Here is a 72,089-nt window from a genome sequence, read left to right as displayed (position 1 = left end):
AGATGGGGCCCAGTTTTGTCAGAGCAAAACCCCATCAGAAAAGCCCTCTGCTATGCTCTGGAACTGAGAGGAAAAACAAAATCTTCAGTTCTCAGAACAACCTGAAAAATCTGTGGCAATAAGTCAAAGGCCTTATTCTTCTTTTCTAATCCTGGGATTGGAAGGAAACTCTACATTCAGCTAAGGCGTTTGATCCACTTTGTTTGTCAGTGTCCCACATCCCAGAAGCATCTGGCCCCACCAGGTCCAGCTGGTGGAGTCTCTGGGCCCCTGTGCTTCTCTGCCTGTGGTGGCAGAGGAGGCAGCCACACCACTGAGCAGGGAGTGTGCGTCGGTCTGTTCCGGGCTCCTGTGGGTAGGTTGGTGCCTATCTGCATTTCAGGGAAAAGAGAGAATGAGTTATCAGGCTTAACCTTGCAGCATTCCTGTTTTTGCAGGTCAAAAAAGGCCTAATATCAGAGAGTTTATGTGAGGCCACCTAATACTTGCCCAATATCACAGAGTTAGTAGGTGCTAATTCCAGAGTTTGAACTCCCAAATACCCCAAAATGATAACTGTGTATCTGTATTTCAGATGACAGACCAGGGCTTGGAGCAAATGCATTTAAAAATAAATAACATTGGCAACTATGTTCTCCCATGCAGTGGGCTTTCTTGTTTTGTTAATGGTTTCTTTTGCTGTGCAGAAGCTTTTTATTTTGATGTAGTCCCATTTGTTCTTTTTCTTCTTAGTTTCCATTGCCCTAGGAGCTGTATCAGTAAAGATATTGCTACGACAAATGTCTGCTATTTTGCTGCCAATGGCTTCTTTGAGATTTTTGTGGTTTCCCATCTTATGTTTAAGTCCTTTATCCATTTTGAGTTTATTTTTGTGTATGGTATAAGTTGGTGGTCTAGTTTGCATGTATCTGTCCAATTTTCCCAATACCATTTACTGAAGAGACGTCTTGACTCCATTGTATGCTCTTGCCTCCCTTGTCAAATATTAATTGGGCATAATGGCTTGGGTCGATTTCTGGGTCGATTTCTGTTCCATTGGTCTATATGCCTGTTCTTGTGCCAGTACCAGACAGTTTTGAGAGCAGTAGCTTTGTAATATAGCTTGATATCTGGTATTGTGATCCCTTCAACTTTGTTCTCCTTTCTCAAGATTGCTGCAGCTATTTGGGATCTTTTCTTGTTCCAGATGAATTTTTGGAGATTTGTTCTAGATCTTTGAAGGATGTCGTTGGTATTTGAATGGGGATTGCATTGAATCTATATATTGCTTTGGGTAAAATGGACATTTTAATGATGCTGATTCTACCAATCCATGAACACGGAATATCCTTCCATTTGTTTATGTCTTCCTCTATCTCTTTTTTTCAACGTTCTATAATTTTCTCAGTACAGATCCTTTACTTCCTTGGTTAAATTTATTCCTAGATACCTTAATTTTTGTGTTGCAATGGTAAATGGGATTATTTTTTGGTGTGTGTGTGTTGTTTTTTGTTTGTTTTTTTAGTTTCTCTTTATGTGAGTTCATTATTGGTATATAAAAAAGCCATAGATTTCTGGGTGTTAATTTTGTATCCTGCTACATTGCCAAATTCATTTATTAAGTCTAGTAGTAGTTTTATGATGAATGGTTTAATCTCCAAAATTTATAGGGAACACCTACAACTTAACAAAAGGAAGATAAACGATCCAATCAAAAAATGGGCAAAGGACCTAAATAGACACCTTTCAAAAGAGAACATACAGAAGGCCAAGGGACATATGAAAACATGCTCAAAGTCACTAATCATCCGAGAGATGCAAATCAAAACAACAGTGAGGTACCATCTCACACCTGTCAGAATGGCTATCATCAACAAATCAACAAGTGCTGGAGAGGATGCAGAGAAAAAGGAACCCTCCTTCACTGCTGGTGGGAATGCAGACTGGTGCAGCCACTGTGGAAAACAGTATGGCATTTCCTCAAAAATTAAAAATGGATCTTCCATTTGACCCAGTAATACCACTTCTAGGAATATATCCCAAGAAAACAGAAACACCAATAAGAAAGGATATATATACCCCTATGTTCATATCAGCACAATTTACAATAGTTAAGATTTGGAAACAGCCTAAGTGCCCATCAGCAGATGAGTGGATTAGAAAACTGTGATACATCTACACAATGGAATACTATGCTGCTATAAAAAAGAAGGAATTCTTACTATTTGCAACAGCATGGATGGAACTGGAGAGTATTATGCTAAGTGAAATAAGCCAGTCAGAGAAAGATAAATATCACATGGTCTCACTCATTTGCGCAATATAATGAAAAACATAAACTGATGAACAAAAATAGAACCAAAGTCATAGAAGCATCAAATAAACTGTCCAGCCTATGAGGGAAGGCAGGGGGTGAGGGAGTAAGAGATCAACCAAAGGACTTGTATGCATGCATATGAGCATAACCAATGGACACAGAGAGGGGGGTGGGGGAAGGGCATGTGCCAGGGGTTGGGGGCAGCTGGAGAGAGGTCAATGGGGGAAAAAGGAGACTTATGTAATACATTAAACAATAAAGAACTTAAATTTTAAAATAAATAAAAAATAAAAATAAATAAATAGTGCTATCAGTAGACTACTTCCCTTCTTCTTCAGTCTCGATTTCAACTACCAGACTTGATTTACATCATAGTGTGAAAGTTGGCTCAAGTCAGACAAGACTGCCCTGCCTGTGGCTACTGTTCCTGCTATGCAGCCGAAACCAGCCCACCAACCCAGCTCTCTCAGACTGGCTGCCTCCACACCCACCTGCCCCAAAATATCTTCCTCTCGGGATGGCACAGAGCCTCACACCCCATCTTCCCAGCTGAACTCCCACTGTTCAGGCATATGCCTTCCTCCCAGAACCATTGTTAAAATTTCTCTGCAAACCCTATCAACCTTTCCTGTTAACACACCAATGATTAGTTTATCATCAGATTATGTGAACTCGGAACTTGGATCTAGTGAATTTTGTTTGCGAGTATGAGGGTAAATCACAAACTCTTAGATGGAACTGTTACGTGAGAAACTGTGTTGGCCAATTCATGCATTATACAGCTGAGGAAACTGACATTCAGGTGCCCAAGACTTGACATCTTGATTATGGTTCACCAATCGCCCCAGTTTACCTGGGATTATGGGAGTCCTGGGGTGTGGACTTTAGGTGCTGAAACCGGGAAAGTCCTGGACAAACCAAGATGAGTTGACCACTCTACTTGATTGGAGCCTTCTGTTTTTCTTCACAGGCTGGACTTGGGCAGGGCCTCAGGAATGCTCGGTACAGCTCAAAACCGTCGGTGAGGAAATAGCCGCAAACACTTTTACACCTCACAGCTTAGTTAAGGCTGGCTCCCCTGAACTGTCAGTCTCCAAGCACCAATAGGAGGCCACCTGGAAGCACCACGTGAGGTAAAGCTTTGTCTGCCTCCTGACTGACTGCACTCTTTGCCTCTCGGGCCACAGCATCAGGGAAAGCTGGTTAGATGGAGTCAGTCTCAGAAAATCAGTCTGTGATCTGGTTTATTCACTTCGTTGAGACAGGGCCACTGTGTCAGCCACGGCTGTGTGGTTCAGAGCCTTCGCGGAGAGGGCTGCTGCTGTCTGTCTCTGCTCCCTTTGCTGCTCAGAGGATGGAATGGAGAAGTACTCAGGCAGAAAGAAGGGTCAGCAGGGTGCCCCATGCTCCCATCACTTCCTCCTTCAGAAGTTTTGTCATCCAGAGGTTTTGAATCTGGCAATAAGCAGTCATTCTTGGCTAACTTTGGACTTTTTTTCTTAAATGTCAAGTGCCTAATTTTAAAATATTTCTTGGTTTTATTTCTCCTCCTGGTCTATTTTGTCCCCAGCCCTTCGTTGCTTGGCAGTTGTTTCCTTCACCAGAACTCCTGCTTTCTGTTCTGCGGAGACCCAGCCTCTAGCTCATGCCCTGCACCTGGGGATAAGTATGGGTTGAATAAAGAAGGGAGGAAAAGGGAGACTGGAGGAGGGAATAATGCCAAGATCCCAGTCAGGCAAAACTGTCACAGGGTACAAGTGCTCTTCAACATTCCCTTTCCTGCATGCATTCCTTTAAGCTTCACCATTCTCCCCCTCCACACCCCTGCTGGAACTGAACATTTTCATGATCCACCTTGTTCTCAACTACCACGGAAATGTCCTTCTGAGTGCCCGAACCAAGTTACTGGTCAGATAAATTAATCACTGCTAATGGAAGCTAAAGTCAGAAGCAGGGGCCTCAAAAGTAAATCTTAACACCCCTTCTAGGTTGTCTTATCACTTTAGTGAACCTAATTCCAGTGGAGGGGTTTTGAAATTGGAGGAGGGAGTAGGAAGCATAGTGGAGAATTATTTTGGGAACAGCTCTTTGATGAGGGTTGCCAGATTTATCAAAGAAAAATATGGGATGAACAGTTGAATTTGAACTTCATATAAACAATGAATAAATTTTTGATGTAAGGATGTCCCTTGCAATGTTTGTGAAGTAATTATACTAAAAATTATTCACTGCTTCTCTGAAATTCAAATTTAACTGGGTGTCCTCTATTTTGTCTGGCAACCTCATGACCTGCAATGTCTCCCAGAATATACAGCCTGTATAGTAGAAGGCCAGGCTTGCTGTGGACTTTGGAACAGTTTCCACATGTTTGGCAGAAGGGAAGAACCAGCCCATCCAAGAGGGCATCGTGTGGTACAGTCACGTGAAATCTCTGTCCTCCAAGCCAGGCCTGCTGAGGTGTGAGGCATCTGAGGTAGGCCTGAACAGGACACCCATGGAGGCTGGCCAAGGTGTCAGTAACAAGGGCATATTCTGCTGGATTCTTTCCCGAAGATACAGTGTCTGGTTCCGGTGCTGACAACTGACCCGTCTAATACTCATCATACTAGAACATTATTTTTAGGTCTGAGGAAGGAGTGGCAAGTTTTTTAAAATCAGGTACTAGATATTGGGGGGGGGGGGGGATCTACATTCAAAAGCTCAGTCCTGACCAGGAAATGCAATCCGTAGGCCTGTTAACATTAGATGTAGAAAGGGTTAATATGAGCAGCTTTCCAAAATGTAAAAAGGCCTAAAACAGAGACCCCACATTTTTCATACACAAAAGTGAAGCTACTAACTTCAAGAAAATTGCTTTTGCCACCTATAATAATCTTTTTGTTTTCAACGAATGGAGAGGCTGCCTTGTTATCTGTTATTGGCTTCTGCATTGGATATACCATGTCTGCTCTTCCAGATCTACCTTCTACCCTTTTCTCTCCTGTGCTGTGCTCTGGAAGCTGACCTTTGGACACTTCCTTCTCCTGTCTTCTGGCTAGTTCCACCAATGGGAGACATCAGCAAGAGACTGGAGTTTGGGAGGACAGATAGGTCAGAAGAATAGTTTTATTGTGGTTGGTATTTATTAAAATGCTTATAGATTCACAGTCTTATAAAAAGCACACAAAATAAGAAAAATGAGTGCTTTCTTTTTAAAAAATATATTTTATTGATTTTTTACAGAGAGGAAGAGAGGGATAGAGAGTCAGAAACATCGATGAGAGAGAAACATCGATCAGCTGCCTCTTGCACACCCCCTACTGGGGATGTGCCCGCAACCAAGTTACATGCCCTTGACCTGGAATCGAACCTGGGACCCTTGAGTCTGCAGGCCGACGCTCTATCCACTGAGCCAAACCAGTTTCGGCGAGTGCTTTCTTTAAATAAAAATTTTTAATTGATTTTAGAGAAAGAGAGAGAGAGAAAAAAGACATTGATTTGTTGTTCCGCTTATTTGTGCATTCATTGGCTGAATTTTGTATGTGCCCTGACCGGGAATTGAACCCATAACCTTGGACCCAACCAACTGAGCCACCCAGCCAGGGCAGATGAGTACTTCTTTAACATGATAAAATACGTATACATTATGATAAAAGCCAGCATTTTGCTTGATGAGGATTCAAACCAGAAGCAATTTAAAAATTGATAGACTCAATTATGTTAAAAAAGAAATTAATGGTGTATGGCAAAAAAATCACCATAGTTAAAGTAAAAAAAAATGGCTTGAAATTAATGGCTATAAAATAATATTGAATGTATATTTTATTTTTTTTAAATAAATGAAAAACAGCAAACTGAGAAAAAGTATTTTCAACTAATATTACAAATTATTAATATCACATACATAATGCATACATACAAAGCACTACTTGAAAAAAGATAAAAATTTGACAACACTATAGAAAAATGGTCAATAGGAATGAAGAAACAATTAAATGGTTATGGTACCAATTCCAATTGTTTTCCCACAACTGAATGGCCTACAGTTCAACTCAGTTCAGACATCTACCTGCCCAGAGGATGGAATGGAGAAGTACTCAGGCAGAAAGAAGGGTCAGCAGGTCCCACAGGTTAAGGGTTCAGTCCTACAAGACTGTCCACCCTCCACTTCAGATACCAGTCATAAGTCCAGATTGTCACCTGTGCTTTAATAGATCAGAAGTTCCAATAACCCCCTCTTTGGGTTTAATTAATTTGCTAGAGTGGGTCATAGCACTCAGGAAAACATGTTACTTACTAGATCACCAGTTTATTATAAAGGATATAACCCGGGGCATGGCCAGATGAAAGAGATGTATAAGACGAAGTATTGTGAAAGATCTCGAAGCTTCCATTCCCTCTTCAGATACATCACTCTCCCGGAATCTCCACCTGTCCATCAACCAGAAGTTCTCTGAACCCTCTCCTTTTGTGTTTTATAGAGGCCTCATTATCCTATAAAATAAAAGGTTAATATGCAAATTGACCAAACGGCGGAATGACCGGTCACTATGACGTGCACTGACCACCAGGGGGCAGACGCTCAGTGCAGGAGCGGCCCCCTGGTGGTCAGTGCGCTCCCACAGGGGGAAGCGCAGCTCAGCCAGAAGCCCTGAGCCAGGCTCACGGCTGGTGAGCACAGTGGCAATGGTGGGAGCCATTCTCGCCTCTGCAGCAGCACTAAGGATGTCTGACTGCCCCACGGGGAGTGGGCCTAAGCTGTCAGTCGGACATCCCCTGTGGGCTCCCGGACTGCTAGAGTGCACAGGCCGGGACCCCTCTCCCCCAGTGCACAAATTTCACGCACCGGGCCTCTAGTAGGGGTATAATTGATTAAATTGGCCACTGTTGATTGAACTCAATCCTTAGTTCCGATCCCCTCCCAGAAGGTTGGGGAGTGGGACTGAAAGCTCCAACCTTCTAATCACACAGTTGGCTCCCCTGGCAGCCAGCCCCCAATCCTTGGGTGCTTTTCCATTAACATAACAAAAGACACTTTCCCTGCTCTCCTAACTTAAATTCCAAGGGTTTTAGGAGCTCATTATCAGAAATGTGACAAAGTCCGAATATATAGTATTTCTTATTATCAACCTAAAAAAAACACAAGAATCCATTTTGAAGCAAAGAATTTATTTGAAATCAAAGAATTGCAATTTGGGATATACAGATTTAAGTAGAAAGATAAATAGTCTCAATTACAGGGTGAAGTAAGGGGTTTTTATGAGAAGAAAAAAAGGAATAATTACATGGGGGGTGGGGAATTTCTATTGGTGCTGTTACACTGAGCTGTTCTTAGCTAAACATGACTGGTTACTGATTCTGTCTTCAGACAGGAAGTCCATAATCATCAGCCCTTGTGATCAGGATGTCTGCTTTCCTGCTAACTTTATAAACAATAGGAGACTTTTTAAAAAATTATGAATTAGGCAAGGAAATAACTATTTTCTGAGTCCCTGAAGTTATCTTGTTGCAACAATGCCAAATTTGTTTAGACCAATGATTTTCAACTTTTTTCATCTTATGACACACTTAAACTAATTACTAAAATTCTGCAGCACACCAAAAAATATACTTTTTGCAGATCTGACAAAAAAAATAGGTATAATTTTTATTCATTCACATTGGACAGTTATTGTGATGGCTGTTGTAATTTTTTTATTTGACAATCAAAGGGAAAAGAAGTCAATGCCCTTGAATAAATAGTCAGATATTGCATATTTTAAAAATTCTTGTGGCACACCAGTGTCCCATGGAACACTGTTTGAAAATCGCTGGCTTAGATCAAAGGTAAGCAGCTGAAATAAATATTGATCCCCTTCTGCAGGCTTACAGTGAGCCAATGGGCTTACATAGCACACACAATTCTGTGTGACTTTGGGTGTATGTAAAAGTGGAGTTGGAAAATAATTCTGAATTAAGTCACAATGTAAAAGGGAATGGCAGATGTCATTAGCTCTAATATACTAAGTATTACATGGATTTGAAATTAAGACATTAACATTTCAGCAAATTCTTAGCAGTAATACCACAGAATTCAGCCAGCAAGGGCTTCTAAATTACAAACATAAAATGTTACAAAGAACACTAAGAATTATTCCTTATTTTCCACTGCCATTATTTTAAATTATAAAAATATTTTCTGACTGGAACCTGACATTCTACTAGTGCAATAAAGCAAACCTCATATTACAAAGACCCCCCTCAAGATCATGTTCCTTTGACTCAGAATAATTCCTTGATGAGTAGAAAATGAATGTTATAAATCTATTAATAAAAAGCATTTAGCCCTATCTGGTTTGCATCAGGCCTGTGGACTGAAAGGTCCCATGTTCGATTCCGGTCAAGGGCATGTACCTTGGTTGCCGACACATCCCCAGTAGGAGGTGTCCAGGAGGCAGCTGATTGATGTTTCTCTCTCATTGATGTTTCTAACTACCCCTCTCCCTTCTTCTCTGTAAAAAATCAATAAAGTATATATTTTTAAAAACAAACATAAAATAACATATACAGCTTCCCTATCTATACATATAAAAGCCTAAGTGACTGAACGACTGAACAACCTGTCGACCAGTCACTATGATGGGCACTGACCACCAGGGGGCAGATGCTCAACACAGAAGCTGTCCCCTGGTGGTCACTGAGCTCCCACAGCCAACCTCCCATGGCCGGCCAACCCCCACAGTCCCTCCCTCCGGCCAACCTCCCTCAGCCCCAATCACTGGACCAGGGACCTCACCCGTGCCTCTAGTTTCACCATAAACACCATGGTCTCTAACCAAACTAGCAGCTGATATTTTTAATATGAGCCCTAATACAATACAACAAAACAGTCTTTATACAATTTACTCACTTTCCTGTCATCTTCTTATAAAAGCAGTGCTAATTTTGGAAGAAATCTTAGAAATCAAGAAATTTACTGATACAATTATTCATTCATTTAACAAATATTTATTGAGTGTCTCCACATATTATGTAAAGTAAAAAGCAATAAGATAAAATGAATAACACAGCCCCTGGGCCTTAAGGAACTTAAGTCTAAGCCAACCTATTTATTTATTTACTTATTTAGAATCTCTAGGTCTCTCAAGTTCAGACCAGTGCTTGTTTTCATTATGCTAAATATCAAGCATTTATTAAAAGAACTAAGGAGTTTATATTTATGGATTGGCAGTGGTCTCTTGTTACTTCAGTGCTTTTCGCATAGTAATTTTTTGGTTTTGGATGATCATTTCAGAGGATCTATATTCTCCCTACTGTGGAACACAGAAGGACTTACCAAAATGTAAGCTAGAGAAATTGTAATGTGTAATAATACTTTAAGAATACATGATTATCATTTGACTGTCAAATCCTTGGCTGCTTCACAGAGAATTTCTAGGTGAAAAGCACTCTATAACTGTCAGCACAATGTATTTCTGAACACCTTACTGCCAGTTCATGAGGACCATGGAGTAATACTAATTGTTAGTTTTGTTCATTAGAATACTCTGCATTAAAATGATCAAAGTATAAACAAGGTTACTTGGGGTTTTTTCCATGATATTTCTTTACCTTTTTATCTTCAAACTCTTAATGACCTTATCTTTTGTTCATTTGAACTACATTGCTCTACAGTTTTTTAATATGCATATCAAGGCTATTATATCTTTAAAGACACTGTTATATTTTTATACTACTACTAGTAGCCCTGCGCATGAATCCGAGCACCAGTAGCTCTCTGCGGGGCCTGGCCACTCCATGCCCGCTGCCCAGAGACTCTCTGCAGCCCAGAGGCCCATCCATAGCCAGGCCCATCCATAACCCTTGCCTCGTCACTGGGGCAATGACGCAAGCGATCCCCCCCTACCCCCTGCTTCTCCGCAGCCGGGATGGAATGTTTGCCTGATTGCCACGGCAACGAAGCAAGCATTCCGCCAGGCCACTCACGCTGCCTGCTCTCAGTGGCCGCCCCCCAGAACTGGGGGACTCTGGCAGAGGTGAGAGGACTGGGCACCGCCATCTTGTGGCTATGGGTGCCGCCATCTTTGTGATGGAGTGACGGTTAATTTGCATATTACTCTTTTATTAGGCTTATGTTCTTTTAAGAGGTTCCTGATTTTTTTTTTCTTATAGCCATGTTGGTGCAAATTTCCTTCTAACACGCACACTCTTCTACTTAAGGCTTCTAAGAAGTAAGACATTTACTCTGTGGTGAATGATCAATGCATAGCTCACTCAGATCAGAGTATAGATTATTTCATTCATGAAAGTGATCTGTAGTAAAGGGGATAATTTGGGTAAAGTTCCATTATCGAATTGGCACTGATTAGCAATTAGCTTTGAAGACCATGGACCATGGAATCATATTATAAAGTCTGAATCATATTTCTTAGAGTGATAGTCTTCAAATTTACCCATGAGCTACTAGCAATCAGATACAGATTTCTAGGAACCATTATCATTTATTTGTAATGTATTTACATATTTAGATCAATAGCAATCAAGAATGAAAAACAAATATATGGACATCTTAAATTTAATTTCAACATGGAAATTATGGCACAATTTATATTGCTTCACTCTTCAAAGATTGTCATTCATTTAAATAAGGTCCATGGCAAAAATTAGTATATAGATCAGTGATTTTCAACTGGTATGCAGCAAGAGGCATACTGTTATGCCACAAGAATTTTTAAAACATGCAATACCTAACTATTTGGTCAGGGGCACTGACCTCTTTTCTCTTAGATTATCAAATTTAAAAATGACAACAGCCAATACAACAATAGCCATCCAGTGTGAATGAATCAAAATTATACCTATTTTTTGGTCAGAATCGGCAAAAAATATGATATATTTTTTGATGTGCCACTGAATTTTACTGTGTGTCATGTGATAAAAAAGGTTGAAAATTGCTGGTATAGATCATAGTCCCTACATTATTTAATTATTCACAAAGCTTTGGGTAGTAGCTTGGGACCTAGCTTGGCCCAGTGAATAGAGCAAAGGTTATGACATGAGTTAAACCTAGGATTTCACATGAACTCTGACAAGTTACTGAATCATGGGACTGGGTGACCTTGGCCAATTTACGGTATCAGATTGAACTCAGCTTTATCACCTGTCAAATGGTTGTTGTGAGGATTAGTAGTGACACATATAAAGTGCTTGGAAGTAAAACCTCATACATAGTAGGTGCTCAATAAACTCAAGTCTCACATAGGGCACTACAGACAGTACGCACAAAGATTTTTTTATTGAATTGACTATAAGGAGATTAAGTGACCTTTTTCCTGGAGTGCACAATTGAAATTGAAAGGATATACTGCTGATAATACAGTATTTACTTCCTCAAGAGACTAGAATAGGCAAACTTTAGCAAGAAATGCCTCCATAATGTCCCTTTATGGAGAAGGCTATAGGGTATAGTGTACAATAAGAACTTTCTATGTCTTATAAATCACTATTGTCATAAAATATCCAGTGTTTACAGCCTTTAAAAATAACTGCAGTGACCTTGTCAAGGTAGTTAATAGATTATTTTAACTACATTCATTAAAATTGTTTATGGTAATAAGGGTTTCAAAGGAAAAGGAATCAAGGAAAAAAATGGTAATAGTTGTTGCTTCTCAAAGCAGTTCAGGAAACACAAGTGGGTCCATCAAAGCATGATGTATGGAAGAAATTCTGAGGCACCAGTTGAAAGTAGTATGTTGTAATTTTTTTTTCAGAACTCAAATATGCATGAAGGTACATATTTTATATTTTCTGGAATTTTTATGTCTTTTAAATTAATAGTTAATGACATTTTCTTACCATATCTAACAGCATGGTTTTGATTATCTAACAGCATAGTTTTTAACAGTGAAGTATATTGTAGGGTTGTATCCCTTCCTCTCAGTCAACATATAGAAAACATTACATTATACATTAAAACCGCCGTGCCATGAAACAATAGTCAACATCTTCAGTCATTAGGGGAATGGAAATTAAATGCAAATTAAAACCACAGTGTGTGTGTGTGTGTGTGTGTGTGTGTGTGTGTGTGTGTGTGTGTATTTTAGAATGACTATACCAAGTAGTCTTGGCAAGGATATGGAAGAACTGGAACTCTGATAGATTGTGGTGGAAATGTAAAAGGTATAACAACTAGGAATAGGTCTAACAGATTCATATAAAGTTAAACATATTCCTACCATAAGGTCCAGTCATTCTCCTAGGTACTTACCCAAGAGAAATGAAATGTATATCAGTACAAAAGCTTCTTGTTCATGCTTCTTGTCTCAGTGTTCAGAAGCTTTATTTGTAAGATCTAAAAAATGGAAACAACACAATGCCTAGCAACATGTGAATGGATAAACTAATTGTGGTATATCCACACCATGAACACTACTCAACAATAAAGTGGAATCAAGTATTAATTCATGCAAACCAATATATGAATCTCAATTATGCAGAGTGAAAGAAGCCAGATTATTTTTTAAAAGATAATATATAACATGATTCCATTTATAATATACTAGAACATGCAAATTAATTCATAGTTACAGAATGTAGATCAGTGGTTGCCTGGGGATGAAATGGGGGACAGGGAGGCACAAGATTAAAATTAGACACAAGCAGACCTGACTGGGTGGCTCAGTTGGAGTGTCATCCTGTATACCAAAAGGCTGCAGGTTCAGTTCCTGCTCAGGGTGAGTGCAGGAGGCAACCAATCAATGTTTCTCTCTTTCTTTTTCTCTGAAAATCAATAAAACATATCCTGGAATAAGGATTGGAAAAAAAAAAAAAAGAGGCACAAGCAAATTTTGGGGCATGATGGAAATGTTCATTACCTGGATTGCATTAATGTCTTCACAAATATATATATCAAAACTTATCAAATTGTGTACTTTAAAAAAGTGTAATTTATTCTATGTCAATTAAACTTCAATAAGGCTGTTTTGAAAAAAAAAAAACACATTGTGTCATTTTTCATAAAAATAAAGAGACAACTCTGACCCTCTGCATTAGATTAGGTAGATCAAGTGCCGGCTTCATCTGTGGCATTCGCCACTTCTTGGATGTGGGCTATTGTGATTTTGTATTACTGGACCATAAGGACCTTGAGAGTAGAATTCATCTTGGTCTTCCCCCAGCATGGTACCCCTCGTTAACTGCTATTTTTTAAGTGAATAAATTGCATGGATAATTTTTGACAAAACATTGCTACCTGAATCCCTAATCCACCCTTGCCATTTTTTTAAAACATCCATGGGAGGCAGCAAATCTTCATGCTTAAGAATTTTAGAGCCAGAGTGACCTGCTCAGCTACTTACTCACTGCTTGACCATAGATAAAATTAGCTAGCCTCTCCAAGCTTCAGTTTCCTCATTTCTAAAGGGGTAATAATATACTGATGTCATTGGCTTTCTGAGAAGATTAAATGAAATAATCCATATAAAGTACATGGCCCACAGTCCAAACTCAATTTTAAAAAGGCAGGTGAATTCATACTTTACCACCATCACCAACTTTGACAGTTTATGAACCCCAAAGACTGAAATATTTTATCTTCCATCAGGATAAAGAAAATGTGATGAACAGATACCTGAATCTTACAAGAAGAGAGAGCCCTAAACTAGCATTCAAGTTACTAGTATCTTAGGCCTTTTAGAAGCATACAGCCAGAGAACTTTAATTATTAGAAGAAGTGTAAGTAAGGGTTACAATAGCTTATAGCCTTGTCAGTACATTTTATACCTTGTTCTTAGACCTCATCATTAAAATAGAAAGATAAAGGCCCTGCCAATTAGGTAGAGAGACTGAAGTTGCAAACAATCCATTTAGTCTCTCCCTGCTCTTCACTTTGAGGTTCTTAAATGTAGCATTCTGTTCTCATGTTTATTTGCAAGTTATCTATCTAGTGAAAACTATTTTATCATTCTGTCCATGGGGAATTAATTAAACAGAATGTGGAAAAATGTAATCTTTAGGGAGCTTTGCTGTGAGTACTCTCAGTAAATACTGCACAGACAAGGGACTCTACAGAGACCTAAGCTAGAGTAGACTGAGCCTGAGTTTTAGAATCAGCCAGTTTTAGGTAATCATATTCTTGAGCATTGAGCAACTCAACTGTTTTGTTACCTTCTGATTTATAATATTGGGCCTAATCACATCTCCATGATTTGTGGGGATCAAATACATGATAGAGTTATTATCATTAATAAATTGGGTTATTAATCTCCTCCAAAAATAAGGTGCTGACATGTAAATAAAATTTCACCTGGCCCTTTAGGTCTGGCCTGGTACTAGATTTGCCTTCAAAAGTCCAAGTCAATTTGTTGAATGGGAAGAACATAAAGTATTATTCTACTCCTGACTCTGGCAATAGTTAGTTCTGTGATCATTGGTAACCACTTCACCCTTCAGTTTCTTCAAATGTTGCACTAAATCAGAGAGGGAAAACACCTGATGTCTGCCACCACTCCTGTAAATCTCTGCCTACAGCAGACATTAATAATCAATCTGTAAATCTCCTGTAAATCTCCTGTAAATCTCTGCCTACGGCAGACATTACTAATCAAATTTTCTACCAAATCAGGAAGCTGCTTCTGAATTCTTCTCAGCAAAGCATTGTGGGAAGCCACTACTAAACCAACTGGAGTTGGCAAAGTAAAACCTACTTGTCATCTTTGAGCAAGAAGACCTTGAATGGTTATTTTAATTATAATATTCCTCAAAAGCCCAAATAAGAGTCCATGGTGTAGTAAGTGCCAGAAGATAACTATCTTGGCAAAACTTACTTCCCTTTTTTCACATTCCAGCCTCCAAGCGTGGTAAAGGCTTTGTCTGCAAGGCCTGTCCATGGGGATGCTCTGTTTGTCCATCCGTGCATCTTGCTTTTGTTTGTCAAAATGAAAAGAATTTAACTGATTTTTACCCTAATTCTAAAATTGCTTACTGTAAAAATTTGAACAGTGCAGAAAATTACAAAGAGGAAAGTGAAAATTATCTGATATTTGATGCCCATTATTAAAAATTGGTAGCCGGCCTTGCTGACATAGCTCTAGGCATAAGTGTTTTTTTGTACTCTGTTTATTTTCCCCATACAACAGTGTTATGTATGGGCAACTTTGCATATCACTCCAAAGCTGTTGTTCTTTGTGCTCTACTCGGTGTACTCACAAAATTCCATCCTTGTCCTATTCTGCTGAGCGAAACTTTGCAAATATAGAAGTAGATTGAAAGGGCAAAGGATTTAGACCCTTAAACCACACTTAAAGATGTGGTCAAATTCTCCAGGCTCCACTCTAGTAGATACAGAAAAATTTGCAAAGCATGTAATTAAAATTTAATTTGAAAATGAAGTGGACCCAATAGCTTGGGGGAAAGCCAATATTCCTCCTATAACCCCTCCTACCCTCACCCCCACATTTTTTGCTTCTTATTATAAAAGTAATATATGTTTATTTAGGGAAATGCAGATAGGCAAAATGAGAAAAATGAAATCATCACCAATCAGAATAATTATGGTTAACATTTTTTTGTTGTCGTTGTTAATCCTCACCTGGGGATATTTTTCCCATTGATTTTTAGAGAGAATGGAAGGGAAGGAGGAAAGAGAGAGAAACATAGATGTGAGAGAAACACATCCATTGGTTGCCTCCCACACATTCTCCCCCATCCTCCCTCCCCCCACCCCCCGACGACAGGAGTCAGGGATGGAACCTGCAACCCAGGTATGTGCCCTTGACAGGGAATCAAACCTGGAACCCTTTGATTCCAGGGCTGAGTTCTAAGCCCACCAGCAAAGGCTAATTATGGTTAACATTTTAAGCATATATTTCAGTCTTTTTTTTTTTTTTCTTCTGTGCATGTATATTTACATAGGCATCACCACATATAATTCAAAAGCACTCTTTTAAACTTCTGGATTTTTCTCCTTATGCATTGCACTGCAGTTTCTACAGAGCACTGTTTGTATTATGAGCAGGAAACTACAAGTTAAAACTGGCTTTGGAGATTTACAGCTCTTTGTATCAGTAGTTTGCATAGTGAGGTATGCACACCAAGGAACCAAGGTTATGGGTGTGTTTTGAAATTAATACACTAATTATTTTGAACACTGCTGTACTGGAGTTCAGTTTATCCACTGGGCACGCTGTTCCTGAAGTTCAAATTCCCTCAGCAGATATTCAGAAAGTATCTTACATAACTGGTATAAATAAGGTCATGCCAGGTCCAGAATCTCTGTAACCTCCACCTACTTAATTGATGAAATGTCTGAATTCCTTAAGTGTGTTTGATAAGGAGAATATCTCACCATCACTTATTTAATGGTATGATACTGGTGCATGCTGTGACGAAGTGTTCCTTTGTATGTAGCAACAAGCATATATTATAGGGAGGATAACTTCCTTATTCACAGGGAGGTCAGTTTGCTTCTGAGGGTTTGAGACTCTATTAAATTGGAAGGTACCGTGCCTATATGTGCTCACAATGATGGTTAACAAATAAAAAGCAGCCAGGAGAAAACATACCCTTGATATTCAATATATTGATAATCAATATATGCTGTTTTGATTAGCCACACCAAAACGTAGTGGCTAAAAACAGTTTATTATAATCTCTCACAATTCTTTATTCTGACGAGGCTCAGCCAGGCAGGCTTCCGCTGGTCTTGATGGAATCGTCATATATAGTTGCAGTCAGATAGCAGCTGGGGCTGGATTCCCCTGGGGCATGACTAGGTGAGTTTGAAGGGCCAAGATGGTTTCTTCACTCACATGTCTGGTGATTTTGTTCACATAGTTTCTCTCTCCACTTGGAGTCTTATCCCCCAGGACTTCTCCCCATGGCCTCTCTTCCCATGAAAAGTTTAAACTTCTTACTTGACTTCTAAGAGTGTAAAATTAAAAGCAGTCGGATTTTTTTAAGGTGGAGACCTGACATCATGTCACTTCCAGCCTCTATCCACAATTTAAAGCAAGTCATAGGGCCACCCTTGATTCAATGTCAGAAAACTACATAATATTGGGCGTGGGGTGGTGATTTTTTAGGCGCCATCTTTAAAAACTAGCTGCCAGATACACTCCAACTGTGAACTAGTAACTCCGATGGTTAAATGTGGAACTTAAGCCATAATTCCATCAGAGTCTGGATATTTTCTGGCTCAAACACGGACTACAAGCAAGGGAACGTGAAAAGAAGAGGAAAGAAACCTCAATGTGATGAAAGGTTTTGAAACAGTAGGTACTTTCTTGGGCCTTGCAAACTTGGCAGCTTAGATCACAGAGAAGAAGGTGAAATAAATGGATCATTGCATTACCATTATCCAAACTGTGTGCTCAGAAGGCTTATTTGATAATGCTTATTTCAACTCTAGAGCAAATATTATAATTCTAACAATTTCAAGCGTCTATGGAGGGCTGTGATTCCAAAGACAGCAAAGAATTCAGACATGAATGGAAATGTAGAAGGGTTAGTAGAATGTGAAACCAATTAGGGGGGAAAAATAAATAGTAGGTAGGAGATTTTGGCAATAAAAAGGAACCCCATGGCACCAGGACAGGAGAGAAAAACCAGCATTATCTTTCCTGTTCCTCTGGAGCTTCTTAATGTCTAGTAGCTGTGCCCCCACACCACAATATGCATGTGTAGAGGGCAAGGCCTAAAGTCTTGTTTATTTCAGTGTTTGCCAAGACTGGAAATCTGCTTAACATGAGCCTTCTGAGACCAGGGTTCCCTATTTGTTTGTGTGCTGAGCCACCATTCAATGCCAAATAGCTTTCCTAGTGTTTATTTTTCTTAAACATGTTCAGACTCTTCAGATATTGTTCTACGCCCTTTGAAAATACTCTGCAGGTGGCTGAAATAATATACTCCCAGGAATTGCAGTTTTGTAAAAGTAATTTCATTCAGTCTAAACTCAATGGAAATGTGTTGGTTAACAAGAAAATACCAAATACTTTATAAACTCTTTGAGGGCAGCAGCCATGTCATATATAACTTTGGTATCTCCTACCTCTTGGGTTCATTGTCTACTTTCTGGGACATAGTAGTTTTAATAAGTAACTCAAATTGTTAAACAATAGACTCTTTGCCCTTCTTTGAGTCAGAAATGTTGTTTTATTTTGTTTCTGCAACTTTCATGTCAGGTTCATTGTAAATATTTTCTTCTAAGGCTTCTTTTTCAGTGTGCAGATCATTTTACAGGCTTTCCCCATACCATCTGAAAGGGTTTAATTCAAGTTGAAGAACCTTGTTTCCATTACAAGCAATTAATTTAGGCTTCACTTATCTCAAGGAATATTTGAACATTTAAGTTTACTGATAAATCCTGGGAGTGTTCAAATTATGCAACCTAGAGAAAGTAAGTTGAGTATTGACCTGCTATAGTCAGGTGAGTGTGTGTGTGTGTGTGTGTGTGTGTGTGTGTGTGTGTGTCTGTGTGTGTGAAAGAGGGAGAGAGGTTTTTTTTTAATGAAATAGTAGAACCAGCCGAAACCGGTTTGGCTCAATGGATAGAGCGTCGGTCCGCGGACTGAAGGGTCCCAGGTTCGATTCCGGTCAAGGGCATGTACATTGGATGCGGGCACATCCCCAGTGGGGGGTGTGCAGGAGGCAGCTGGTCGATGAATCTTTCTCATCGATGTTTCTAGCTCTCTATCCCTCTCCCTTCCTCTCTGTAAAAAATCAATAAAATATATTTAAAAAAAAAATAGTAGAACCACCACCGCTGGCACTTTTTCACCTGGTTTGGCATAATATCAAGAAGCTAGAAACTGAAAACCAGGCTTATTAAAGTTATATTATTAATACAGAAGAGAAAAAAACCAGTTTATTTTTTAAATCTTTAAGCTGTCACAACATTCCTGTTTTCAAGAACTTTTAAGTTTTGTGGGCAATGATTCATTTTTAAGTCATTGTTTTTCATGTAAAATGTAATGTATATTCATCATAGATTGAAAACATACTTAAAGTGACAGAAAAAATAAAAACCATTCATGAGCCTACCACTATTAATATTTGGTGAACAACTTTCAACTTTTTTCCTAGGCACATGTTTTTACAGAACGGATCCCTTCTATACGACACAAACTATTTTATAACATTTTAAAGTTTCCACTTTTAAAATTATATCCTGAGTACGCGGAAAGAAACTTATAAAGGCCGTGGCATGTCGAAGTATACTGCAGTGTTGAAGGACGCCATCTGTGGTGCGGTGTGCGAGCTTTGGTGGGAAAAGGAAGGTCTCGGTGGGCAGTCCTGACTCCTCTCCGACCAGAAGAGACGCCTTTGCCCTTGGCGTCCAGAGCCTGGCCAGCCTGTGAGCGCGTGGGAGTCAGTGGAGGGCGTTCAGGGTGACGGGGAGCACGAGATGCCCGCGCGGGCCGCACTTCCCCTGGGCAAGTCCCACCGGCCCCAGCCCCGGAGCGGACCGAGGGCAGGAGGGCAGTTCGCGGTGCGCACAGCCGGGCCCAGGGCATGAGCCCCCGCCCCCGGCTGGCGCCGCTCTCGGGCGGCGAGGTGAGATAAAGCGGGGCAGGGTTCTGCAGCTCCAAATCGGGGCGGCGCAGCTGCGATCCCGGCGCCTCAGCCGCGGCCCCCGCCACGTTTGTTCCAACTGTTTAAACTGTTTCGAAGCGTCTGACCCCGAGAGCACCTTCGGCAAACAAGTCCTAATCTCTCGGGCGGAGAGTGTGAGCTTTGTTTGCGGGAAGGGCACAGGGGGCGCAGGGACCTGGTAGCTCCGGCAGCCCTCCTCCCGGCACCGCAGCCGCCCACCCGGCCCCCGGCCCCAGCCCCCGGCCCCCGGCCCCTGGCCCTTTGCTGCCCCCGGACCGCGAGCTTCTTGCGTCAGCCGGGGCGGGGGTGGGGGGTTTTCGGAAGCTCTACGCGTGCGGCCAGCCGGGGAAGGAAAGGCCCGGGCTCTTGCCCCGCCCTCGGGGGGCGGGAGGCGTGGCGGGGCTGGAGCCCGGCCGGCGATCGGGGCCTGGTCGCGAAGAAGCGAGTGCCTGGGAGCCCGCAGGAGCCGCCGCCGTCAGTGCCGCCTGGTCCGCGCCGCGCCTGGGCAGCCCGCACCGGACCGCCGTCGGGGAGCCTCAAGCACGGTCCCCAGCTCAGCATGATGGACTTGCAGCTGCCGCCGCCGGGACTGCCGTCCCAGCAGGTGCTGCCCCGGCCCGCGGCCCCGCTGTGGCACCGGGATGGGGGCGGGGGCGCGAGGGAGCCGCGGTCCCGGAGGAACAGCCGCCTCCGGCTTCTCCTCCCGTCTGTGGCCGGAGCCGCGACTGCCGCGGCCGCGCGCGGGAGCCGCTGCCTCCGGGCCGCGGGGGGGGGGGGGCGGGGGAGCGGGCACCCGAGGGGCCGCGAGGGGGGCTGGGGACGCGCCCGGGTGACCCACCGACCAGCTGCCCGCCGCCCCAAAGGGCGACTGGGTGAGGGTTTGGGGCTGTGGTCGCCTGTGTGGAGCGAGTGGGGCGTCTCTGGCTGCGGAGCCCCAGCCGGCCCCCCAAGTTTGAGCGGGCCCAGAGGCTGCAGGGCAGGGGCGGCGGACGCTGGCGGTCTGAGCCGGCGCGGCCCGGCCCGGCCCGGCCCGGCCCGGCACTTCCGGGGCTGTGCGGCTCCCCCGCCTGGGAGCCGGCAAAAATGTGCCTAGTCACGGGGCCGCTCTTGGGGGAGCTGAGGTCCCCTCCGGCCGGACTCGAGCCGCGTCTCTGCCACCGCTGCGCCCGGCTCCGCGACCGCACCAGCTGCAGCGGGGTCCGCTACAGATACAGGATGCGTGTGCCCGGGGTTCCCAGAGAAAGGCCAACATTCAGTGCATCAGAGTTTGGGATGCAGAAAGGTTTATTGCTCGGGAAGGCCTAGCTTGAGAACTGGGCGAACTAATTCTCAAATCCACGCCGGCATCGTTTACTGTCCAGAGAAGGGAGGAGGGGCGAGGCCAAGGGGGGGGGGGGTGCGTAGACAGGTGGGCGTCCCAAGGTGCCCTAGTTAGAGCATCTTTCCAGATCCCCGTGTTCCCGGTGGACCCCTGCTAGTTTATCGGAATCTGGTTCTGGGGGTCCTTGTCTGTATTCCCCCACCTCGTCTACTGATAAAGGGGCTCCTCAAGCAGAATCCTCTCGTTAACTATCAAAACTGTGCAGCGGGAGCTATTAGCCTGAAGGCCATTAGAGAGAGTGGAAGCATTTCACTCCGTTACAGGCCGCCCAGAGAGCTCCTTTGTCCATCCGTGAGGTCCTTCTCTTTGGCAGCTTGGCCAGAAAACCCAGCCCCCCAGGTGCGGGGCCGAGGAGGGCCCCCAAATGCCCCGTGCGTTACTGCGCCCCGACGTGCGGCTACCAAACCGGGCCTCGCACGGTGGGAAAGTTCCCACGGGAAGACCCCTCTGGTCTGGTCCCAACGCGGGGAGGAAAAGGCGGGGCAGGGACTCTGCGGTTGGAGGCAGCCGCGCCCCTCGCTCCTCCATCCTCCCACGGTGCCTCCTGGTGACGCACCCCGCGTGCGTGGCCTTGGCCTTCGTGACAGCGGCCGGTTGGCTGTCAGGGCGGCCCTCGGTTGGCCCTTTCCTGCTTTATAGCGTGCAAACCTTGCCTCGCCGGAGCCAAGGGACAAGTTGGAGCTGTTGATCTGTTGCGCAACTGTTATTTTTTCCCCAGGGCGGCTTTGTCTTTGGATTTAGAGGTTCAGAATTGCAATTCCAAAATGTGTAAGGCAGGATACTCTGTGTTGTGCTGTCAAGGGTAAGAGTTGCGAGTGTAGATTAGATTTTCTGTTGCTTTTAGGCTTTCGGATCTTATGTGGTTTACCTTAAATGTTTGAGAATTTGCCTCAGTTTCTTAGCATGCTGCTGCTTTTATAAGAAACGAGGATGGGGCACCTGTGTTTCATAGTGCTTTGCTGTGAAGTTCTGTAAATTGTTAAAAACGTGAAAATAAGTTTCTGTTCATACTTTGTAGGGACTTTTAAAGGAGATGTTTATATTTCCTTTTTTGTAATTTTTTTTTGGTAATTTGGTTCAAGGAAATGTGTAACTTATTAAGTACAGTAAATACCTGATGTTTTAGTAAAATTTAGACTGATCTGAAGATCTAGAGTGAGGTTTTAACTTACTGACAATGTATTGTGCTTTTGTGTGTTTTTTCCCTTTAAAATTGTTTGTGTTGAACTTTCCCCCAGTAATGATTGTGATTGTATTCCTCTGGTTCTCACTGGTATGAAGAAGTATGCTTTCAGATTTAACTGCTATTCAAGAGTAATCTGTATGGCCATGTATACAGTAATCTATATGACAAAAGGATATATGATGCTAATGGACTTTCCGTTTTCCTAAATTCAGGAGTTGAGGCCTAGAACTCTCAATTTTTACATTTTTTCTCTTTTCTGAGTAATTTAACATTCTATATACAGAAGTGCATAAAGGTTATATACTTTCTCATTTAAATGTGAATTTTCTAGTTATGTTTGATAACTCCTTTCCACCTTTGTAATCAGACACAATTAGCATACTTGAAGACGATGAAAAAAGAAAATGGAGTAAAATTTAGAATGAATTTCGTATCTATAACTGATTCATATTAAATCATTGTAGTTGGGAAAGATTTGAACAGAGTCAAAATGGATTCTGACCTTTTGTCCAAGAAACTCCAGGTATGGTGTGGTATTAGGGTATGTTTTTCACCCTCTGTGCAGAGGAGGTGTTGATGAATAAGTCGGTAAGGAGAATCTTAGACTCTTTATCTCCAGCAGGTGGAAGGAACCATCCCTTACTCATTCCAAGAGTGTCTTGGAGAGATAAAATGTGTGAGGGATGAAACTGATCTTGGACTAGCCTGATAAGATTATTTTAAAAGAAAAATAGGACAGGCCTGAATGAATGTTAACCAGAGAACAACTTGCCTTTTTCGATGTGAAAAATCTCTTGAGAGACTGTGGAAGCAGCATGTAGGCATGAGTACACAACTCACATCAGTCTTTCTGCATTAAGAATAACTGGGGCCATTTTGGAATCTCTCCTTTTTAACTTGGGTTTTTATAAACAGTGTTGGGGAAAACAAAACCCTGTCTGTATTTAGGATTACTAGGAAGAGTTAGAAGCCAAATACCATTAGTTTTCATATTTATTTTTTATTCAGGATGAATTACACTTACAAAACTGCATGAGAAAAGGAACGATCTATAAATTTATAAGTACTACCTACCCCCCCCCCCCTTGGGAATTCCTTCTCTTTGCTGAACAAATTTATTTAAAAAGTTTTGCATAAATAATATTTCCTCTTTAATTTTTCCTTCATCTGGGATGGTTCTGTGTCTTAAACTTGGATGCAGGAAGAATTTGGCAGTAAGATAATAGATGTGTTATTGGTCACTTACTTGCACGTGAGGCAGTGCGATAATGGCTTTATATGCATAATTTCACAGTAATCCCATGGGAGATTCCATTATCTCTAGTTCCCAGGGGAGAAAAGAGGCATAGGACAGGCCTCTCATCTCCTGAATGAATGTTAACCAGAGAATAGAAGAGGCCAAGAGTTCTGCTTTAAAGTGACCCAACTATTAAGCAGTACAGGTGGGATTCAAATCTAAGTAGTCGGACTCGAATAGCACTTAATCACCACTTCCAAACTGGACCAGGACTAGTTAAGTTTTGAACAGGAGGAAAAGCTCTCACTTTAAGAAAAACTGGGGGAAAGAGAGGCAGGAACTGAAGAGATTATTAATTTAATATAATAGTTTTTAAAATTTCTGGGATTTCAGCAGTGTCTTAGATTCTGACTCATATTTTTCAGGGACAGTTTCCTTTTTCTTAATGAAATCTCTTAGCTACTGGAGTCTTTGTTCACCTTTGTTTGCCTTGTTAGTTAGAACATTCTCCCGTTCTGTTGACTCTTTCTTTTGAATATGTATCTTTATTATCAAAGTAAGTTTGATAGTAAAGATACATATTTATGCCAAGCCTGTGTGGCTCAGTTTGTCGGGCATCCTCCCATGTACTATAAGGTTGATGGTTTGATTCCGGGTAAGGGCACATACCCGGGTTGCAGGTATTATTATAGTGTATGTTCTACAATACTCATTTGTCACAAAGCCTCATATATGAAAGTATTTTTGTGTGTGAGTGTGTATAAGTTTATTTGACCCAAACTCTGGTAGTAGTAAAGACAAATCCAGGACATAGGATCGATTTAGAGCACCAAATCTGTCTTTCAAAGGCCCTGTTGATAATTGACTTGTGACTCATTATAATCCATCAGCAGCCTATAATCTGAAGGAATATACACTGAGTGGCCAGATTATTATGATCTCTGAACGCATAATTATCTGGCCACTCTGTGTGTGTGTGTGTGTGTGTGTGTGTGTGTGTGTGTGTGTGTGTATTTTAGAGGCCTGGTGCATGAATTCATGCATGAGTGGGGTCCGGCCAGCCTGGCCAGGGGGAGGGAACATGGGCAGTTGGCCGGCCTGCCGGCTGGTCGAACTCCTGGTCGAGGGGACAATTTGCATATTAGCCTTTTATTATAGAGGATATACACTGAGTGGCCAGATCATTATACGTTCAGAGATCATAAAAATCTGGCCACTCAGTGTATATCCTGGCCAGTGTGGCTCAATGGGGGTTGAGCGTCGACCCATGAACCAAGGGGTCACAGTTTGATTCCTGGTCAGGCCACATGCCAGGGTTGCAGGATCAGTCCCCAGTAGGGGATGTGCAATTATTCTTTCTCATCATTGATATTTGTATCTCTCACTCCCTCTCCCTTCCTCTCTGAAATCAATAAAAACATATTTATATATATTTATATATATATATATATATGTATGTATATGGCAATTTTAAGTAGTCATTCCTCTCTCACTAGCTTAGAAATAGAGACTTTGGGGTCTGTGGTATCAGGGGCATACTGAGGGAGATCCTATCTCTCTCTCTCTCTCTCTTTCAAATTAGACAAGAAAAATATCAGAACATTTTGGCTTTCAAGCCTCCTGAATCTAAGAGTTTTTACATGTTGTAGCATGTCCAATCCTTTTTATTGCTAAATACTATTCCATTGTATCGATGCACAAAATTTTATTTATCCTCTCAATAGTTGATGAATATTTGGGTTTTCACTTTATATATTTCTTTTTATTTCCTATAGCAATGGTTTGCTGTCTATTAGAATCACCATTAGTATTTCAAAATACTGCTGCTCAGACCACATTCCTCATTAAATCAAAGTTTCTGGGTATGGGACCCAGACAACAGTATTTTTTCAAGCTACTGAAGGGATTTCAATGTGCAGTCAGATTTGAGAACCCTGCACAACCAGTGCTTGGTAGCCACTGATATTTATATAGTGACTTAGAAAATCTGGTTAGGATGTCTTACTGAAATCGTTAAAGGAAGTGTTTTTTATATTTGTTCACTGATCTTCACAGCCTTAAGAGCAACACCTAAACCTGAGAACTGTGTTTTAAGGTGCCTGGTGAATGTTTGAAATTCAGTAAATATAACTTGAGCTCTTTAATCCTTTATGGAGATTTGGATGTAATTATTTTATCAAAAGGTTTTCCCCAAGTGGGTCAGTAGAAGTTTTTCATGTTTTGTCAGGAATGTGGCCTGTGGTAACCTGCAGTCTAGATTATTTGGGAATAGCATAGAAAAGGCAGTGAGAACAGATGTTTGGGATAGGTGTTGTAGAGCCTAGAGGCCCGGATGAACTTAGCCTTACCCTAAGGAAGCTCTGTGCTCTATATTTCCTTTAATATTTTTATTGATTTTTAGAGAGAGGAATAGTGAGGGACACTGAGAGAGAAACATCGATGTGAGAGCACAACATCAATCCACTGCCTCCTGCATACCCCCTACCAGGGATCGAACATATAACCTGGGCATGTGCCCTGCCTGGGAATCGAACCAGTAACCTTTTGATGCATAGGACAGTACCCAACAAACTGAGCCACAGGGCTAGGGCTGTGCTCTGTATTTATTATATTTTCCCAATAAAACAAACAAACAAAAAAAACCCTTAAATCTACAAAGCTTCTTTTAGCAACTCAATTTTTTGATTCTCGATATCTACTTAGTAAAGTCCACTTTATATTCTGACCACAGGATGGCTACCATCGGTACTCACCTGAATGGCTTTCTGGTTTACATATTTGGAAACTGGGGCTCACTTCTGAGTTGTTTTTGAGAGAGAAAGAGAGGGAGGGAGTGGGAAGGAGGAGGGAGCAAGATATGGAGATGTTCAGCACAGCAGTCCCACTTGAGAGACTTGAGGGTGAGGTTCTGGGCTTTGGAAGCTGGCTTAGCCCCACCTTGCAGACATGTGAACACGCCCAGAAGGGAGCGGCACCCTGTGCCAGCCAGCCAGGCCTCTCTCCAGTGTTGCTAAGCAGAGGTTGTGCAGCCCAACTCCAGTCTTGTCCCAACCAACCTCCCTCCCATTGGAGGGGTACATTTAATCTCCCCTGGGAAGCTGCCTGCTTTTCTAATTCGTCATGTTAATTCATCCCCTCCTTGTGCTTTAAGATTTAAAAAAAAACAGTATTCTAGCCCTAGCCAGTTTGGCTCAGTGGATAGAGCCTCGGCCTGTGGACTGAAGGGTCCTGGGTTCGATTCTGGTCAAGGGCATGTACCTTGGTTGTGGGCACATCCCCAGTAGGGGGTGTGCAGGAGGCAGCTGATCGATGTTTCTCTCTCATTGATGTTTCTAACTCTCTATCCCTCTCCCTTCCTCTCTGTAAAAAATCAATAAAATATATTTTAAAAAAATAAAGCAGTATTCTATTCCTTCACTTGTTCTTAATTTTTGTGCTATTGATGTACATGATAATTGTTCACCTCAAAACAGAAGAATTTCAGTGTTAACAGTTAGGTTCTACGCAATACATACTTGTATTTCTCTTTTTTAAAGGTTTATTTTATTTTATTATTTTATAGAGAGAAGAAGGGAGGGAGAGAGAGAAACATCAATATGAGAGAGAAACATCTTTTGATTGCCTTCTGTATGTGTCCTGACCAGGGAATCAAACCCAACCTGGGTATGTGCCCTGACCAGGAATCGGCCCAGTCACCTTTTGGTGTACGGGAGGACGCTGCAGCCAACTGCGCCTCACTGATCAGGGCTATACTTGTATTTTAATGCATCATTTTCCCCATGAAATGCCCTTTCTTCTTCTTCTTCTTCTTCTTCTTTTTTTTTTTTTGCTGGAATGTAGCCAACATTCAGGGTAGGTTAGTACCATTTTGGCCCTCACCCTCCAAAGTCTGTGTGAGAGGCAGCATTGATAATATTGACTGGGTATGTAGGTGGCCTACTGATAAGAGTAGGGAATTTTGCTTCACTCCGGACTTGACAATCTTTTGTCTGCTCTGCTTTAGCACAAAATTATATCAGGCCTGGATGCAGAACCCAACCTATTCCCAGCCTAAGGGAATAGAGTACAAGGGAAAAGATCATCGTGCTTTGTGCCCTCTGTGACCAGAACGGGAGCAGAGGCGCGACATCGGGAGCTGCACTCCTCCTCCAGGTGCTTGAGGGCTGACCTGTGCTTCCTGCCAGTCGGCTTTACAAGGCTGTAGTCTTCTGTTGTGTGTAGAGAGTGTTGAGGAAGCAGCAATTTTTTTGACCTAGCAAAAAATAACATTTTTTTTAACCATTAAAATTCTGGTAATGAAAACCACCCAAAATTAAAACAGTCATTTCTTACTTGTAATAGGAAAATAATGCAAGAAGTTGTTTTTGTTCTTGGCAGTTTGTAATGAAACATAATTAAAATCTACATTGAGAAATCAACTCCAAAGGACAGGGCAGCTTTACTTTGTGCTGGTTGGGTCCTCCCCTCACCCCTGACCATGTGCTCCCTCCCACGGGTTCCCAAGCTGAGACCAGGCCAAGAATGAAAACCGTCCTCTGGCTCAGATTCTTTCCTCTCCCCAGAGACAGACCCATCCTCTGCCGGGAACTCCTTTACCAGGCTGCACGTTTGGCAGAGTCCTGGCAGCTGTGAGGATGGTGACTCCGGAATGGGAGAATCCAGGTTACATTTCACTTGAAATGAGTTCTGCAATTAAAAGGAGAGAGGGACTGAGAAGAAAAAGATTAGCTTACAGGATTTCTTTTAATGAACCCAGGAGGAATGCAGCTTTTTTGGATTATTCCTGAGTGCTAAAGAATAAGGGATTTCTTTACAAAAATTAACTAAGACAGTGTCCCGGCCTCAAGGGGCTCACTCCGTGTTTATCAAAGGGGTGCTGCCAGCACGTGGGCTGTATGGATTCTCTCTGGAGTGGAGGACAGTCGCACATTGCAGGACATTTTACGACAACCGTAAAGTGGACCCATCCACCCCCATACAATTCCAAACATTCCAAAGTGGTGGCAGCAACCCAATGGAATCATTGTGATGCATTCACTTCTAGAATGTTACTGCTTGTTCTCAGGAAATCTTCCTTAATCTTTGTAGAGAGGCCCCCCATCTCCTCAGATGGCAGCCTGCACACACCTTGTATTGTAAACTGAAAGGGGGTAATGAGAGAGAGAGAGATCATAGAAACTGATGACGGCCCTAGAAACCAGAGGGACCAGGTACATTTCACTTACTCAGGTAGAGTATCTAGTCCAGTTCCCTTAACAGAGAGCAATGTTATTTGATGGTAGTTGTTACCATGATTTACCATTTCTTGGGCTTGTAGCTGGGAAGAATTGGCCTGAAAAAGATAAACAGCATTTTTAATATTCAAGATGAAGTTAAAAATCTCTTTATGGGTCTTTACTGCCTTTTCTATTAGATGCTTTTTGAAGATGTCAGAGAACTGAGGTAAGAAAGTAAGGAAAGCTCTAGAATAGCTGAAGAGGTTGAGATGTAATAATTTGATGGTTTAGCACAAAAGTCTTGATTATGGGGGCAAAGTGAGGTTGCCCATTTCTTGTCTTTTTTCTGAGGGAAATAACTAGTGTTTTCTAATACAATACACTTAGTAAACATTTGTATTGATTAATTAAATAGAGGCCCGGTGCATGAAATTCGTGGGGGGGGGGGGGGGGAGGGTCCTTCAGCCCAGCCTGCACCCTATGCAATCTGGGACCCCTTGGGCCTAAACGGGCGATCAGACATCCCTCTCACAATCCAGGACTGCTGGCTCCCAACCGCTAGTCTGCCTCTGCCTGATTGCCCCTAACCGCTTCTGCTTGCCAGCCTGATCACCCCCTAACCACTCCCCTGCCAGCCTGATCGACACCTAACTGCCCTCCCCTGCCAGTCTGGTCGTCCCTAACTGTACTCCCCTGCAGGCCTGGTCGCCCCCAACTGCCCTCTCCTGCTGGCCCGGTCACCCCTAACTGCCCTCCCCTGCAGGCCTGGTACTCCCAAACTGCCCTCCCCTGATGGCCTGGTCTCCCCCAACTGCCCTCCTCTGCTGGCCCGGTCACCCCTAACTGCCCTCCCTGCTGGCCTGATCGCCCCCAACTGCCCTCCCCTGCAGGCCTGGGTCTCCCCAACTGTCCTCTACTGCAGGCCTGGTCCCCCCCCCCCAACTGCCCTCCCCTGAAGGCCTGCCCCCCCCAACTGCCCTCCCCTGCAGGCCTCATCCCCCCCAACTGCCCTCCCCTGCCAGCCCAATTGCCCCTAACTGCCCTCCCTGCTTGCCTGATCACCCACAACTGCCCTTCCCCTGCAGGCCTGGTCCCCCCCAAATGCCCTCCCTTGCTGGCTTGGTCTCCCCCAACTGCCCTCCCCTGCCGGCCTGGTCCCACCCAACTGCCCTCCTCTGCTGGTCTGGTCAACCCTAACTGCCCACAACTGCCCTCCCCTGCAGACCATCTTGTGGCAGCCATCTTGTGTTCACATGGGGGCAACCATCTTTGACCACATGGGGGCGGCCATCTTGTGTCTTGGAGTGATGTTCAATTTGCATATTACTCTTTTATTAGATAGGATTGTTATATTAATCCAAATTACAAAATTCTTTAATGGGTATTTGAAGATACTATCATGTTCTCTCAAAAAATCAATTTCATTGTTAACTTGGAGTGTGCATTTATAGTTCTTAAGATATAATACTTTGTTTTTAGTAGAGTACCCAAAGAATAATTTGAAGTATTGATACTGTAAATGAAGTTAAATAATTTTCTATGACTAATAGTTGGGTCATAAATTATATTAAACATGATACATTTGTTACTTTGATAATTAGAACTCTTTAATTCCAGATATCCTAAGTGTACAATGAAAAGACTGAATTCTGGGTGTAAATGTACACTTATTCATTCTGCAAATATTTATTAGGTATTTACACACCCTGGGGAACTTTCAAGGCGTGAAGTTATTTTACTCTTCCAAGATAATGCAGCAAATATGTTGTCCTCTTTGAAGGACATTTGCTTTTCAAATTGACCCTTCTCATTGATCGATCCCTTTGCTCTGTACCCACCTGGGTTATAGGGCATGCTTCATATCATAATGACTATAAATTACTTTACATCTTTATCCTTCTGCTTAAGTTATGACTTCTTTTAGGATAGAGACTGTCATTTATTCATTTTTGTAACTGATGTCTGGCACTATGCCTAGAACTTAATTGATAGTAATTGTTCAATAATCATGAGCATGAGTCTATTACTGCGCTCTAGGAACTTTGTGTTCATATAAGCTCCTCTGTGATATATGACAGCTTCATGACTGTACAGAGGAGAGGTAGCATTTTAACTGGACTCCTTTATAAGCTCTGGGTTTCACTTGGCTCAAGCTGCAGGCACCAGCTGGATGGGCTGTGGCTGCATATTGGGTCACTAGGGCTGGAAAGGTTATTTTGGGGTCTGTAGAGGGCCTTCAAGTGCCTGTGTATGGCATTGCAAGTATACAAGGCAGCTGGAAATCATGGGAGGTTTTGGAAAGGGCAGGACACATGAAGTGGTTGTGGACAGGGAGTTATGATGATCTGTGAATTGAGGTTGGAGGCAGAGAGATGGTGAGGGGGCTTTTCTGTATGTGAGTGCAGTTGAGTCGACTTGGCATCAGCACACATATTGGGATCTCTAATTCTAATTCTAAACTGTACCTTTGTTAACTGTTTAAAACCATTTTTTTTTAAGTTTGGAGGGGAGTCGATTCTCCTAATTTTGGCCCCAGGACACAACCATTTGTGCTAAATTTGCATGCCTTGTTAGTGCTGTGTTTTAACAGAACCCCATCTGCCAATGTACTAATTCCACTGATGCAGAAGAGGAGGAGAAGCCAGAAAATGCCATTTTGCTGTGAGAATGGATTGTTTTCTTCAAGGAGGCACAGGGGAGTTTCTCTGTTTCTGTCCTTTTCTGATACTGATTTACTCTTACTGTTTTCAGTCACCTCTGAGAGTCTCATCCTTGGCTGCCAGTCCCAATGATTGGCAGTATTCACCCAAGGAAAGAAAAAACAGTATCCTCACTTTTCCCTCCCAGGGGCTTTGCTTGTAAGTCCCGAGCTAGCAGAGGTGGGCATCTGACAGTGTTGGTGATGGCAGTTGCTGCCTCTCAGGCCCTGCACTAGGCTGGGCAAGGTGCTGAGTGCGTGAACAAGCCGGTTTTGTCATGTGCATTCCTTGTTCTGCCCTGTGAGGTAAGGAGCATTGTCCCTGTCTTATAGGCAAAAAAGTCAGGCCGTGAGAGGTTGATAGATTTTACAGTGGGTTGTGCCTTTTAAATCTTCTTTAAGCTGTGGCTGATGTCTACATCACAACATTCCCAAATGAAGAAAAGAACTGGGCACAAGATGGAGCACACGGTACATGTTCAGCAAGTGGTGGCTGTGATTATTGTTCCATTTCCTTTTTGTCAGGGATATTCGAATATGTGGAGGTCATCTTAGATTACCTCCTTGAATGCTAGCCATGTAACAGCGTAAATATCCCTGCCTCTTCTTGCTCCTTGCTATAAACTTCTCACTCTCCTGTGGTCTTCCATATGCATGTCCCTGGTCACGTGTGAAGGAAGGCCTGGTTGTTGTGGCAACTGAAAGGTCCTCAAACAGAAAACCGATCCTTAGCGAGGCCTTAACGTGTGCCCTAGGACAGCAGAGGGCCACACACTGCCCAGCTTTCCCGTGGGACCCTCGGCTTGTCTGCTGGATCCCCTGTACTTAGGTGGATTGATAAGCCATCTCACTGAACTCCTTCCCAGATACTCCTTCACATGTGGCAGAATTCCTTATCCGGGGGCTCTGGGCCTGGAAACGGAATAGTGTCCACGGGCAAGCTGTACGAACAGAGCGAGTTTGGAGAGTAGAAGTGCGTTAGTGGAAGGCTAAATCCCAACATGGACCGAGCTGACCCTTGTGACCTTGCCTTCTTCCAAAGCCCACGCCCTCTCTTAGTCTTGTTTCTTTAGTAATAACTACCTAAAAGTAACCGACCTTTAAAAAAAAGGAAAAGATCCCTGTAAGACCCTCGGGGAGATGACATGGCTGAAAACGTTTTACACTCACCACCCTCTTGTTGCCATGCAGATAGATGTCTGATACATAAGCAAGTTAGGACCTCACCTTCTATTTTTTGTATGTGGTTAGACTCAGAAGCCTGAAAATTAGATGCTTCTCGTGTTCATTTGACATCTGCAATAGGAGTTGAATTTATTAATAGTATTAATACCGCACCCCTGAGTTGTCCTGTACTTCTTTGGGGTATTTGCATAATGTTTTTTCATATGAAAAACAAAACAAAACTGTGAGACTGTGTATTCTGTCTGGGTTTTCCCTTACAGGAACAGCACAGTGAGGTTAGGTGGTTAGGCCAAATCTAGCCCTAACTGGCACCCCATGGGTCTTCCTAAGCTAGTATTCTTTACTCCCTTAAAGAGGCCGAGGTTATTCGGAAGCAAGAGCCTGTGCTAGTTGAGTGCTTCTGTAATATAAACCTGGGTTGGATCTCATTGTCACCATTTATTAGATGGAGGTCTTCAGGCAACATTACCTCTCCATGCTCCGGTTCCCTTACTCCAAAAGGGTGACAATAATACTACTACCCACCTCACAGGTTGTTATGAGCAAAACAGATAATGAATAAAAGTGCCTGGAATAGTGTTGAGCACACAGAAAGTACACAGTAAGTGGTAGCCATTATTATTACTTGGATTGTGCCATACCTGTCTTGAATCTGGACTTAAAATATTGGCACTGTGATTCCTGAACTTATTTGAAGTGAATGTAATATGATATATTCACTAATTATAAGTTCCTTTTTAAGAACTCTAAATAGCTGCCAGGCAATTGGCAACAAGTGGGTACTGTGCATTTTCAAATGCATACATCTGAAAGCAGTTGAAATATCATTTCCAGACTCAGGATTATTCATATCTTTAGTTGAGACAGATAACACTTTCCCATCACCTAATGCCACTTAATTTCTACTCAGTCATTAGATGACCTTTGCAATAAAGAATCATGGTGATTGGGTGGCATCTGGACCATAACTTTGCTGAAGAATGTTAAGATGACTCATTTAGTCATTTGGAGCCCTCTTAGTAATTCAGATTCACAGGAGTACTTTCAGGTCATTGAGGTAGCTTTTTACAAAAAATTGCTAAAATAGTATAAATACTACCTAGTGTAGTTTGGAAGGGTTAATGTTCCCACTGTATCCTCAGGAAGTAGATTATAAAACAAAAGAGTTGGGCCGAAACCGGTTTGGCTCAGTGGATAGAGCATCGGCCTGCGGACTGGAAGGTCCCAGGTTTGATTCCGGTCAAGGGCATGTACCTTGGTTGCAGGCACATCCCCAGTAGGGGGTGTGCAAGAGGCAGCTGATCGATGTTTCTCTCTCATCGATGTTTCTAACTCTCTATCCCTCTCTCTTCCTCTCTGTAAAAAATCAATAAAATATATATATATTTTTTTTTAAAAGAAGAAACCCAGAAGTCCATTTAAAAAATAAATAAATAAAAAATAAATAAATAAAACAAAAGAGTTGGGTTCAACAGAATTCCCCCCCCTAAGGAGTGTGGAGGGCTCACTCCAAAGGCTCCTGCAGAGTTGCACTGTCCAAAGACATTGTCACTAGCAACCTTTTTTTTTTTTAAATCCTCACCCAAGGATATGTTTATTGACTTTAGAGAGAAAGGAAGGAAGAGAGGGAGAGGGAGGGAGAGAAAGAGAGAGATGGAGAGAGAGAGAAACATCATTGTGAGAGAGATTAATGTGAAGGCTTCAACTGAGGATCCAGCCTGCAACCAAGGTTTATGCCCTGACCGGGAATCAAACCTGAAACGTTTTGGTCCCCGGGAGGATGCCCCCCCCCCTTCCCTCCCACTCCCTCTCCATTCCTCTCTCTCTAAAAATCAATTTTAAAAATCATTAAAAAAATTAATGAAACGGCATGACCTAATCTCAGACGGGACTGGGACCTGATGTTCTCTGTACCCTATTGCTGTGTGTCCTGGGTTTACTTGGCATTGGAACATGGTGGGCATCAGAGCTGCAAAGGACTTAAGCTTCCACCTAATCCAGACTAAAGAAAAGAAATTATTATAGTTGGTAAGTAAAAAGAACTTTGTGTGCTGTGCCTACCAGTGAACAGTGTGATCCAGTTATGTGTTCCACATGTACTTTTGTTGGGCAGAATAATGATACTTTCATGGGGAATATTAATAAGGCAAAAATAATTCCCACACTTTGAGAATTTATTTTAGAACACTCCATACAACTGGCTTTCAGATTTTAACTGAAGTCCTTCTCTCTTAAGCCAGAGATTTTAAAGCAGACTAACTCCCAGCTGTTGTCCTTGAGAAGACTAAGGGCTTGACTTCATGTGTTTATTATTCAGTTAGACTGTCTGAGAACATTTGGTGAAAGTGTTAAGCCTGTTTTATGCTATTGTTTTCCTAGGAGTGTAGCAAAACTGATTTAAAGGAAATAGTCACCAACAACTACAGTGAACACTCTTAGAGCAAACCAGAATCTGACTTACATTTTGAGGAGTAGAGGAGCAAAGGGAGGCGTTATGACATACTAAGTGGTGATTTGATTTATGGGCTTGTCCATCAGATTTAGAGGGCTGCTGCTACTGCAAATGCCACATCATGATGCAAGCGCTTTGTGCTCTTAAAGCACTACAGATGTAAGGGTTGGTGTCTCCAAGGGCTTCCTCTCTCCGGGGAGATGTAGAACTGTTCCTTGGGTTGCACTGGTCTTAGTGAGCCTTTGGATGAGTCCATCTGGAATGTGCATTTAGCGGTACATGACCTTGACCCCATGATTTGGGAGTTCTTCGGGCTCCACATTAATTTTGAGCCACTTTTGCCCTTGGTAACAGAGAGATCTATCTGAAGGGGCTTAGCGCTGCAAGGCTCTTAGCCAGATTGTATTGAGCTTTGGGGGTGTGGGAAGGAAGGTTTTCTACAGAAAAGAGAGGGTCAAACATTGGTTGGTTTCTCCTAATAACAGAGTTTCATAGGCCAGTAATTTGGCTGCAGGATCAAATCCTATATAACAGTTTTGCAAAAGTCTGTTTTCAGAGTAATTCCTAATAGTTCATGAATCTTTAATTAATAAAATTGCAATAGGAAAGTCTAGTTTAAAATCTAATTTGTATTGGGTTGACCAGATGACCCCTCCTGGGTTCTGCTCAGTCAGATGAGACCCAGGGCTGGTTCCCATTTAGCATCTTTGGGCCTCAGGATCCTCATTCATAAACCTGGGCTTAGGACTATGATCTCCAAGATCACTGTCAGCTCTCCTTAGTCAGTTATGCATTCTAAATGTAATTTAATGGCCAACAAACATCTGTTCCTGAGAAACACATCCCTAGAAAGAATGGCTCTTTAATGAGTTGGTAAATGGGTCATCCTGGCTGGACTTGCTTTTTCTTTGAAGTTTACCTTATCTGTTAGAAGGGCTGAGGTTGCTGATTTTGCCTGTTATGACTGAGTGTTTCACCTATTGAGACTTTGCCCATCTTCTCTCTTATCTGTGTGCACCATGGCCTCTACGTTTCTTGTCCTTGCCACTGTTCTACCAGCTCCAAAGTCACCAACCTAGCTTAGCTTGGTTGGAACAAGGCTGGGCATGGACTGGTAGTTAAAGAATGCTGTCCTCTGGCCAATTGACATTTCTGTATGTGAGGATTATTCTCTTCTTTAGCCTTAATTTTATTGTTAAAAGATAGTGGGAAGGGCTAATTTTGAAATGATTCTGGAATTAACTTAGGTGATCTTTATAAACAGTTAATATGTATTTATTGAGTGGGTACCATGTGCTAACATGATGCAAGGTGTAAAAGACACATAAGTTGGGGAATGGGCACTTTCACGCATGGCTGGTGGGAGTGTAAAAGGTACAACCTCTGTGTAGAGCTATTTGGCAGTATCCATCATAGTTTAAAATGCATATACTCTTTGACATAATGATTCCACTCCTACATATTTATCCTACAGGTATCCTCACACATTATGAAATGATTTATGGACAGGATACTCATTATAGTATTATTTGTAATAGCAAAAGATTAGGAATAACTTAAAAGCCCAACAAGGGACTGATTACATAATTACATTGTTTAAAAATATTGTTATAATACATCTGAATAATGAATATCTATTTACAGAAGACATAGCCAGGAGTTTACAGCTTTGTCAGATCATTGTAAGAAAGCCCAGATAAGACATGTAAAGTATAAAATACTGGCTTTGTGGAAGGATTAATATATGCTAAGCTCTCCTTATTCAGTTACATTGACCTGATTTACCCATAAGTCTTCAGGGCAGGCAGGTCTGGGTGTCAAGAGGGCTGCCTTCCAAATCTTAGTGTCGTGCTTGGGGAGAGGATACTGGGGCTATACCAGTTTCCAGACCTTGTCCTGTTGTGTGAATACCGAGAGCAGCACCACAGCATGAGAAGAGCCTGCCAGGCTCAGAAACAGTTCTGGATTGAGTCCTGGCTCTGCTAGTTGCTAGACATGTGATTCCGGGCAAGGTTGCTCAATGCCCGAAGTCTAAATGTGTTCATCCATAAATAAAAATAAAGCACCTTCCCTCATGGTACTTCAGTGAGGCTCAAATGAGATAGGGACGGCCCGAGAACACGCCTGTAATAGAGGTTGTTAGGTACCCGGAGGCTGGCAAGCTGGAGCAAGAGATGCTAATTCAAAAACATATTTTTCCCTCTGCCAAATAACGTAGCATGAGTTAGAAAAGTAGACCAAAGGTGATTTTGAAATCCTTGACCTCAGACCTTGGCGCAAGTCATTGCACCCTTCTAGACCTGTTTCCCTATTTGAAAAACGAAAGGGGCTGTCTGTGTGAGTCCGCTGGTCCCTTCTGGTTGTAGCATTCCGTGACAGTGTGGCATTAGCAGTAATTCCCATCCTGGCTGAGATGAGTCATACTGACCGAAAAGTCCAAATGCCAGGAGGAAGTCTCTGCATATGAGAATTTTCCTTGCACTGGAAAGCTGAGCCTCTGTGAGGAAAATATTGCCTCCAAGAATGCATATAGTGGGGATGTATTCATTGTTTTGTGTCCTCTCCACCTCTGTCACCTCCTTTGCTATTAGAGGTTGGCTTGCAGGAGACCTTTGGAAAACCAGGCTTAACCCTTGGTTTATTAGGTAGGATGCTCATACAGTTGTGACTGCTGTCCTTTGTCAGTTGCCACTCCCATGTGAGGTCTTTCTGTGCAGTTTAGTGATGCCTTATCTCTTACAGTTTCTCATCACATCTCAAAACTAAGATCCGAGACCATTTTTCATCTCTGTGTCCTCGGCACCTCGCACAGTCCCTGGCACCTGAGAGGTGATTTCTACATATGTATTAGGTGGGCATATGGATTAATGATCCATTTAGAGTTGTATGTATACTAATCATGTTGATCTTGATCACCACCTTTATTGTAACTACCACCATTCTAGTAAAATGAAGTTTTAGCCATTAGTAGCTTATTATTTCAAGAAATAATTTATACTTTTAAAAGTTCACACTAAGAAAATTAAACCCCTTGGAACATATTTTAACAGGACCTGCAGGTTTTTTTAAAGGAAGCTAAGTATTTTAAATAGGCTCTCTCTCTATTACAATATATAATATACACATTTCAAAATCATCATTAACACCAGTGTGTAGCACCACCACAGGCACACAAGTCTTTGGCTAACAGCAACAAACTTCATATAGTACTTGTCTCCCAAGCCTGGATGACTGTCCTGACAGTTTCTTTTTTTTTTTTTTTTTTTTTGTTAAAGATAATTGTAGCCCTAGCCAGTTTGGCTCAGTGGATAGAGCGTCGGCCTGCAAACTGAAGGGTCCCTAGTTTGATTCTGGTCAAGGGCATATCCCCAGTAGGGGGCATGCAGGAGGCAGACAATCAATGATTCTCATCATTAATGTTTCTATCTCTCCTCCCTTCCTCTCTGAAATCAATAAAAAATGTATCTTAAAAAAAAAAAAGCTACAATAAAGAATTTAAATTTTTAAGAAAAAAGCTAATTGTAGGCAGTTAAATCTGAAAAAGGAACTTCAAGATTGAAATAAATAATTGCTTTCTACAAATGCAGGACCCAAATTAGGTAAAGGATCACTGGGAGTTTAGAAGTGTTTGAGCATGCTGGAGCACTGCCCTCCCTCACGAGGGGGTGGGGGAGGGGTACCCTGTAGAGGAGGGCCCACAAAGTTGGCCAGGTAGGGCTGTTTGGGCTCAAAATGGATCTGTGAGTCACCTCATTAGTCCACACCCACTTAATGTCAGTGTACATAAGTTAAAGTAGGTTAGGGAGTTAGACCCAACGCTCCTGAAGGTTCTGGTGCTAATAATGGTGGGTGCCTGTGTGTGTGTGTGTGTTTCCCTGGAGGATCATTCTAATAGTAATGGGAGACCTACACACAAAGGCTCCTTCCTTTCTTATGTGGAGGACAACATCCAGAACTGGCTTATTCAAAAGTGGGGAAAAGACTAGAAAAATATATCCTAAAATTTGCTTATCAAACCAAGTCATTCTCTTGGCAAAGTGCAGTAACTTCAACAGATATGAGACAGAATTTCTAGTCCGTATGTCATATGTGAAAATTAACACCCTGTTAATTTTTTAAAAAATAGAGTTATTGATTTTAGAGAGCAAGGGAAAGGGAGAGCGAGATATAAACATCAATGATGAGAGAGAATCATTGATCAGCTGCCTCCTGCACGCCCCACTCTGAGGATTGAGCTACAACCCAGGCATGTGCCCTGACTGGGAATCAAACCAACTGTGACCTCCCGATTCATAGGTTAACACTCAACCACTGAGATACGCCGGTTGGACAACACCCTGTTAATTTTAAAATGCTTTTAAACAAGATTTGCTTATAATAAATTAACAGGTTTTTTGTTATTAATTCACTGTTATTTTTAACAAATTTTAGCAAATAAGCCATATGTTGGGGGAAAAAACACTAGTAATTTCACCGGCATAAATAAATATTACATATCTACAACTAAAATCTACATATTTAAACCCAAGAGTCTCCCACTCCTAAACAATGTTCTGGGAATGATTAACACGTGATTACACTGAATTGAGGGCAGGAATTGGTTCCATTGTCACGTGGTATGATTTTCTGCAGCTGTTTTAACCCCTGCCAGCTAAGTGCCAGCCAATATTACGACTTGCACTAAGCCGAGCCCCAGCCAGGTGGATTTGTTTACTCCTGGTGACTGGTGAATGCATGGATTTACTAGACCTATTCACTGTAAATTTAACATTACTGTAAAACATACAGAAAACTTTTCTGCGAAATTAAACTTTTCATACACACTTAATTTTAATTATACAAATGTGTCTACATAAGTAAAAACAGGTACACTAATTTGTCGATTTTTTAACATACACAGAGAACCTGCTTTATTATATAACGGACTTTTGGCTTTAACGGACTTCCCCTTGCCTGAATTACTCAGTCCATTATATCGAGGTTTTACTGTAGTGATAATCCGTACATAAATCCCTTGAGAGCTAGCAGCAGCATCCTGCTGAGATAGATACTAACCAACAAGAAATAACTCTATCGCAGTGATTTTCAACCAGTGTGCCGCAATAGTTTTTAAAATATTCAATACCGATTTAGTCATGGGCACCAACGTCTTTTCCCTTAGATTGTCAAATTAAAAATTATTAATAGCCAACACAACAATAGCTGTCCGGTATGAATGAATCAAAATTATACCTATTATTTTTGTCAGATTGCCAAAAAATAAATTTTTGGGTGTGCCGCAGAATTTTAGTAATTAGTGTGTGCCATGAGATGAGAGAGATTGAAAATCACTGCCCTATTAGAATCAGGTATGAAACTTCTCATGGAAACGTCAGATCCACGCACTTTTGGTCGCAGGAGGGGATCACCTACTATTTTGGAAAGTAACTTTCTGATTTATTTTGGGCCCACTACTTGTGTGTGTCTTGGGAAAATAAATAACCCAAGTTCCTATTCTAAGTCACTTTCCAGTCTTGCTTTATCTTTGCATCAGGCTTTGCAGTTTGCAGACAAATGTAATGGGTGAGTTCCAGTAAACTGGCGGTGTCGTATTTCTTAGATTGAATCATTGCTAAGAAACTTGTTTGTGAACAGGAAGCAGCCCATGAAAGTGTACAGAACAACGTCAGACGGAGGAAACTGGACCACTTTCTTGTTGAAAAACAAAAGGCCAGCAGGATGGTTCTACAACCAGGGAATAGCAAATTTGTGATCTAGGGCGTTTTCATTTGTTGAACAATTCGTTACTTGGTGTGTGTTTTGAGAATTTTTATGCTTTAAAAATCTCTAGTTGTTGAAGATTAGGGAAGTAATCTAGAAGGAAAACTTGGATTAGTGGTAACTTTTACTACCATCAGGAGTCTCTGTTGACATATATAACTAGTTGCTAGGTCAGTTATTTTTTTTAAATGGAGCTGTAATCACACAGAAACAAACCTGGTGACATTTACATTTGACTTAGATGGCCGGAAGGCCTTTCCATCAACAACATTTGTACACTATGTTGGGGTGGGTTGGGGGGAATCAGGGAGATTTCTTAGTTTATGAATCATATCCTACCACATTAGGGTATAAACCAAATGAAAAGCTATAGCCTACAAAAACAACTGAGGGCATGCCTGAATTTTGCAGAATTGGTAAAACAACAAAAAAGTTCTCCTTGATTCAAAAGGCTGTTTATTTTTAAAATTTGCTTTTTTTATTGTTGATTTTTAGAGAGGGGAGAAGGGAGAGGGAGAAATAGAAACATCAATGAGAGAGAAACATCAAGTGGTTGCTTCCTGTACGCCCCCTACTGGGGCTGGAACCTGCAACAAGCATGTGCCCTGACCAGGAGTGAACTGGTGACCTCTTGATGCATGGGTCAATGTTTAACCACTGAACCACATTGGCCGGGCAATGTTAGTTTTTTTAATTTATTGGGGTGATGCTGGTTAACAAAATTATACATGTTTCAACTGCCTAATTCCATAACACATCACCTGTCCATTGTATTGTGTGTTCACCACCCCAAGTCGTCTCCTTCTACCACCATTTATTCTCCCTATACCCTCCTCCACCTCCCTCCATGATTTTTTTTGGTTTTAAATCACCTAGTTCACAATTATTGAAGCAATATGTACAAAAGTTAGCAAATCCATCCAGTAGAACCAGAAGTACTTGAGTCTTGGATAACTATAAAGAGTAAGCTGTCATCTGCCCTCTCTAGAATTCTCACAGAGAAAATGATTGGCATTGTGTTGTGTACCTTGTAATGAAGCTGTGGGAGAGAAGTAAACAGGTAGATAAATATTTATAAAGCATAATGGTCATCAGCGAGGTAGCTGTATTTTAAAAATACACTTGCTTGGTGTCATTTTACTTTATTTACTAAGGATTGTAACTGTAAAGAACAGCCTTTTGAATCAAGGAGAACTTTTTTGTTGTTTTACCAATTCTGCAAAATTCAGGCATGCCCTCAGTTGTTTTTGTAGGCTATAGCTTTTCATTTGGTTTATACCCTAATGTGGTAGGATATGATTCATGTTCCATCCGGTTTTGCTCAAAAATACTTGAGTAGCTTCTATGGAAAAAATATTAGATCAGATTTAACTTTTAAGTAAATAATCTAACAACCTGGGCATAATACAAAGACTGAAATGTGTGGAAAAAAACATTACCAGGTATAACTTAGACTCTGAATGGTAGTGATTAATATTTGGATGACCAGATATCAAAGGAACAAACTAAGATTTAGCCTGACCAGCATGACTCAGTGGTTGAGCATCGACCTATGAACCAGGAGGTCACGGTTCAATTCCTGGTCGGGGCACATGCCTGGGTTGCGGGCTCTATCCCCAGTGTGGAGCATGCAGAAGGCAGCTAGCTAATCAATGATTCTCTCCCATCGATGTTTCTCTCTCTCTCCACCTCTCCCTTCCTCTCTGAAATCAATTTTTAAAAATGTTCTAAAAAATGATTTTTCTTAATGAAAATACATTATTTTAAGAAGGAATAACATATTGTCTTAGCCCTTATATTTCATTTCAAATACTTTCCAAAGCCTCTGTTTACTGGATTGCTTTAATTTAGGAGAAAGTTGTGTTATCTTTTCTGGTATTTTCACTTTGGCTTTATCTTTTTTTATTTTGGGAGGATTTTCTGAGCATGCTAAATGCTGGTTTGTTCAAGGCACTAAAATTGGCTTGCAAAAAAAACATATTTAATATGGGATTCTGTGTTCAAAGCCTTTCTCCTTTGTTTATCCTGGAACAAAGATGTTTGTTTTAAAGTAGTTCAAGTTAATTGTCCAACTTCAGATTTCCTATAAAACATGTAACAGATTATCCAGATGGCAAATGATGATATACTGTATATGTGTTAAATACGAGTATTGTTGTTGGCCAGATGGTGGTTTCATGCGAATTGTCAAACATTTATGTTTCTCTTTTTTTTCTTTATTGATTAAGGTATTATATATTGTGTGTCCTTAGCCCCCCGCTCATGCCCTAACCCTGTGTTGCCTATAAAACCGTCTTTTGTCTAAGACCAGCTAGTAACACAATTTGGAACACAGTCAGGTATCACTAAAGGACAACAGCAAAAATTCAGACACTAAAGTGGCTGCAGAATTGGCTCCATGTGGCATGTGAAGGTTCACAGCCAGCGCCTGCCTTGCCCTTGGAAAGCTTTCATCTTAAGGAAATACCTGTTGGGGTGCTGTACAAACCATTCCCTGCTTTCCCCTCCGTCCCCAAACCCTTCTTGTCTGCCACTTTGCATGGCGCTTGGAGGGGAAGAGACAGCTGTACTTCCTCAGTGCCTGGGATTTACGTGCAGAAGCATAGTTTCAGTTCTTCCTTAGGCACTTCCCTTCCCCCTACCAATGTCATGTTCTTTGTTACGGGCTCCGCCCGGACCGTTTCCTCTTCGATGGTGCTCAGCTTTGCCAGGATGGGTCATCTGTGGAAGAAGTCATGTGCCTAGAGTCACAGGGCTCCTTATAGGAAACGCTCACTGCCTGTTAAGTGAGCGTAGGACACACAGTCCTGAGGCTGTGGGGCTCCCTGGCACTGAGCCTTGGGTGGACAAACTGTTCTCATTTCCAACATAAAGCTCTGAGTATTTCATACAGTATCAGATCCCTGCAGGTGTTTCTCTTCTGAAATTTGGGCAAAAATCTGAGTAACACAGTATTACATATTAAGGCTATGACAAGAAACCCATTGTTGCTGCAATCTAGATTTGAGCAGAACAACTGTTTGTTTTCAAAAGCAGTTTTCTTCTAGAAACCTTTCATAGCAAGACTAAACATTACATAAAAACAAGCACAGAGGAAACCTCTGAGAACACTTTGAAACCTGTTTGGGGCTCATCGTGATCTCAACGAAGGCTGCCCAGGAGTCACTTGAAACATCTTTTGGTGGCATTCTTGGCAGACACAGTGTGCTAGGGCTGTAGGCGTCTCTGTCCCCCATGGTCCTCATTGTTTGACATTAGGTATGAGAACAGGTGCTCAGGAGCTGACCCAATTGACACTTATTTCATTGTTTATTTTTCCTGTCCATTAATGAGGATTCATCAAGATGTCTTTTCCTAATCACATGGGAAATTTCTGATTTCAGACCTTCCCTGAGGAACCAGATAGCTTCATTGCTTTGTTATAATGAAGTTGTGGAATTCACTATTAGGTCCACAACTTGATTATCCTATAGCCTGGAGTTTGGTCTCACTTATAGCTAGTAGCAGGACTCACCACTTTCAGATGCATAACAGTATTTGCATGTGCTTTACATTTATAGAGTTCTTTCACATGTCTCATTTGATCCAATATCTGTATGATCAGGGGTGGGATGGAAAAATTATATTAAATTTATAGCTAAACCATCTGAACCCACTCAAGACATCTCATCCGGTGGGAAGGGAGAAAAAAAGAACAGAGTTATTCAAACTCTTGGTGTGATTGCCGCCAATAATTTTGGAGTAAATTACGTTTGAAATTTTCCTCCAGCCATTCTAGGGATACTTTGGAATAGATTTGTGAGTTGTTTCCAACATAAATTGCTTCAGTGCTCTTTCAGTTCTTTTATAAAAAGGCAAAACTGGACAGAGCCCTAGCTGGTTTGGCTCAGTGGATAGAGCGTCAGCCTCTGGACTGAAGGTCCCAGGTTCGATTCCAGTCAAGGGCACATGCCTGGATTGTGGGCTTGAACCCCAGTGTAGGGCATGCAGGAGGCAGCCGATCAATGATTCTGTGTCATCATTGATGTTTCTCTCTCTCCCTTCTCTCTGAAGTCAATAAAAATATATATTTAAAAAACAACAACTGGATACTAGTTATCCTGGGATCTTTTTATTTTTAATCCTCACCCGAGGATATGTTTTTATTGATTTTCTGTAGAGAGAATGGAAGGCAGGGAGAAACATTTATGTGAGAGAGAAACATTAATTGGTTCTCCCATATCCTCCCCAACAGGGGATCGAACCTGTAACCTGGGTATGAGCCCTGACTGGAATCAAACCTGCAACCCTTCAGTGCACAGGGTGATGCTCAACCACCTGAACCACACTGCCTAGGGCCTGGGATCTCTTGAGAAGCCCCAGGCCTAGGCCGACTGGGGAAAGTGAGGGAGGGATGTATGTACAGTGGTCCCCAGGCGCTAGGACAAGTATTTGGTTTCTCTTTTATTGATCTTCTGAATACCTCAGTGCACATTCTGCATCCGTTTTGAGATGGGTAGGAAAGGTACTGCCTATTTTATAGACTGGGGTTCAGTTGAGATTGTGAGATCATGTATTTTAGTGCTAGCGTTTAGTAAATGCAAAAGTCTAGATAAGATGTTCTGCTGTATCTAGACTCACTAAGGTATGACCCAACCTAACGGAAATTTTACCTGGGCCTTTGTCTTTCACATGACCTTTGGGTAAGCATGCCCATTAAAATGGAAACAAATTATTTTAAAATGGAAATTACTCCAATGATTTATGTTAATGGGGAGCTCCCTGAGAAGACAGCCGTGAACGCTTCTACGTTGCTTATTTTGTTGCTTGTGGCCAGGAAAATGATCCAAGTGACATGTCTCAATCCAGCCTTCTATAAACTGGCCACTTCACACTACCAAAATGTCAAAGTATCTGAAACAATGGATTGATTTTATACCCTGTCCAATTTAGGAACCACGATTTTATATTTTTAGTGCAGGCTAATAGTTTAAAAAGCATGAGTCAGTCCATGATTGCAGCTGCCCGGTGCATGTCCCTCCCAGCCATTCTTTCTAGTAGTCTCCCTTCTCTCTCAACTTCATTATTCTTATCTGTAAAGTGGGGATATGTTATCTTTATGTGGTTGTTTTGAGGACTAGTTTGTATATGCAGAATACTTAGAACAATGCCTGACATATAGGAAGCCCTTAATAGATTTCAGTTTAAACAGGTTTATCCTAAAGACTGCAGGTGTTGCTTTAACTATACCTATCATGTGTTTTTCAGGAGTGGGGAACCTTTTTTCTGCCAGGGGCCATTTGGATATTTATAACAACATTCTCGGGCCATACAAAATTGTCAACTTAAAAAGCCTGCTTGCCCTAGCTGGTTTGGCTCAGGGGATAGAGCGTCAACCTGTGGACTGAAGGGTTCCAGGTTCGAATCCAGTCAAGGGCACCTGCCAAGTTGTGGGCTCGATCCCCAGTAGGGGGCGTACAGGAGGCAGTCAATCAATGATTCTCTTTCATCATTGATGTTTCTCTCTCTCCCTGAAATCAATAAATAAATAAATAAAAGCCTACTATATTTGGTCAGTTAATTAAATCACTCCTAATGCCTTGGCAGGGCCAGACCAAATGATTTCTCAGGCCTTATACAGCCCAAGGCCTGGATGTTCCCCACTCCTGCTATAGATTATACTGTTTAAAGCTAGAATGGCCCTGCCAGTGTTGCTAAGTGGTTGAGTGTCAACCTATAAACCAGGCAGTCACGGTTCGATTCCCAGTCAAGGCACATGCCTGGGTTGCAGGTTGATCCCCAGGAGGGGGCGTGCAGGAGGCAGCCAATCAATGATTCTCATCATTGATGTTTCTCTCTCTCTCTTCCTCTCTGATATCAATAAAAATATATTTTTTTACAAAAGGCTAGAATGATGATGAACCCCCCTCCCTGAGCAGGGTTTCACAGCATTTGAGTTTCCAACACCAACTTTCAGTCAAGGCTAGAGCTGGCCTCTGCTATCTTGCTAACCATGCTGCCTCTAGGCTGGATGGCCTGCTCCTCCTTTGTTGGGTAAAAATAGCCTGAAGCAACAACCATGTTATTTTTGTCCTTGGAAGGTTGAAGGTGCTTCCAGCCATCAGCACAACTGAAATACAAAGTTTGATGCTATGCACAAGTTATAAATCAGAAAAAATTGCTTTTGACACATTTTTACGTTTATGAAAATGTGGACGTGGCACGCAAGTCTAGTCTTGTAATATAAATCAAAATAACCATACCCTCATTGCAGGATTCTCCCATTATCTTAAAACTTAATGCCATCTATCCTTCCCTGGAGCCATGCTTTTTGGTTGTTGTTTTTTTTTTTGTTTTTTTTTTAAAGAGGGTTATTTATGATTTCTTAGGAATAAACCTATGGGCAGTATCCCTTTCCCAATTTTTTTGGTAGTCAACAGGCAACCCCTCGGCTTCACCCACATGTCCGAAGATTGCCTTTAGCTAAGACTTTACCAATTTGTTCATGCCTCAGGAGGTAAAACTGAAGTCAAGGTCAAGTTGTTTTAATAAGTGAGACACAGTAGCAGAGTAGCAAGAAGTGATGGGGCAAAGATAAACCAATGTAGGAAAAATAAGAATGGTAATATTTCACAAATGCTAGACTGACAATTTAACTTGTTTTTTTTCCTCCTCTTAACTGGACATCTGCTGAGCAAGTTTAGAAAAAAATTCTATGTATTCAATCCATACAAGCACTCTAGGTCACTAATTTCTACATTCTGGGATTTCTTTTAATTCAGGAACTTGAACGTGCATGATCTCTACCATCACCCAGTCATTAATAATCCAAGGAAGAAATGATTAGAATGGATGACTGTGTTTGTAGATTATTTATTGTTCTTTAAGTGATCTATTGAATGGAATTAACTGTGCCCTTCCAGAATGTTGGGTCTATGTTCCCATTCAGATTTTGTTTGTAATCACCCCGCCACCCACCATCAACAATGGCATAAGGTGAATTTTGTGGTATCTGCTATTTTAAAACCATCTTAATCATGGTCTCTGTCCTTCCTTTTTTGTCTTGAACATAGGACATGGATTTGATTGACATACTTTGGAGGCAAGATATAGATCTTGGGGTGAGTCGAGAAGTATTTGACTTCAGTCAACGACGGAAGGAGCATGAGCTAGAAAAACAGAAAAAACTTGAAAAGGAAAGACAAGAACAACTCAAAAAGGAGCAAGAGAAAGCCTTTTTCGCTCAATTACAACTAGACGAAGAGACAGGTGAATTCCTCCCAATTCAGCCAGCCCAACATATCCCGTCAGAAACGAGTGGATCTGCCAACTACTCCCAGGTACAGAGTGCTCAGTTCTTGGAAAGATAGCAGGGTTTAAGGAAAAACATTGACCCAGGAGTTAACACATCTGTATTTGAATCCCAGCTTTGCCTTTTACTATGTCGTCATGACTTTGTCAAGTCATTCCCAGCCCTGGCCTCCTGATGAGTTCAATACCTGACTTACCTCACAGAGTTTTAAGGATTGGGAGGACATAAATCACATGAAAGAGCCGTGTAAGCTACAGCAATGTCACGGAGGATCAGGCTGCAGTGGTGGTGGCGGCAGCAGTGGAACCAGTAGTAGGGATTACTTTGGCACCAACTGTGACAGGCACTAACTGTCCTAAAGCACCTGACATACTGATTGATTTAATCAATACAACGATTATCTGAATTAGGTGCCGTTATCCCCATTTTATCTAAAGATGAGCAATTAAAGCTCAAAGAGGTTAAATAACCTTCCCAGAGCATTCAAGAAATTGGGGGAGCCCATTTGAACCCAGACAGTCTGGTTTGATTCTCTGCTCTTAACTGTGACACTAAACTGATTTCTGAACTAAGGAATCTGATTTGAACAGATGTAAACATTTTCAGAACATCAATCATGAACCTTTAACCTGGGGAACAGAACATTAAACAAATTTTTCCCCCTTTTTGTCTTTCCCTTTGATCCAGGTTGCCCACATTCCCAAACCAGATGCTTTGTACTTCGATAACTGCATGCAGCTTTTGGCAGAGACATTCCCGTTTGTAGAGGACAATGAGGTATGTAATATTTGATTCACAGCAAAATTCACAGCTGTACCTGATATATACTATATAGGCCCCTTTTATGTCTCTCCATTTTTTAAAAAAAGAATGAAAAACATTTTAGGATGAAATTTGTCAAAGAAACCTTAGTCTATATATGTCTTTACAGATCCCCACACAATACAAAACCCAAAACGTTTACTGCTGCACAGCCAGAAGCATGGATTAGCATAACCATGGGACTAAGTAATGCATTTGTTATAAGTACTAAAAAATAAATTTTGGTGAGTAGGGCAAGCAGAGTAATACACCAAAACTTGTTTAACAATTTTTATAAACCTACTGTGTTTGAAGCACTATACATAGTATTACACACTAATAAAAAGATACAGCTTTGTCTTCCCAAAAGGGGCCAGAGGTAACCTCTGAAAATGGTTCACTATTCACTTGACCTAGAAAGCCCCACAAAAGCATGCATTTCAGGAGGTTCAAATCTCTGTGTTCACTTTAAGAACACTCAGGAAACTGCCCAGGCCATCAAGGGTATGCATATCTGAAAAAGCCACCGAGTATCTGAAGGCTGTCAGTTTCTAGAAGCAGTGTGTACCCTTCTGTCATTACAATGATGGAGTTAGTAGGTGTGCCCAGACCCAATAGTGGGGCTGGACACAGGGTTAGTAGCCCAGAAGGAGTGCTGAATTATTGCTGCACATGCTTAAAAATGCAGAGCCCTGGCCAGGATGGCTCCATTGGTTGACGTCCGGTGCACCAAAGGGTTGCTGGTTCAATTCCTGGACAGGATACATGCCCTCATTGCAGGTTCTATCTCCATTGGTGGTCATGCAGGCGGCAGCTGATTGATGTTCTGCTCTCACATTAATGTTTCCTTTTCTCTCCCTCTCCCTTCCTCTCTAAAAATCAATTAAAAATATATTTTTAAATGCAGAGAATAATGCTGAACTTAAGGGTATAGATGTAGATTTTCTGGTCATTGAGTAAATCCAAGTGAACAAAGCTTCCAAGTTGTGTCGTAGAATTTACGGAGCTCATGGGCAATGGATTTACCCATACACGAGCTCTCCCTGCCACACTGAGATGACCCTACTGAAAAAAAGCAGGTTGTTACTAAACCAGAGAGGAGGTTGCACAGAAAAAAAAAAAAAAGATATCCCAGAAGAAACTGAAGAAACAAAAAACTTATGGCCCAGGAGTAAATTCAACATAAAATAAATACGAATAAAAAAATAAGCCCTAACTGGTTTGGCTCAGTGGATAGAGCGTCGGCCTGCGGACTGAAAGGTCCCAGGTTCAATTCCGGTCAAGGGCATGTACCTTGGTTGCGGGCACATCCCCAGTCGGAGGTGTGCAGGAGGCAGCTGATCGATGCTTCTCTCTCATTGATGTTTCTAACTCTCTATCCCTCTCCCTTCCTCTCTGTAAAAAAATCAATAAAATTATTAAATAAATAAAAGCAGGGGGGGAAAGATACAAATTAAATCCTAAAGAATACCCATTTTCAAGTTTGCCTTCAGATGCATAGGATAACACAAACCAGTATATAAGTACATTTGGAGTCAGGTGGGTAAGAAAAAAAGATGTTTCCTTGTGTAGCAATAGGGGTCATAAGTAGTTCTAAGAAGACAGAACTGTAGCCAGTTCCAGCTTGAGGTGTTGTGATAGTGTCCTAGAGGGCACTCACCCACTGCTGACAGCAGATTCATGAGGATAAATGCCTTGTTGATTTTAGGTTTCTTCACCTACGTTTCAATCACTTGTTCCTGATGTTCCCAGCCACATCGAGAGCCCAGTCTTTACTGCGCCTAGTCAGACTCAGACATCTGAACCTGTTGTCCTTCAGCTAATCAGTGATTTAGGTAATATGCAGCAGGACATTGAGCAAGTTTGGGAGGAACTACTATCCATTCCAGAATTACAGGTAACTGAGACCTAAAATAATAAATACCAAAGATGCTATTTTATATTCAGTCCCTTTAAATTAGTCATTCTGGTTATTTATTATTTATATGCCACCTATTTACAGGGAGGATTAGAGAGTGCTTTTAAATTAGTCATGAGAGCTGCCCATGCTCACTCAAATGCAGTTTTGTTAAAGGGGCTGGATGTCTTGAGGATAGATAAGCTGTAAACCTGAGGTCTGTCTGATCTAGAAACTCTGAAAATAATACAGATGCCTAGGCATAAATTATCTGTTGGAAATGGGTATTTCTCTCTGAATTATAGAAGAAAACAGCTTGGAGAGAATGGGGGTGGGGAAGTTTTAACTCAGATATAGATTATCAGCTAGTGAAAATATTTAACCTTGATTTACAGAGTATAAACTTCTTTTCCATGCAGTGTCTTAATATTCAAAATGACAAGCTGGTTGAGACTAGCACGGTTCCAAGTCCAGAAACCAAACAGGCAGACATTGACAACAGTTACCATTTCTACTCATCGATCCCTACACTGGAAAAAGAAGTAGGTAACTGCAGTCCACCTTTTCTCAATGCTTTTGAGGATTCCTTCAGCAGCATCCTCACCACAGAAGACCCCAGCCAACTGACAGTGAACTCATTAAATTCAAATGCCACCATAAATACAGATTTTGGTGATGAATTTTATTCTGCTTTCGTAGCAGAGCCCAGTAACAACAACATGTCCTCCTCGGCTACTTTCAGCCAGTCACTCTCTGAACTTCTTTACGGGCCCATTGATATTTCTGATCTGTCACTCTGTAAAGCCTTCAATCAGAACCACCCTGAAAGCACAGCAGAATTCAATGATTCTGACTCTGGCATTTCCCCGAACACAAGCCCCAGCCTGGCATCACCAGAACACTCAGTGGAATCTTCTGGCTATGGAGACACACCACTTGGCTTTAGTGATTCTGAAATGGAAGAGACAGACAGTGCCCCTGGCAGTGTCCAACACAGTGGTCCTAAAACACAGCCAGTTCAGACTTCTGGGGAGACAATTCACCCCCCCTCACCATCTCGGGGGCACAGTGCCCCAGTAAGTGATGCCCAGTGTGAAAACACACAAAAGAAAGAATTGCCTGTAAGTCCTGGTCATCGCAAAACCCCCTTCACAAAAGATAAACATTCAAGTCGCTTGGAGGCTCATCTCACAAGAGATGAGCTAAGGGCGAAAGCTCTCCATATCCCATTCCCTGTAGAAAAAATAATTAACCTCCCTGTTGATGACTTCAATGAAATGATGTCCAAGGAACAATTCAATGAGGCTCAACTTGCATTAATTAGAGATATACGTAGAAGGGGTAAGAATAAAGTGGCTGCTCAAAATTGCAGAAAAAGAAAACTGGAAAATATAGTGGAACTGGAGCAAGATTTGGATCATTTAAAAGATGAAAAAGAAAAATTGCTCAAAGAAAAAGGAGAAAATGACAGAAACCTCCACCTACTGAAAAAACAACTAAGCACCTTATATCTCGAAGTCTTCAGCATGCTCCGAGATGAAGACGGAAAACCTTACTCTCCTAGTGAATACTCCCTGCAGCAGACGCGAGATGGCAATGTATTCCTTGTTCCCAAGAGTAAGAGGCCAGATGTCAAGAAAACCTAGATATGGAAAGATCTGACCTTTTCTGAGCTAGTGTTTTGTTTTTGGTGTTTTTTTTTTATACTATTATATATACTAAAAGCTCCTACTGTGATGTGAAATGCAGAAATATACTTTATAATTCTATGCAAAATTAGTCAAAACTAGTGTAGAAAATAATACAAAACTTTAAAAGCATTAAACTGTTCTCAGTATGCGGAAATCAGTTTCACTTTAACTGCAAACTTAATTTCTTAGAACACCATTTGGGCTAGTTTCTGTATACCTGTAAATACTACAAAAACTTATTTATACTGTTCTTATCTCATTTATTACATTCATAGATTTATATGTTTTGACATCTGGCTAAAAGCAAATTGTAAAACTAACCACTATGTACTTTTTTAATAAATATCATGAACAAAAAATGGCATTTTTTTATATTAAATTGTTTAGCTCTGGCAAAAATAAAACTAGTTGAAAAGCTGGTACTAATAAAGGAATACGATTTGTTAAATTATTTGTAATTCACTTGCATTTATTCACAGTATTTTCATTGACATTACATGGTCACATTTAGGTGTTTTTCATTTTCAGAATGTTTTCATTGAAAGTATGCTTTTTTTTTAAATCCTCACTTGATATTTTTCCACTGAATATATATTTTTTTGGTTTATTTCTATTGGTTTTGTGGTTTTTTTTGTTTTGTTTTGTTTTTTTTTGAGAGAGGGAAAGACGGAGAGAAACATCACTTTTCTGTATTTTCTAGCACCAGGAGCCTGCAATGAAGGTACGTGCCCTTGACCGGAATCAAACCTGGAACCCTACAGTCCACAGGCCCAAGCTCTATCCACTGAGCCAAACCAGCCAGGGTGAAAATATGCATTTTATACTAAACTTCTGGTGCTAGAAATACAGAAAAAGAGTGTATCAAGAAGCAATTTTATCATTTCAACATCAGGTGTATCTCAACCAAGTAAAGTGTTCTACCTTGACATGAAAACTGTGTTCAGAAACCCGTCCTCCTTAGAACTACTAGGGGAAGACAGCAAATGTACTACACTGTGCAAGAGGATTGGCAAGACCAGTAAAAAAGCACTGCAATTTGAAATAGGGTAAAACCTCAATGAGACTGCATAGGAAACCCATTCTGTTGAATAGAAAGAGTATTTCAGACAGGATACAGAAAGTCCAAAGGCTCTGACCCCTATTTAAAAAAAACCCCACAAGGACCATATGGCCGAAAATGGTGGGGGATGGGGGGAGAAGGGAGGGGGAAGAGGTGAATGGGTAGAGTGAACGTGGCAGAGCTCTCTTAAGCCTTCGTAAGGACTTTGGTTTTTACCCAGCAAAGTGGGGAGGTGTCTGATTTTTAAGTCTCCCCTGCCTTGTGTGTTGAGAACAGTCTAGAGCAGCGGTTGCCAACCTTTCGGACCTCACGGACCACCAGTGATCCTCGGACTGCCAGATGGCAACCACTGGTCTAGAAGGTAAAGGTGGGAGCAAGGAGACCAATGGGGAGGCTTTGCAGTAATCACATGGAATATGGCATCTGGGGGTGATAGTGAGGGCATAGGATTTTGTTTCAAAGGTGAAACTAAATGGGTTTTCTGACAGAATGGATGTGGGATGAAAGTGGAGTCAAGGACTTGAACACCTTTAAGAACTGAGTTGCCAGGAGATAGCGAAGACTAAAGATCTAGGTAAGAAAATATCAGTTCACTTAAAATCAGTTTCATCTCACATAGAGATTAAACGTAAAAAATCAAGACCCCTCAAAACAAAATCATTCTGCTGCCGAATAAATCACAGCATTGATCCACTATTTCCTCACCTAATCAAGTCTTGTTTTTGTTTTATAGTAGGGAAATGTAGATTCACCTGAGGGTTAAGCATGTTTAGAATAAGCACTATGTGCAAATTATTCAGTCTTAATCATTAGAATAATATAGTGCAGAGGTCCACATGCTCAAGCCAGATAGCGTGGGCTTGCTACCATTCTAGAATGACCTCCAGTAACTCAAAGCAATCAGGCTTGTTTCCTTATCTGTAAAGCAAGCATAATACTGAGTTACTACACAAAAAGCACTGTATCTACACACTATAAATGGGCATTTTCTCATTTTCTTTAGCCTTACATTAGGATGCCTTTTGGTTTCAAGTGAAAGAAACTCAACGTCAAATTAACTTAAGAGTTGACTGTTGACTGGGAAACTCAGGTTGAAAATGACTTAAATGTGAAGATTCTGCTGAGCTTCCTTCTGTGGTCAAGAACTTCCTGGCCATAGCCGATTTGGCTCAGTGGACAGAGCATAGGCTTGCGGACTGAAGGGTCCCGGGTTCCCTTCCGGTCAAGGGCACACGCCCAAGTTTCCGGCTTGATCTCGTGCAGGAGGCTGCCAATCAATGATACTCTCATTCATGTTTCTCTCCCTCTCTGAAATCAATAAAAAATTTTAAAATAAAAACTTCTTGTAATGGTGGTGATGACTTCACCAACCTTGGAAGACAAAAAAAATTTACTACTTTGAACTACTGAACATACTGTATACTATATGTATTAGAAACTAAGCCTTTTAAATACTGGCACACCTGTTTTATTGTGCTTCACTTTATTGCACTTTAGATATTTTACAAATTGAAGGCAAGACCCTCCACCACCAGAGATTACTGCTCACTTTATTGCATACTGAGGAAAAGATCTACAATCTGAGGTCTGTGTAAAACAAATCTTAACTTACCTATGTCTAAAAAAATAAAGAAGTTTTCATCTCTTGATCTGGATTTGAAATATGAGCTTTGTGTGCTGATTGTTTGGGTAATCGTTAAGCCTTTAAAAAAATATTTTATTTTAGAGAGAGGTTTGTTGTTTGTTCCCTTCATCCATGCATTCACTGGTTTATTCTTGTCCAAGGCAAAGTTTGAACCTGAAGCCTTGGCATATTGGGATGATGCTCTAACCGAGCTATCTGGCCAGGGCTGAACAAACATTTTATTAGAAACCTTAATTGCTCGACACTGCATTTGGTATATTAAAAAAATTTTGCTTTCTCAAGCCCATGCTTTTAAGGGAGAGGATGGCTGCTCAAATGTATTTTATATTATTTCCTATACCCATACTTTTGCTTTTAAGCCTCCAACATATACAATTCTCACCCCTATTTTAAGGATACTTAGCCAATTTTACTTGCTTTTTAATACATTTCCAGAACTGGAAAAAATTAAATGTCATAAAAACTTGAATCACTTATGGAGAAAGACACACACTGGCATAATTATCACCCAATAAAACTTTAGATTTATTTCAGGATATTCTTAAGGCAGTAACACTAATTACCAAAAATACTATTTTTAGAGATCATGGACCAGGCACTGGGTTTAGCTCGTTTAAGTTCATTTTTACATTTAACCATTACACTCAATGAAGGTGGGTATTATCTCCTCCATTTTACTTTTCTAATCCCCACCCACACCCACTAAGGAGTTAGGTAAAAACAAGTTTTTAACTGGACAGAATTTAGGGCAGAGAATTTTGTTTGGAAGAAGTTACTTTATTTTCAGTAACACTAGTAAAATTCAACAATCCTTCATTATAGACAGCAAACCACAAATGGTATACACAGTACTATCATTTAAAAAAATCACAACTTTAACATCAGATTACTTTTGCCAAGTATCTTAAAATACCATTTATATATCACTTCAAAGTTAGACATCAGACCCACCACTAGCCTCCTGTTTAAGGCACACTTACTAAATCAAATGTTAATATTTTGCTATTTCCAATGTAATGTTTAATTTTACATATTTAATGCATATGAAATCAACATTCTAAGGGGGTCAATTGGCATCACCAAACTACCAACAGATAGCATGGCATAAAAGTTTAAGTCCCAAATAACTTGCCCAAGCTCACAAAACTAGTTTTTAAATTTTTTACTGATAAGCAAAAACCTACCAATTACACTTCTCCCAGTACCTATTAAATAAAGGTGTAATAGAAGATGGAATCCAAATAGAAAATTTATCAGTTCCTTCTACGTTACTTTGATAGAATGCATGGGCCAACACAATGTATTTTTTAAAAATTACCTTGCAACCTTCATATATAGCTTTGCTGATTATGAACCCTTTAACTGAAATGGCATAGTGAAACTTAACCACTCGACTCTTTTCAAGTATTTTTAAAGCTGTCAAGACCCTTGTATGTTACTTATCCATTATCAATAAAGTTTACAAGTTGAATATGGGTAAATTCCTTTTCTAGCTGATTTTCAGTACTATGCCCATTTTACTTCTATCACATGAAGGCAGTTCTCAAGACACCTTTGCCATTACCTGTCCAAAAAACATGACGGGCAAATGTGATGTGTCTTACCTATTACCTTACTCTCTTCATCCTTGGTACTTTTTAATTCTAAGTCAACCTAATATTAACAGGATCCCATTTTTTGCAAAAGTAACGTTGATCATCAAAAATTTAATTGGGTCTGTGTTGAGTACATGTAGGATCACAATTTTTCTTCTTGTCTAGTTTCAATTAATATTTTCATTCTGAGAAAACATATACTTATTTTGGTGGAAATGAAAGTTGTTTTGGATTCAAGTATTAACTGGAATTATAAGGTACTTACAGCTACAGAAAACCACTGCATCTAATATAACCAGTGTTGAATACAAACAAAATGTGTTGCAATCCTATTGACAGCTACCAGTCCCATGTAGACTCAATTCACAAATTATTTTACTTACCATGTTAACAGTTAATGCTAAGAATCCACATAACTTGTTTTATTTTTATGTCACATTTATCAAAATCCTAACTCAAAAATTGTTCAAATTTTAACAGATGGCTATTATCTTTATTTGGTTTAAGTTGCAACATTGTAGTTTAAAACGACTTGGATCTCATGAAAGCTTTTGCCCAACCCATCATAGCACAAAATTTCAACCAGTCAATCCAATGCCTTCAGGAAACCTAATACTGTGTGGAAGGAGTCCCCTTTTCATCCTCCCAAACTGTTTTTCACTTGCTCAATTATCCTCAACTACATTCCTCCCCTCCCCCCAATAAATCACTGATCCCTCACCTATCACCCAAGTATGTACATATTGTTTTTCAAGGCTTAAATCCTTAAGTGGCAGTAAGCTTTGTTTCAGGTATTTTTCCATGCCCATTTCCCAGGTCAATGTTTCCCAGTGAATAGAACCCACTTTTCCAAATTTCATATTATTACTTATTAGTAAAGTATGTCATATTCACCTATAGCATTTAAGTTACACGGACACTGTGAAGTGACAAAACAACACACACATTTCTAAAAATATTTTAATGAAAAAGTTAGCTTTCTGTAAACATTTCATTATCCTACAAATGAAACATTTGAATCCATTGCAGACCACCTTTTAAGTCTTAAAAAAATCAAGACATTGAAATATAAAATTAATACTCACATAGGCTAATATATTACCCCTGCACATTAGCATGCTTATTCCCTATACTTTGTGATGTAATTACGGGAAATCCAAGATACTGTCATTAACTAGAAATGTTTCAAATTGTGACTTCTATATTGGAACTCCTCAAACCAAGCGTTATCTCAATTGTCTAGTTCCTTAACAAATGGTCTTTACTACCAAATTTTATTCATTAGGACATGGGTGTAAGTAAGTAAAGGTAGGTTTTTTTTGGTTGTGTTTTAAAAATATGATGTGGAAAACAGTAACCTTGAGTTGCTTTGACAAAAAGTTTGCCTTGACCATTTCCCTTATGAACTTTGTTTATTGGTGCTATAATTTAAGAGCATCACATTTTTCAGTAATGACAGTGTAACTACATTTAAATTAAATCACTTTATTTCATAAAAAAAATTAGGTGGACTGAAAAGAACTCCTTTAAAGAAAGAAAATGTTTATCTTAGGAAATTTGCTTCACTAAAACCATGCTATAAATAAAATTCATCAAAATAATTCCCTTGCTCAACACTTCATTCTAAAGTGGTGTAGAAATTTAGTTCTGGTTTAGACAGAGCCAGTCATGTTGTGAGAATAAACTCTGGCAAAGTTACTCCTATTTATGTAAGAATTTCATTTGTTTAAAATTTAGAAACTAGTTTCATTTTAAGCATCTATCCCCCAAGTGTTGTTTTTCAAATGAATTGTCAAATTTCAATTTTTAGCCAGCCCTTTTGGGCTAGCAATAGCCCTTATGAAATCAGCAACTGATTTGCACAGAAATTGTTTATTCTTTGGGAAGTTGTCTTTTTAAAAGGGAGCATTAGAATAACTAGGTGCCCACTGCTTCTGATTAACAGGTTAAATGACACACACAAACACACACACAAAAAACAAACCTAAAAAGAACCAAATTATTTATGCCATTAATCTAAATTCCCTGATTTTATATGTAAGAGAATTTATATATGAGGCCACTTGAATGAAGACCATTTTTATATTTCTATTCAATCTGGCAATTTAAAAAGTTCATCCCAAGGTTTTCCCTAGAACGAGGACTGGCAGGCTTAATGCTTCTGTTTTAACTAAGTCATGCTTATTACAATACAAAACTGCAAAATTTGAGGTCACTCCCTTTATCAAAAACTGACTTTACCCTAAAGACACCAACAATGAATTATGTACATGAGGCCACACGTCACTCAACATGAACACTCATGGTTATTTGCAGGAAAGTTTTAAAAACTGTTTAAAACGTTTTGGATGTGGTTCCAAAATCAAGTTTCAGCTGAACAATTTTACTAATGTACCTAGTAGTTTTAAATGTGTAATATAAATTTGTAGGGAAACAAATGGTGTCATCAGGTTTTACTGTGAGCTACAAACCTTACCCAGCCAGAAACCTTCGTATTTAAGATGGTAGGAAAGACATTCCTCATTTAGGCAAGAAGGGTTCTCATTCAACCTGCAAATCAAAAAGATTACTCTTACCTTGCTTTACAAAAAATTACTCTTTTAATAAGTGAAAAAATTCAAATTCAAGCCTTACCTAATGCTTATTGCCCTTCCTTGCAGGTCTAAATGCTAGACCTAGTGACTGTGGCAACTATCTCTCATTGATGTTCCAAAAGGCGAAGAGCTCCTTCCTGCTAGACTTTCTTCGATATTTCAGTTGTAATAAGCAGATTTAACTAGCTTTTGAAAAGTTGCTCACTATCACCATAGTATTTTATGCCTTCACTTCTCAGTTGAAGCTCTTGCTGCTGCCTTGTCATTCTTTATTTATGCTGACTTGTCCATACTCAAAAGGCTGCTGAAGTCCTGTCTTAGTGAGTCTCCTTTGATCCACACTGTGCTCAAAAAGCACATCTTAGGTCCTTTAAAGCTGGATAAATCGCTCTCCTCATGGCTTACTTTTCCACACTGTTCACAAGAACTAAGCTAAATACAACTTATAAACAGGTCACATACACAGATTTCACCTGCTTATAGGTTGCAAACATCAACTTACTGAAAATATATTTCACTATTAAACTAGTTCCAGAACACAGAAAGTTTGTTAATAGTACAATTAACTTCATATGTCATTAAAGGATACTGTCAAGGTTGTGTCAAACAATTTCACAAAATAGAAACAGGAAATGTTAATCACCCCCATTCCTTCAACCTTTATTATATGAATAAAAGAACTTTAGACAATTTAGATCAATTTTAATAAAATGTTTCCCAAGCATTATTTTGACCAGGTACCCAGGTTTAAGTTATAAACATTGACAGTGTCCACTTATATAACCACACTTGAAGTTGTGAAGACTTAACCATTTTCTAATATTTGCCTATTTTCTACGCTGCTTATTCACATACGTCCATTAACAAATGGCGTGTTGTCTGTTACATTTATTGGTTTGTGAGTGTTTTCTGGAAAACTGCAGTATCTGTGAAGACCGATTTCCATGCTGGCATTGCATGCATCCAAATATTAATGCACAGAGGCACAGAATTAGAGCAACAAGAGAGCATATGCAAACACTAGCACGCCCCACTCCCCTTTTTATTGCTTGTTTTGCTTAGTACTTCTTAAAACAAAAATAAGAACCTTGAATTCAATGTTCAACTGCCAAAGAAATAACAACAGCAGGGCACATACTTAGGGCTTGAATGAAATTGTAAGCACTAGGCTGGCGCAAAACAGTAGACATTGGTTTATATATTATATTATATATATATATGACCTTATCATCTAAAAATCTTCTCATCCCGGGTCCTCCAAACAAATTAGCTCATACCAACATGATTTAGGTTCAAGCATACACATAGAATGACAGTGTGTTCTTTGGGATTTTGAATAAGAACTCAGACAATCCAAATGTGAATTCAGATCTTTGGGAAGTGGGAAGCTTGTACTAAGCAACTGTGGTACACTTCTACTGCATTGTCATTTGGGTCAATTATATCTAGACTCTCCTTGGTTTCATCCAGTAAAATGTAGAGGGTACAAACAGGAAAGCATGCCAGCCAGTTAAGGGTTCAACAATGCATGGTTTTTATTCTCTTGCTTTGAGAGCTTGTATAAAAAAAAAAAAAAAAAAGTTAAACCAAGGAAAATAACGAAAGATTTATGGGCCTCTTGTGCTTTAAAAAGGAAAAAAAGGTAGCCACCAATTTGCTCAGATACAGCAGGCTTAGTGGTCCTATATTTTGAAGTTTTAAAAAACGGTTTTTAATGGAAGAGGAAAGGAAAAACATCCACTACCCCTTTCCAGAATTTAAACAGAGGGCAGCAGACATTCTTTACACCCAAATAAAACTATGGCAGTAGTTCACATGTGACCAAGGTGAATGTAGAATGGAGATGTTCTAAACACAGCTCAGACTCTCAGCAAAGCCAACACACTAAAATCATGATTACATTTGGAAAGAAAATGCACAAAAACCAAATAGGAATTTTGAGAGTTTTCATTTGAAGGTAAATCTTAATGTCATCAAAGTCACAAATATGCTAATTTAAATACCCAATTCTATTTATCTAAAACACACATTGCAAACATACAAATATCTATTCTCTCCACATGTCAGAGCCCATTCATTTCATGGTTTGGAAATGGGGAGAATAGATTCCCCTTAAATTGCAAGTCAGTAGGTGTTTCTTTACAGTTAACTTTAGCAAAATTCATACAAAATAGTGATTAACAATGATCTTCTTTACTTGTTAACTCACAAGGAAACACCTTCAAAACTGCATTTTGTTAAAGTTTCTGTACTAAAATGTAGAAAAACTGAACTACACAAATATTGAAAAGTTAAAAATTCCTTAATTTTTTATTCCTGGTACCACTACCACAATTTACAGGGCAATATACCTGATGTAATGAAAAGAAAAAGAAAAAGACAAAGCTACAACAGATAAAAGACCTCAGGAATGTACATCTAATTGACACTACATTGCATTAATCAATAGCTGCACTTTTTGCAAACTGTGGCTATGACAGTCCTGAACAAGAAGGGTTTCCTGTTTAAGCTGCAGTAACTTTTCTGACTATGGATCATCGTTCCTCCTGTGGCAGATTTTTACAGTTCCTCTAATGCATTTGGGACGACTGTCTCAAAGTAACCTGCAGCTTTCCTGACAACTCCTCGCTCTCTCTCCTGCTAAGAACTGTAGCCTGTTGAATAATACAGGATAAAAAAATTATTACACTCAGTGAACAGTTCCACATATGCTTTATCATCATGTTAAAAATTTAAATTATACCTACCCTTTTCTGCTGAGTTTTTAGAACCTTCTGCTACCATATCCACCACTTCCACCACCAGATCCATAACCACCTGAAAATATACAGGTAGACAGTTTTAAAAGAAATATGATACATGAGTTTGTAAATTAAGGCTATAAAAATTTTTAATGAGAAATATTATTTACCACCATAGGGGCTACCCGAGCTTCTTCCACCAAAACTGCCCCCCTTCATGGGTCCATAATTTGATTGCTGTTGTCCACTGTAATTTCCAAAATCATTATAGTTTCCACCTCCACCATAGTTACCTGAAATTACAAAGGTTTTTATTTGTGGCTGATTTGCACAATTATCTCCCTCTTCTAATATACGTACATCATCTTAACAATCATGACAGCATACTCTACAACACTAACTTGCAACTCCTTGAAAAGAGATTTTAGAGCTACCAAATTCTCTACACCACAAAGGCCCACTAGCACATCTCAGACACGGGGTAAGGAATGAAAGAGTGAAAAACGGTCCCAAGAGCATGTATCTAGATAGCTGTCATATTTGTTTATATTTGATGCTATATTCCAGCACATTCTCTCCTTCATACCACTAACACCACCAAAATTGTCAGTTTGATTCACTCTAATTCTGATGTAGTAAAACTTTTAACCCTTTGCACTCGCTTGCTTTTTCTCGATTCCTGCTACCGATGCTAACCGTGTTGAGTCACACTCGACATCCAAGTGCAAAAGGTTAAATCAATGATAGAAGGTATTCTAAATTAATTTAATAAAAATCTTTTATTGTTGATACATTAATAGTCCAAAATGCAGTGCATTTGTATCAAAGCTCTTTAGTGTCATTGAGTAATAATGCAGTCTTGCTTTTAGTCTGCAATGCATCTTTGACACACTGAGATTTAAAGTGATTTCCTCATTTAGACCCCAGATGACACCCTATTCATTTTAACAATTTACAATTCCCATTTGTCCAGTTTAAAATTGCTTAGCATTAGTAAAATCCTAATTACTGATAAACAACCATTTCAAGTATAGAGTTGAATACATTTTACCAATTTACTAAATAATAAGCACAATAAAAAAATTTAGTTCAATTACCCATTAAGTAATTTCTGATTTTACAAATCATGAAATTTGACCAAATGTTTTAACACTTTTAAACATCTGTAATGGAACTATAAACAATAATGAACACTTAAAACAAAACAAAACTTACCACCAAAATTTCCCCCTTCATTGTAACCATCGTATCCTCCACCACCGCCACCATATCCACCACCTTGGTTTCCATATCCTGGTCCACCACCACCACCATAGCCTCCTCTACTACTATAACCAGGACCACCGCCATAGTTGCCACCTAAAAAAAGTTGGGTCACAAAAACAAATATATAACTGAACTCTAGGTTTGTATTGCATTTAAACCACTGGAAAATAAGTCAATGAACTGATTTAGCACTAAAGCTTGGTTAATAGAACCAAGAAATCTGGGCTAGTAAGAATTTAAGATAAATGCTTAAATATATTTTAATATTAAATTTTTCTTTTTAATTCTTTAAATTTCACTAAAGAAAATAGTCAAGTCTCCTGAGATATTATGCCAGCTTAATTAACTAGTACAATCAACGTAATTGGCCAAAAATAACTAGCTACTGTTAAATCCTTAGGGGGAAATAAGTTCAACCTTCTATGATATTAGTTTAAAAGCATACTTTAACTGCCAAGCCATTCAATTTTGACTGAAATTTAAAAAATAAAAACACTTAATTGTCTATAAAGCCAGGAAACAAAACATGAATTTTTTTAAAAACTTACCATCACCTCCAAATCCATTATATCCACCATCACCTCCTCCATAACTACCTCTGCTGCCACCTCCACCACCGTAGCCTCCTGCGGAAAAGCAAGGTATGAATTTAAAAAGTGTAACATTCAGCCTACCAATAAATTTTAGGAAGACATGTACTTAGAAATAAGATAATCATCCTACCTCTTCCACCAAAGTTTCCACCACGGCCAAAGTTACCTCCACCACCTCCAAAGTTTCCTCCCCGACCCATGAAATTGCCAGATCCACCTCCACGGCCTTTAACACAGGCAAGGAAGATCTTTAAGAATCTTACAAACACTACTCACGTTTATTGTTTAAGTATGTATGGTATTACTCACCTCTTTGTGATCCAGCAGACTGCATTTCTTGTTTGGAAAGGGCCTTTTTCACTTCACAATTATGCCCATTAATAGTGTGGTATTTCTGAACTAAATTTTTTTTTTTAAATCAAACAAACAAAAGTTACTTGGTGTTTGAAAAAGCACATATAAATGATATCCTTTAGCACTACACATAACATTAAATATCTAGGATGTTACCGTTTATTTCTTGATTCGGATGCTGGTTATTTAAGTGTAGTCACTTTATGAAAACTGAACCATACACTTTATGTACAATACAGTATAAGTAATTTAGCAAATTTAGTGTAGAACAAAAAAGCCATTTCTGCTTTCTAATTCAACTTGCTACTTACCAACAATTTTATCAACTGTATCATGATCATCAAAAGTTACAAAAGCAAATCCTCTTTTTTTCCCACTCTGCCTGTCCTCCATAACTTCTATGGTTTCAATCTTGCCATACTTTTCAAAGTAGTCTCTCAAATTATATTCTTCTGTATCTTCTTTAATACCACCAACAAAAATTTTCTTCACTGTTAGATGGGCACCAGGTTTTACAGAATCCTACAAGAAATATGCAAGTTTAAAAAACACACACAGTTTTACAACAATTTCACGTTATACAACATGGTATTAAAATACCTCTCTAGAAACAGCTCTCTTTGGTTCCACTACACGCCCATCAACCTTGTGTGGTCGAGCACACATTGCTGCATCCACCTCTTCAACACAAGAGTAAGTCACAAAACCAAAGCCCCGGGAACGTTTTGTTTGGGGGTCTCTCATCACCTACAAAATAAAGAGTTTTAAACCATTGCAACACTCCTCCACAAGTCTTCTACCTTTTTCTAAAAACCCCTTTTTTGTCCTTTAGTAACTTACCACACAATCTGTGAGTGTGCCCCATTTCTCAAAATGTTCTCTTAAACTGTCATCTGTAGTTTCAAAGCTCAGACCACCAATAAACAGTTTTCTCAACTGCTCTGGTTCCTTAGGATCGTGACCCTGAGAAAACAAGCGAACACATTTTATTTATATCTTTTAGTGAATTGCTAAGATGCACAAGCCTTTTACTTTGCTACAAATAAACCCAGTATCAAATTCTGTACCATTAACACTTTGTCCAGTTAAAAATTGGAGTAGGATCATACAAATCAACCTAATACAGGGACCAAAATACCAAGATAACCTATAACTATCCTTTTAAATGCCAACATCACTTCAACTACATTTTAGTCCAAGGGAATCCCAAAATCAAAAGTTCCTTAATTTCAAGCTACAAAAGGGCCTGGGAATAGATTATTTCTGATGTTGCTACTAAGAAACCTAAGTATTGTAGAAGCAGTTTTTCATCCATGCCATTTCTTCTCATGTCAAGCATTTAATTTTAAACCAAAGCTCTGAGGTACAACTTAAAAAGTTTTGAGTGGTATTTTTAAGAAATGTAAAAATCTTCCTTACATTACCTTTAATTCCAACTGTATAAAAGAGACAGAAAAACTACCACTATCTGAAACATTTTAAGATCTTACTTCCTGACACTGTTGTCAGTTTGGCTCAAATTATTTTTTAAAAGGCCAATTCACGCTGCTCCCCACAAAATCTAAAAAAAATCCACCATTGCCCTGGCTGGTTTGGCTCAGTGGATAGAGCATCGGCCTGCAGACCAAAGGGTTGCAGGTTCGATTCCAGTCAAGGGCACAATGCCTGGGTTGTGGGCTGGGTCCAATGTGCAGGAAGCAGCCAATCAATGATTCCCTCTCATCATTGATGTTTCTCTCTTCCTCTCTGAAATCAATCAATATATATATATATATAATATATATATATATAAAAATCCACCAAGTATCTTGACAGTTTTTGGTAACCAGGTTATGTGCTGCAAAAATTAACTATGTGCACTTGTATCACATGGCAAAAACTTCAAATACGTCTTGTAAGGTCACAAAAAGGGCAAGCTGGATTTAAGTATAAAATTTATTGCTTGAAAAGAATGAGATTTTCCTTAAAGATAGGGACTGCACTATTTTACAATTTAATAATTTGCATGAATTGCCATTTAATCCATGCATTTAAGATATCGTTCATCCCAAGTCCTTACATAAAGGGGCTCACATTTACATTCTAATGTCTTCAGTGTCTTCTAATGGTACAGTTGTTAAGGTATAAGGAAGATACTGTCATATGCTAGAAAAAAATGTTAAATGATTAATAGCCTACAGCATTAATTCACTTATTAACTTTTCAAGTCCTGGTTAAGTGCATTTAATTAGCAACACCAAAATGACTAAAAAAAAAACCCAAAAAAACAAAAACACAACTATGCCTCACATAAAATTATCTCGAGCACATGAAAAATGCAACTGTGGTTGCAGTCCGCTAAAATAAAAATCCCAAAACTATAACCAGAGCCATGGGGGGGGGGAAAAGATTTAAAAATTTTAAAGTTCCTATTGTATAATAGCGCCAAGATATGTATAGTTTTTTTTAAGTACTTTAGCAAGAACAGATCAGGAAGTATTACATAGCAGCAAACTTCTTAAAAATTTATTTTCAACTGGATGCTGCGGAGAAAATAGATTTTATTTTCTTTCGTCTGTAAGGCCTAGAAATGTGCCAGCCTAAGCTCAGAAAAAGCAATGCGCCCAAGCTTCGAGGCCATTTGCGGCATTTTCTGCCGGGCCGCCTCCTCTCTCTTCCTTCCAATCTCGCGCTCTTTCCCGGTGGCGGAATTAGGCGGCGGCCATTGCGGGCCAATGCGCCATTTCGTAACGCGGCAGCGGATCAATGTCAATGTGGCCGCCGCCCGCCTGCTCGCTCTCCCGGATGTGCCTGGTCGTCCCCTCCCCTCCCCCACCGCCTCCTCCCAACCGCTCCCGCCCAGGCCCGCCATGCCTCCCTCGGCCTTAAATCCGAGGCCGCGCGACCGGCGGGCCGGCTCCCATCCGGAGGTCTCCCCAGCCACGCCGCGCCTCCAAAGGGCCACCTGTGCAGCCGAAGGAGAAAACGAGGCGGGCGAGAGGTCCCGAGGAGGTCTCCGAGGCCCGCTCCCTTCCCCCTCCCACCGCCCGTCTCAACGCAGAGCGCGGGACCGCCGACCCGTCCACCCGGCCTCCCCGCTCCCACCGAGCCAGGCCCCCCACGCCGGCCACTACCCATCAACCCCCCGCTCTCCCCCTAATACCTCCTCCCCCCGGCGGCGGCGGCGACGGCCGGAGTCGGGCTGGGGGCGACCGGGCGGCGGTTTTACCTCCATTTTGAGACCGGACTCGCCTCTTCCAACTCGAGTTCAATATGGGACCGAGAGGAAGAGGCGGGGCCAGCCGTCACGTGACGCACTTTCCGCGCGCCGCCGACCTGGTGGAGGAGGGGCGAGTTACGCGAGGGGCGTGGCCAACGGGGCGCAAAGAGGGACTGGACGAGCGGGTTGGCGGGCGGAGAGCGGGGGCGTGGCAGGTCGCGGGAGCGCGCGCGCCTCCTCCACTTCCAGGGCGGCGCCGCCCTTGCCGCTGTGCGCGCCCGGGCTGCGGCGGGCACGTCTGCTCGGGCTCGGCCAATGGCGTGCGCCCACGTCGGGAGAACTTCTCGTGACCGCGCGTCACGGGAGAAAGGGGCCTTTTCCTTTCTTCTCGCGCTTTTTTCTTCTCCCCCACACGTAGGCCTGTTGGTCTCAATGTCCGAATTAACTCCGTTGCCCGAGCCTGCGTGAGCCCACGCTGTTTCCCCCCTGTGCTTTAAGGTCCCAAGAAAGGCCTCCCGGCCCCTCGGCTTCTCGCATTTTTCCAAATACACGCGACCGGTTCCTGTGACTGCGGCGCCCACTGTGAGGGCCTGTACGAAAAACCCCTTTGACACCGACGCGGGTGAATCACGAGCCTTTGGCAAGGCCTCCAAACGCGGCTAACACACTGACATTTCCCCCTTAAGGACCCGCGGCAGGACCGGGCGAGGTCAGTTCCTTAGGTTCCCACTGACCTCAAATCTGTCGGCACTGTTTTCTAGCATTTTCCTAGTGACTGAGGGAAGAGCTGAAGCAACCTTTCTTGGGGATGGAGTTTAGGGAATTGAATCCTTTACAAGACTTTAAACGCAGGGTAGCAAGGCACGGCTACCTAATGGCCAGTCACGTTCACCTTAATGCTTCTAATTGTGTCGGGAAGCATAATGAACGGGATCAATTAGAGAGTCAAAAACTGGAGACGCACTCCTTTTTCGGCCCAACTAAGTGATTTTAAATCATTTGACGTAAATGAGCTTCAGTTTTAGTATTTTTTTTTAATGAAATGGGGATAAGATTTGGTAACCACCAACACTCAAGAAACGTCAGTTAATCTATAGACCCATGTTTAGACAAAGATACCGATGAAAGCGTCTAATTGACAAGTATCCCTAACCATAAGAAAGATTGGGAATTTAATCCATTATATTGTAAATTGTTTAAAACACAGTTTGTGTTGACAAATAGGGAATAGTCTGCTTGGGACTTGGAAAAAAGGAGCACAAAAAAAAATAAGAATTTGTTAATGTTTACTTAGCATTGCCCAAGCAGAACCGGTGTTTTATTTGGCAGACAGGAACAAAAGGTACTTTGTTCCAGGGCAGAAACCACCACCAGTCCTTAATGTAACTTGGATGAAATAACCCTCCAAACTAGCCTCCCCCTATTGCTCTGATTCCAGATTCAACAAGCAAACTGTTACGTACTCTGCTTTTCAGGCACTCTGATACCCAGCGACCGTACTTGAGACGTTGGGAAAATGTGTACCCTTAGGGTCTCCTTAACATATGAAGGCTTCTTGAATTTACTATGAATAGTCATGGATAGCTTGATTTCGTTTTTTCTTTTTCTTTTTTTAATCTATTACACAGATTTGACCACAGTCAACAACTTAGTATACATGGTGTCCCAAAAAAATGTATACACACTGAATAATTAATTCCAATGCATTAAATCTGAAAAGAAACGTCAGTTGAGCTATCAGCTGTAAAGTGTGTATACATTTTGGGGGATACCCTATATATTCTTTTACATCTTTTTCTAGGCCTAATCAATGTTTTAAGTGTGTATGAGTCTGTATAACCATATTGGCTTTATTTATACAAAAACATATCAACCTATCTAAATTGATCTGAAATTTCTTTTTTAACCCCCCTTTGACAAACTAGTCACTTATCAAACTCTTATTATGTGCTTGGCCATACTAGGTGCTGGAAATTATCATAGTCACACATTATTAAACACTTAACATGTATCTTGCACTGTACTAAGCACCTTAGGTTCCTGATCTTATTTAATTCCCCTAATTTAGGAATAGGTCCTTTAGATGATGTTAAAAAGAAAAGCCACAAGCCCAATATGGTGTCAGTTGTGCTAAAAACTCAGGTTACCAAACCTAAATTTAATACTTAAATAATTGTGGTTTCAGCCACTCCCAAGAGTGGAATTTTAAACCAGTCAGTCTGGAATTTCCTGACCCACATTAGTGAGGTAATCTGTCTGATACGACCCTCAGCCTTCCCCTAAGGGAAGGTTTCCCAGACTGAAGTAATCCACTCTCCATTTAGTCGCATCCTCTTTCTGCCTATGAACACCTTCCATTTTGTACAACCCCTTGGAGCACCCTTCTAGTTGCTAGATTGGATGCTGCCCAATTTATAAGTCACTTCATAAAGCCAATTAGGTTGAATTTTGTTTGAGTAAACTAGGTTTTAGGAAAGTTGAATACATCTACTGGGGTCATATAGGCCACACCACAAAGGAACCGAGGTAGAATGTCATGTCATAGCTAGCTGCATTTACATTTTAATATTGAAAATAACAACCCTTTCTTATATTTTTGTGAGCATCTGTCATGTTCACTACCTTCTTCATCATGTCTGCAGAAACTACTAGAGTGCCAGGCCATTTATGTATTTGTCATTGAATAACTTTAGTGCCCCGAGTGTCCTACTGCATAGTATGTGGGCTAGTGCAAGATGAAAATGCAAGATAAAAATGTTCAAATTTTATTAAAATTTTCAAGATACAGGCATCAAATCAGTAAGCCATGCCAGGACCCTTCTGAGCACAGGACCCTGTGTGACTGTGAACGTCACATGCCCATGAAGTGGCCCTGGCGCCTAGTGTAGTGCTCTGTTTAGAGCAGGCTCTCCCTTTTGAGAAATTTTTTTTATTTGCCATTTTGTGATTTACTTCCACTTCCTCCTTAGTCACTAATTTCTTAAGTTTTCTGCCCTATGCTACAGAAATTCTTTCTTCAAAGTCACAAATGATTATCTAAATGTCAAATTAATTTTCCTATTCTCAATGTTAATCCTCCTATCTCAGTCAGTTTGGACTACTTTAACAAAATACCACAGACTGGGTGAATTAAAAAACATTTATTTCTCATAGTTCTGGAGACAGGGAAGTCTATCAGGGGCCAACATGGTTGGTTTCTGGTGAGAACCCTTTTTCTGGTTTACTTGCTGTATCCTCACAGGGCAGAGAGAGGGCTCACACTAGCAAGCTCTTGTGTTTCTTTCTTCATCTTTTTTTTTTTTTTCCTTTTGATTTCAAAGAGAGGAAGGGAAGGGGAGGGGAGAGAGAGAAACATCAATCATGAGAGAATCAGCATCGGTTGACTCCTGCACACCCACTACTGGGGATTGAGCCCACAACCCGGGCATGTGCCCTGACCAGGAATTGAACTGTGACCTCCTGGTCCACACTGGCCAGGCATGTTTCTTCTTTGTAAGGGCACTAATCCCATCATGGGGTTCCACCATCATGACCTTATTACCTCCTAAAGGCCCCATCTCCCAATACTATCAGATTGGGGATTATGGTTTCAACATACAAGTTTGGGGGGAGGGGTGCAAACATGCAGTTCATAACACCTCCCTAACTCAGAGATTAACATTACTATTGCCCATTCTTCCTGTTTGATGCTCTCTTCCCTTGTCTTTATTAAGGACACTGATTCTTCCTTTAGGTGCTGTCTCTGCTTCTTTCTGGATCATCCCCTCTTTCATATCCTTTGCCCTCTGTTTCTATAAGGCTTTGTAACATAAAGGTTTGGAACCTCTTGAGGAACTTGGTGGAATGCACCCATTGCTCTCCCCGGAGTGACCACTCTCCTAGGAAAGAAGGTGTGAGTGAGGTACATGCCTGAGAGCCCACAGGGAATGTGTATATGCCTCCTAGGAGGCTGAAGTAGCGGTCAGGTCTGATTAGTGGATTAAGATGATGGAAAGTATCACACCCTCTTTCACAAACACACAAACAATGGGTGGGTAATTTAAAAGGTAAGGAGGTAACTTGATATTAGAAGTACTGATGAGTCATACACATTGACTACTATGTCTCAGGTAGGTTCCAACTTGGACCTTTGAAAGGCTAAAATCTTTGACTTCCTAGTATTTCCCTTTTGGGATGAATATCTGTGTTTTTTGCCTGCCTAGCATATAGTTCCCTAATAGTAATAGTACTTTGATTTTCTTATGGAATCATCCATTTCTCATTTTTAGACCATATGTTTCAGTCCCTGACCACAGGGGCAGCATTTGATTTAGGCCTGGCTAATTGAAACATTGAATCCCTCTACCTACAGCAACTGGTTCAAAATTGGTCAAGTGACTTATTATTTATTGATTCATTTATTCA

The 72,089-nt window shown here is 40.8% G+C and overlaps 2 protein-coding genes across 10 annotated transcripts; one reads left to right on the top strand and one right to left on the bottom strand.

Moving 5' to 3' along the window:
- The first annotated feature begins 19,530 nt into the window (after positions 1 to 19,530).
- NFE2L2 (NFE2 like bZIP transcription factor 2) lies at positions 19,531 to 53,086 on the top strand. Of its 4 annotated transcripts, none has more exons than XM_054722864.1 (5): positions 19,531 to 19,804; positions 48,011 to 48,277; positions 48,937 to 49,026; positions 50,759 to 50,947; positions 51,367 to 53,086. In XM_054722864.1, exons 1-5 carry the CDS (start codon positions 19,763 to 19,765, stop codon positions 52,591 to 52,593), a joined length of 1,815 nt encoding a protein of 604 aa, XP_054578839.1. In that variant the 5' UTR covers positions 19,531 to 19,762; the 3' UTR covers positions 52,594 to 53,086. The 4 variants fall into 4 exon arrangements, with proteins under 4 accessions (XP_054578839.1, XP_008136746.2, XP_008136747.2 ...); XM_008138524.3 differs by lacking the exon at positions 19,531 to 19,804 and adding an exon at positions 20,120 to 20,447; XM_008138525.3 differs by lacking the exon at positions 19,531 to 19,804 and adding an exon at positions 21,965 to 22,026.
- HNRNPA3 (heterogeneous nuclear ribonucleoprotein A3) lies at positions 27,043 to 67,764 on the bottom strand. Of its 6 annotated transcripts, XR_008557406.1 has the most exons (13): positions 67,629 to 67,764; positions 65,327 to 65,449; positions 65,087 to 65,233; positions 64,798 to 65,008; positions 64,442 to 64,531; positions 64,263 to 64,358; positions 64,088 to 64,165; positions 63,489 to 63,632; positions 62,444 to 62,566; positions 62,280 to 62,349; positions 28,873 to 28,979; positions 28,244 to 28,333; positions 27,043 to 27,899 (listed from the first exon to the last, which is right to left on the bottom strand). XR_008557406.1 is itself a non-coding variant. In XM_028140910.2 (11 exons), the coding sequence occupies exons 1-10, from the start codon at positions 67,698 to 67,700 to the stop codon at positions 62,297 to 62,299; spliced, it is 1,137 nt and encodes a 378-aa protein (XP_027996711.1). In that variant the 5' UTR covers positions 67,701 to 67,764; the 3' UTR covers positions 55,414 to 59,488; positions 62,280 to 62,296. The 6 variants fall into 6 exon arrangements, 4 of the variants coding, with proteins under 4 accessions (XP_027996711.1, XP_054578840.1, XP_027996715.1 ...); XR_003616367.2 differs by lacking the exon at positions 28,244 to 28,333 and having other exon boundaries at positions 27,044 to 27,899; XM_028140910.2 differs by lacking the exons at positions 27,043 to 27,899; positions 28,244 to 28,333; positions 28,873 to 28,979 and adding an exon at positions 55,414 to 59,488.
- Positions 67,765 to 72,089: the final 4,325 nt, after the last annotated feature.

This window comes from Eptesicus fuscus, chromosome 11 (genome assembly GCF_027574615.1).
Source record: "Eptesicus fuscus isolate TK198812 chromosome 11, DD_ASM_mEF_20220401, whole genome shotgun sequence".
In the NCBI taxonomy this organism is placed as follows: Eukaryota; Metazoa; Chordata; class Mammalia; order Chiroptera; family Vespertilionidae; genus Eptesicus; species Eptesicus fuscus.
This window is presented reverse-complemented; position numbering and strand designations above follow the sequence as displayed.

Coding starts and splice junctions, on each gene's coding strand:
- HNRNPA3 (XM_028140910.2), bottom strand. CDS start 67,700: ATGGAGGTAAAACCGCCGCCCGGTCGCCCCCAGCCCGACTCCGGCCGT. Junction 65,009..65,086: donor AGAGAGCTGTTTCTAGAGAG/GTATTTTAATAC, acceptor TATTTCTTGTAG/GATTCTGTAAAACCTGGTGC. Junction 64,166..64,262: donor TGGAAACTTTGGTGGAAGAG/GTAGGATGATTA, acceptor GCTTTTCCGCAG/GAGGCTACGGTGGTGGAGGT.
- NFE2L2 (XM_054722863.1), top strand. CDS start 28,829: ATGACGGCCCTAGAAACCAGAGGGACCAGGTACATTTCACTTACTCAG. Junction 49,027..50,758: donor CGTTTGTAGAGGACAATGAG/GTATGTAATATT, acceptor TGTTGATTTTAG/GTTTCTTCACCTACGTTTCA. Junction 50,948..51,366: donor TATCCATTCCAGAATTACAG/GTAACTGAGACC, acceptor TTTTCCATGCAG/TGTCTTAATATTCAAAATGA.